The 57,825-nt window shown below is 33.0% G+C and overlaps 1 protein-coding gene and 1 long non-coding RNA gene across 3 annotated transcripts; one reads left to right on the forward strand and one right to left on the reverse strand.

Moving 5' to 3' along the window:
* Positions 1-24,703: 24,703 nt before the first annotated feature.
* Positions 24,704-26,828, reverse strand: LOC107878310 (uncharacterized GPI-anchored protein At4g28100). The gene is made up of 2 exons (XM_016725245.2): positions 25,787-26,828; positions 24,704-25,274 (listed from the first exon to the last, which is right to left on the reverse strand). The coding sequence occupies exons 1-2, from the start codon at positions 26,396-26,398 to the stop codon at positions 24,915-24,917; spliced, it is 972 nt and encodes a 323-aa protein (XP_016580731.2). The 5' UTR covers positions 26,399-26,828; the 3' UTR covers positions 24,704-24,914.
* An 8,040-nt stretch (positions 26,829-34,868) lies between these two features.
* Positions 34,869-44,982, forward strand: LOC107876768. 2 transcript variants are annotated; one of them, XR_007057712.1, is made up of 6 exons: positions 34,869-35,004; positions 36,935-37,029; positions 41,730-41,828; positions 42,728-43,201; positions 43,297-43,883; positions 43,960-44,982. It is a non-coding gene; the product is annotated as an uncharacterized LOC107876768 (long non-coding RNA). The 2 variants fall into 2 exon arrangements; XR_007057713.1 differs by lacking the exons at positions 41,730-41,828; positions 42,728-43,201; positions 43,297-43,883; positions 43,960-44,982 and adding an exon at positions 38,071-41,717.
* The last annotated feature ends 12,843 nt before the right edge of the window (positions 44,983-57,825 follow it).

The following is a 57,825-nucleotide window of genomic DNA, read 5'->3' on the forward strand; positions in this document are numbered from 1 at the left end:
TGATGCGGTCAAAAGATATTATGTATGATATTTGATCCTTTGTTGATTTTATTGCATGTTTAGTACTTCCATTTTTGAAGATTGATATGATGAAGGCATTTTATTCTTCTATCCAAACATTGTGTCATCCTTTGTTTACCCGTTTGAGCTTCATTTTAATTTTCTTTCATATCCCTCTTTTGGAATCAAAATAGAGTCAAAGATAAATGTTGAGGAAATGAGAATAAAAGAAAGAGTTCGAAAATTAAAAAAAAAAATCAATCAAAATCAAATCAAAACCAAGAACAAGCTGATGGAACTACGTGCGACCTGATTCTCCTCTCTCGGGAGTGAGATACGTAGGCTGCCCTATTTCGTGCTTGGTCCAACCAAATAAAGATCTAAGATTCACCCAGTCAACGAAGCTAGGGCATGAGTTAATGTGTTGTTTGAGTCGATTCCAAAAGTTGTAAGTCCCACCCCCACTTCAAGTATCGTTTGAGCCCCTTACCATCTTTTCTAACCTTAACCAAAAGCCAAGTTACAACCAAAGAAAGTCCTTCATATCAATTTTTGATAATGTTAAGGCTAAGCATGCAATGGATATGATGATACATTGTGAGGCACCACTTGTCTCCCTCAGCATAAGAAATCAGGAAAGAAATACAAAAATAAGAGAGTTTTATTGGTGAAAACCCCCGTGGTCATCATAAGCCGATGGTGAGTTAAGAGAAAATAAAAATGAGAGAGTCTTATTGGTGAAAACCCTTGCAGGCACCATAAGGCGATGGTGAGTGGAGAGAAATAAAAATGAGAGAGTCTTATTGGTGAAAACCCTCACGGGCACCGTAAGGCGATGGAGAGTTCAAGAGAACAGTGAAAAGTGAAAAGAAAGAGATTTATTGTCGAAAGTCTTTTAAGATGTCGTCAATCGAATATGATTTATGAGTCCAATGGATTTGAATAAGTGGCTCTGTGGCAAAGGCACGAACTCAACAACAAATGGGGAGTTTGGATACGAAGATCAGGCAGCTCAATCCAAAATGCATGTCATATTCACTGGAGTTGGTTGCCGTATTCAGATAAGTTTTCTTTTCGAATATGGGACATTGCCCTTTTCTTTCATTTACATATTCATGCTTTTTGTCTTTTTATTGTCATTTATTAAAATAAAAGTCACCATCGTTTCTTTACATTTTAAGTCAAGTCTGTGTCAAAACAAGCGAGAAAGGATTTCAAAATTTACTACCAGTCTTTTCAATTATATGAGGAAAAGCCAAGGAATAGCGCAAGAAAGAAATATGATCGTAATTCAACACGAAACAAAGGAAGTCTATCAACCGACAGTCTATTGGATTCGTGGAAGCATTCAGACTTGGGGAAAGGGTGCACCTCAAAGGCATAGTAAAATAGAAACCCATTGTTCGAGTCAGAACTCGTTTTCCTCAATCTGGATCCGGGTCAATAATGCGGCAAGACAGGGCAAGTGTTAGCGATTTGGAACAAAGATGAAAGCAAAGAGTACTAGGGCAGATACCTGAGAAGCCAAGAGCTGCAAGCCACCACTAAGTTTTTAACTGACAAATTTTCTTGGTTGAAATAGGGGCAAATTCGCTTCACTTAATTCAGCTACCATTGGAAATCCACATCCGTGGGATTTTACTTTATGCTCAGGACCTTCTTGAAAAATGGGAATTTACTTTATGTTCAGGACCCTCCTGAAAAATGGAATTTTATTTTCTGCTCAGGACCCTCCTAAAGAATGGGAATTTACTTTCAGTTCAGGACCCTCCTGAAAAATGGAATTTTTACTTTCTATTCAGGACCCTCCTGAAAAATGGGATTCTACTTTCTGTGAAAGACCCTCCTGAAAAATGGGATTCTACTTTCTGTGAAAGACCCTCCTGAAAAATGGAATTTTTACGTTCTGTTCAGGACCCTCTTAAAAAATGGTATTTTTACTTTCTGTTCAGGACCCTCCTGAAAAATGGGATTCTACTTTCTGTTCAGGACCCTCCTAAAAAATGGGATTTTTACGTTCTGTTCAGGACCCTCCTGAAAAATGAGATTTTTACTTTCTGTTCAAGACCCTCCTAAAAAATGGGATACTACTTTTTGTTCAGGACCCTCCTGGAAAATAGGAACTTTACTTTCTGTTCAGGACCCTCCTGAAAAAGGGGATTTTACTGTTTGTTCAGGACCCTCCTGAAAAATGAGATTTTACTTTCTGTTCAGGACCCTCCTGAAGAATGGGAATTTATTTTCAGTGCAAGACCCTCCTGAAAAATGGGACTTTACTTTCTGTTCAGGAACCTCTTGGAAAATGGGACAACGCTTTCAAAAATGAAATACTACTTTACTATAATTTTTGTTTGGGATAATTTGCGTTCTAGTTTTAATTTTGGGTTTCAGGAGCCCGCCTGAAGAACAGGGTGATGAAATAGCAAGTTTGGAGCCCGCCGGGAGAACATAGTGAAGAAATGAAAAGTCAATCAACAAAGCGAAGCAATTGAAAGCCAAGCAATAAGTTGAAAGAAATTGCAAGTCAGGAGCCCGCCTGAAGAATAGGGTGATAAAAGTCAAGTCAAGAGCTAACAGAAGATGTATAGATAGGATTTTGTAATTTAATTTATGTTTTAACTTGTAGTTTTCATTTTTTGACATAATGACAGAGCCGCGGACTGGAACCTCGATGGAACCCCACACGACTCTCCAACTCGGTATAGTCCACTTCTCTTCCAACCCTTTGAGATACTTGTGAATTCCTCATGACTTGGGTAGATAGGGTGTCCGACAGGAGTCGATTGTCCTTCTTTTTTTTACTCCTCTCTTTGAATAATGATTGGGACAAAAATTCGGTCTCGTTGTTTACTTCTTTGCCTGAAAATATTGCATGTTTACATTCATAGGGGGCATGATGTAGCTCCCTACCGTGTACCTTATCCTACCGTGTACCCTCATCCATGTTATTATACCCTCAAAAAATACAAAAATAACAAACTCCCTAACAAATTCTATCCTATCCTAACCCCTTTACATCTTATCCTAACAACCTACCCAACCAAAATAAAACACATCACACCCTACCCCTACCCCTACCCCCACCCCACTACTCACGTCACTCTACCTATACACCTACACAAACAACAATACCAATATATACGTCTTCTTCACAGAATAATAGGGGACCAACAATCAATTCACAATTCACTGAAATTCCCATCGATGACACAGAGCTCACGATACACTCAGCTCACCATTTTTTTTTCTTTTCTCCATACGCACACTCACACACTCTACATACAAATACACAACACACACAATAATCTCACAATCACACTCCTCCATCACTCACACAACAACATCCACCGGAAACATACACACACACACTCACTGTTACATCTCTGTCAATCGGAAAACACACACATAGCTCACAGCTTTCACTCACAGAACACACAGATCAGAGAGAGAGAGGGAGAAAGGCATGGTGAGATAAAATCAATCGGAGAGAAGTCTGAGAGTTGATCGAAAAATAGTGTGGTGGATGGATTAGAGAACATCAGAGAGAGAGAAGAAAAGGGTCAATGAAGGGAGTGAAAAAAGGTGTTGGTCAATTTTTTCCGGCGAAGTCATCGCCGGAACCGACCCGCGATTACTGTTCCGACCCCAAAAATGTCACCCATTGCCGGAAATCCACCGAAGACTGATCAAAACCTATCATAAGCTCATCGAAAAATGAAACCCGTCTCCCGTTCAGTCGCCGCTTCGTGATTTTGGGTCCAGTTTAGCGAAGAAACAGAAAAAAGGGAGTGGGTGAAAGCCGAGGTTTGTTCGTTTGTGAGGTTCATGGTTTCGGGTTCCGGCGAAGCCGCTCCAGTCAGATAATTTGACGATCTGAAATAAAAATCTAGGTCTAATTCTACTCTTTCCCTTTTTTTATTTCATTGTTTATTATATCTGGTGTGCTGGATTAAATATTGTATGTTGTTGGATTGAATATCGTATGTTATTTGATCTTTGTTGGGGGTGAGAATTAAAAATTGCTAAACTAAATGTTGATTAATTTTGATGAATTGATAATGTTGAACAGGATAGAATTGTGATATGTCATCGAGCGGGTAGGCAAACAGTAGGCTCGGGTAAGCAAATTTAGAACTTGTGTTTTGGTTAAATGTTTGAATATGTGTGCGGATATTTCTTCCTAGTTTATCGTATTTGATTCGAGTGTATTTATTTGGCCGGGGAATGCCCCGACGTATTATGTCTTTGAAGGAGGTTCGTGATCAAGGCCCGAGGCATCGGGTAAAGCTTTGGAGCATAGTTTAGGATTAATATAGGTTAGCATAGGTTTACATTTTTGTATTTTTCTATTTTGGAACTGTATAATTGGACTGAATACTACACTTTGGACTGTTTTGTCTTTGTGTGTTTTGATTGATTGTTCTATGTGTTTGTGTTGTTTATATATCTCTAATGTCAGATTAGCCGATACGCTCCACCAAGCGACCGTGGTCGAACAACGGGATTGAGGGGTTCCTAACACCTTTCCCTCGATCAACAGAATTTCTTAGCCGAAATCTCTGTTCGCGAATCAGTGTTACAGAGTCAAAAATTATTTTGAAAAAGGATATCCATGGGTGACTTGGCACACCCGATTTATGCCAAGTGGCGACTCTGAGTTTTGATTGTTAAAAATAATCCTTTTTCGAAACAAATTTTCATCTTTTGTCACATTAATAATTAAAACCCTTTCGACCCTTAAAACTTAATCTTTGGGAGTACGAAAAAAAGAGGTGTGACATTTTCTTCTTCTATACCGTAATTTTCCTGAGCTTCTACATAATCCATATCGTGAGCACCTACACCTATTTCTTCCACAAAAGGTGTACCAAGCGGTACCAGAGGTGAAGGCACACGGGTATATCTACTACTTGAACTACCTCTACCGCTAGTAATTCGCTTTTTACTACCACTACCGCTTCCGGGACAAAAAATTTTAACACCTTTAGTAGCGAGGTTTCTTAATTTATCCATAATATAAATTAAATTAAACTAAAAATATTCAAAATACACAAATATAATAAAATAAATATTAAACAATTAATACAATAAATAAAAATTAAACGTAAGAGATGGAACGACAATACCAAATTTTGGAAGTATCCGAAGATAGCGACTTTAGAAACTTCCGCTCGTACTTTGTAAACGAAAAATTAAAAAATTAAAGTGAACACTTTAAGAAATTAAATATATTGAATATTTGAGAATTGAGAATTGAGATTTGAGAGAGAATGAGATTTGAGAGAGTGAAAAATTGTGTGAAAAATGATTTGAAGTTGTAGGGTATTTATAGATTTTTTTTTGGATTAAAAAATATTTTTTAAAGTTTTTTTTTTTTTTTTAATAAATGGACCAAACTAGCCGTTTGAACTCAAAAATGGCTATATAGCCGTTGGGCCAACGGCTAGTTTGGCCCAAAAGCCAAAATCTCTTTTGTTTTTTTAAATTTATCCGGGCAGGGCCGGGCTGATTAACCGGTGGGCCTGGACCGGGCTTGGTTCGGGCCGGGTTAGCCAGGCCCATTTTAAAAAATAATCAGCCCGGGACCCGGAACCCTAAAGCCCTAGGGCTTACCGGGCCAAGTCAAATCGGGCTGGGTTAGTTATGAGGGTCGGGTCGGACCGGCCCACTTGACACCCATACAGCGAACACACGCACAAACCGCAACTTCAGCCGACCCGACAACAACGGGGAAACCCGATTAAGACCACCACATCAACAACCACAAACCCCTCTTTCCTGAACCCGTCCGACTTCAATCGAATCCGATTTAACCCAACGACAAAGATCCGAAAATCATGGAAATCTCTCTCTTTCTATCTTATCTCTGCAATTTTGCACCTAGAGCCATCCTTTTTGACTTTTTTTCTTGAGATTGTGTGTTTCCAAATCCAAAATCCAATCCAAGCCAGAGGTCATAATTTCAAATTCGAATTTTAGGGGATATGTTCCTCCATTTTAAAGATGAAAAAATCAGTATCTTCCCCTATAAATAGAGATTGAGGGAAAGAAGACAGAAAAAGGGGGATTTTGATGAAAAATTGGGGGTTTTGAAGGCGCACCTCACATAACCAAAATTCACGATGAACACACTTCGTAAACCAAATTCCGGTGAAACTGTTGAACTCCGACAAGGCTAGTTGGCATTTCGGTGATGGAAGTCGCAACATGATAGGCTCGGTTGTTTCGTTCACTGCCCAAAAACAGATGAACGTTTCACCCTCTCCCACCCTCTCTTTGTTATCTAATTATTACGATGCGAAATCTCATTACTGATGGTCTAATTTGGTTGTTATTGAAGTAATTGTCATTGTGGAATCTCACGCTAGGTCAGAGATGGGATTATTTGCTGTAGAAGGCCCTATAATGGCCGTAGCATTTTCATGTAATGGAGTGTTAATTTTTACCTCGATCGATTCAGCGTTTCGCTTAGTGTAGGTTTTAGCTCTTTAAACGCATTGATCCATCTTGGTGTTTCTTTTCGAACATTCAAGTTACTGTCTTTGTAGTGTAAGTATTGTTTTGCAGCAATTTGGAGCCTTTTTTTTTGTTTTTGTTTCAGTAAGAGATTTTAGAAAACTTAATTTATACTGTCCTACACACTTTGTCTTAAAGCTACAAATTCTGGTTAAAATAATTATATGTCTAAGCTATTGAGAGTGATTTCATGTGTGAATTCTTCATTTACGCAAAATACCGTACTAATAGAAGTAGCTAGCAGGTCCCAATGTATAGGAGTTCCCAGAGCAATTCCAAAAAATGATAAAAATGTCATATACTCCTAAAGATAATAATCAACCTTTCAAAGATGAAGTGAAACACGTGGCTTAACAATCAAAATGATGATTCCTAACTTCATAATATGTTAAATTATTTAGCTTAGCACACCTTATTTGCTAATCCTTATTCTATGAGAGTTTGTCAAGTGTTTGTGTGCCATCCATCTTCCCTTTCATTATTGGTATCAAGTACATTACCAGCGTTCAAACATAAAAAGATCTTAGCTCTAGATATTAATTATTTAATATTGTCTAAAGAATTTTACTAGATATTACTTATTTAATATGTTGCCTAAGAATTTGGCTATTTGAATATATTCTCATTCTTTTTCCTTCTTTGTGTGTGCATGAACTCCTCCGTCGAGTCTCTCGGACTCCCTTCTCTCCCATTTCGTTGGGTTAAACCCAATTTGTATCGAGTCAAGACCCGTATCAAGTCCAACATGGACTAATGTATGAAGATATTGGGCTGGTATAAAGCTGTATACAGAGATATACATAAGTATACATGGGATATACAGTCAAAAACGGGAGATGAAGTTGGTGTACAGTTGGAAGACTAAAATATATACATATATGGCTGATATACACTCCGATATACATCAGATATACAAAAACGCAGGAAAAAATAGCTGCTGTATACAGATGATATACATGAGAAAATGGATTGAAAATCCATTCAATTTAGGCCCAAGAGCTGGGCAGCCTAGTAATGGTCCAAAAGGGCCCAATTTTTACTCTTCCTTTATTTTCTACTCTTACTTATTTGTATTTATTTGAACACTAACTAATTAATCTGGATAAACTCCCTAAATCGTCACCATTTTATTTTATCACGGCTTTTGGTCAATTCGTAATTTTCTCACCCAACTTATCTCGTCTAAATGAATAAAAGCGGTTCTTTCAATTCTTCTTCCTAAAACTAATCTTGAAAAGAAAACAAATTGTCAAGGATTTATTTATTTTTTATATGGCGTTTGCATTATTCATGTGACTAATAGCCTACTTGGGCTAAAGCAATTTTCTCCAAATCAAAGAAATCAATTTTCTTGTAATTTTTTTACTTTCCATAATCGATAAAATACTTTTAACACGATATTCCCTTAACATTCTTCAAATGTGTTAATTATAGAAAAATCGATCATTTTTTAATAATAATAATAATAATAACAATATTAATCATGTAATTTCTTTTTTATCATAAAAACACAAACTTATTTCCTTTTTGAGTCCAATTGTGCAACATAATTTAAATGAGTTTCTCTTTAATTAAAACATTTCGTAATTTTTCTTAAAATAATTATGAGTTAAGTAAGATTTTCTCAATTAGAATATTTCTTGATTTTTTTAATTTGTTTTTTCTCTCAAATTCTAATTTGTCGCGATTAATTATGAATTAAGTAAAATATTTCTCAAGAAGAATATTTTTTGTAATATTTCTCAAAAAATCAACCATAAATTAGATGGAATATTTCGTAATTCTTTAATATTGAATTAAGTGAAACATGATGTAACTTTCTTCTAACTCAAGTAGACTATTTCTCTTCTGAATAAACAAATGTCAATTTTAAACGTATAAATAAATGATTTTGATATTTTGAAAATCAAACTTTTCGTAAAGTTAGTCACCCTTATTTTAGTTCATCCAAAAAATAATCTTTTGATGAACCGTTTTTAAACGGACGCTCCTAAATACCTTAAAAACCTTCTTAGGGCGTTAATTGAACCCTTACTCAGTTTCTCTAATTTCAAAGATTTATTTCTGTTTTTAAATCTTTGAAATTTCTTTAAGTTTTCTTGATATTTTTCGATAAAAAACAAGTGGCGACTCTGTAAAAAATTTTAAAGTTATTTCAAAATTTTCTTAAATTTTATGAGATAGCTTAAAAAGGTCAAAACCATTTTTCTTTTAAGTAAAATCCAAAAAGGGATAAAACAATAGACACTACCTCTATGGTGTGCATAGTGATGTTTTCACTGACCATAAGAGCCTTTAGTACGTATTTACTCACCGAGAGTTTAATCTTCGTCAGAGAAGGTGATTGGGGTTGTTGAAAGATTACGACATGTGTTTTCTATCATCCGAGTAAGGCTAATGCGGTGGCTGACACACTAAGTAGGTTGTCCATGGGCAGTGTGGCCCATGTGAAAGAGGAAGGATGGGAATTAACCCAAGAGGTGCAATGATTAGCCCTTTTGGGAGTTCATTTGCTCGACACTGATGATGGAGAAGTAGTAGTTCAGAATGGTTCAAAACCATCATTAGTAGTAGAAATGAAAGAGAAGCAGCGAAATGATCCCATCCTTAACCTGAAATAGGAAGAAGTCCAATAGTAGAAGGTTGAGGTTTTCTCCCAATGGAGGGATGGTGTACTTCGATATCAAGGTAGACTTTGCTTTCTGAAGGTAGACGGGTTATGGGAAAGGATATTAGCTAAGGCTGGTGGTTCAAGATATTCCATTCATCCGGGTACTACTAAGATATATCGAGACCTGTGAGAAATTTATTGGTGGAATGGTATTAAGAGGGACATAGCAGAGTTCGTGGCAAAATGACGAAATTATCAACAAGTAAAGGTTGAACACCAGAGACCGAGTGGTATGATGCAATAGATTAGTATCTCTACTTGGAAGTGGGAATTAGTGAATATGGATTTCATCACAAGGTTGCCTCGTAGAAAATGTCAGCATGATTCGATTTGGGTTATAGTAGATTGAATCACTAAGTCAACTCATTTCCTACCTGTCAAGACTTCAGATATGCTGGAGAATTTCGCCCGAATGTATATCCACGAGTTAGTAAGGCTTTATGGGATACCTTTATCCATCATTTCAGATAGAGGCACGCAGTTCACTTCGCAATTTTGGAAATCTTTTCAGAAAGGTCTTGGTACAAAGGTTAAGCTCAGTACTACTTTCCATCCGCAGACCGATGGTCAGGCAGAACACATAATTCTGACATTAAAAGACATGTTGAGGGTGTGGTTTTTAGACTTCAAAGGAAGTTGGGATAACCATTCACCATTGATTAAGTTCGTTTATAATAACAATAATCATGCTAGTATTCAGATGGCTCCATTTGAAGCACTATACGAGCGTAGGAGTAGATCACTCAGATGATGGTTTGAGGTTGGAGAAGCGGCTCTAATTGGGCCGGATTATGTTCTCAAGGCCATAACTAAGGTTCAGTCGATTCGTGATAGGTTGAAGACTTCTCAGAGTCGTCAGAAGTCATATGCTGATGTGAAGAGAAGGGAGCTTGAGTTCAAAATAGGCGATTGGGTATTCCTGAAGGTGTCACCTATGAAAGGAATAATGAGATTTAGGAAGAAAGAGAAGTTAAGTCCGTAATTTTTTAGTCCGAATGAGATAGCGAAGTCTATTGTAAAGGTGAGTTATGAATTAAATCTTCCATTAGAGTTAGATATGGTTCATCCAGTATTTCATGTTTCAATTCTTAAGAAGTGTATTAGAAATCCGTCCTTAGTAGTTCCCCTAGAAAGACTGGGGGTCAAATATAATTTATCATACGAGGATATTTTTGTAGATATACATAATAGGCAAGTCCGAAGGCTAAGGAATAATGAAGTAGCGTCAGTGAAAGTTCTCTAGAGAAGCCAGTTAGTTGAAGGGGTCACTTGGAAAGCTGAAGCAGACATGATGGCGAAGTATCCTTATCTTTTTTTCTTCCAACCCGATTCCTACCGAAGGTAAATAGTTATTCTCAACTAATACTCTCCTCCTTAAGACTGTTTAAGTATTCTTGAGTCTTATCATATGTGGGGTATGGTTGGATCCTTCATATAGATGTAAGCTTGTTTATAAATTTTTTGTTGGTGTGGGTGATCCTTTTTCCTCATCCTACATGATGCCACAATCGAGGACGAATGTTCCCAACGGGTAGATATTGTAATACCCCATCCCTAAAGGTTTTCTGTCCATCATAAGACTCATCCCTTGAGTCATGGGCACAACATACGAGTCGTACGTTGATCTCGTACCTAAGGCAGTTCATGATGGGTAAAAATCTGTTAAGGATACGAATCAACTCGTAGAAGTCGCCAAGAAGCATATGGGTCGTATGAAGCCAAGTCATAAGTTAAACAGTGTACACTTCTTGAAATTCTGTCTAAGATACGAGTGGGGAACTAAGGATCTATGATGAAGATACGATTCGTATGTGAAGCTCGTAAGTTGATCAGTATGTACCCTCTTTTGATTCTGTCCATCTTACGATTTATGATGCCTAGTCATACCATTGCATACGAGTCCTGTGATCAACTAGTAAGAACTGGCGAGTAAAATTCAAAGAAGTTAAGTTAAGGGGATTTTTAGTCTTTTACTCCTTATAACTCCTAACCCACGACATTTAACCCCAAGGGGGCATTCTATTTTCCTATCTTTTCCATCAATTAAACAACATAAAATCCTTATTACCATTCTCAAGAACAAGATTAGGATTTCTTGTCAAGTTCATCTCCCAAGTCTCAAAAGTCAAGTTTACTTCACCAAGCCAAGAACTTTAAGGTATATGGGGTTTATGAACAAGGATATTCTTTCATCCTTGTGTCCAAAACTTAGTTTATAGTTAAAGATATATGATTTGCAATTAGGGTTCATACACAAATTATCTTGTCTTGAATTTATGAAATTTTCATGTGATTGAAGTATTAAAGTGCATACATGTTTTTATCTATTTATGTTTCGAGCTGAACATTCTCTATTATGATTTATATATCATAAGTTTGATTTAAAACATTGATTAAAGATTTTCAATTGAGTTTAAAGCATGATATTGTATTATAAGTTTATGAAACAAAGTATATGATTTAAGGGTTAAGTATAAACACTAAGTTTACAAGAAAGTTTGATCTTGTGATTCAATGACAAGACTTGAAATCTACATTTGTTCGTTTTGATTCTGATTTAAGGTAAAGAGAAGCATAATTGGTTTCAAGTATACAAACCCTTATGCTATTTTAAAGTGGATTACTTAAGTATGAGCATTCATATACATACATACATACATACATATATATATATATATATATATACTTTGGGAGTAGTATTTAGCACCAAGAAGGGAATGCAGATGAGCGTATCCTAAATTTCCAAAGACTACGAGCCAACGTTGGTTAAATTTTTTCTCAATATGGATGAAGTAAAGTATAGTGATCACTAAGATTAAGGTTCTATTCCGATGACAAGGGTAGGACATCTCTCCCCAACGTGGGTAAGACGTTGGACTCAATGATATCTCGCATGATTTATGTCAGCTAGAAGAATCTCTCACAAGAAAGAATAACAGTAAAACTTTTAGAACTAAGTATTATCACTCACAAATTTTATCCTTATGTTTTATTACTTATGTTTATGATTTGCAGTCTTTATTTTATTCAAGCTCAAAGTGAGTCATTTATAGATGGCATGCATTATTGAAAGTTTATATGCACATTCAGTGATTGTTTTACTTATTCCTTCACCCTCGCATGCTCAGTACATTCCAAAAGTACTGATCCATATATATGTCTGTGTGCTACATTGTCTCATAATATAGGTTCTAGTGCCCGTAATCAGCTGCATAAGTGACTTCGGCATCATTAACTGCATCCCAACATTTGGTGAGTCCTCATAGTCTGAGGACCCAGTCTTTAGATTTATGTTTTCTTTGATGAAAGTGCTTTAGACATTGATTTCAGTTTATGTACGGGCCAACTGGGGTCTGTCCCAGTGGATCTCTAGTCCATAGTAGAGGCTTGTCAGACTATGTCTAAGCTTAAGTTCAAGAAGTTTATGTAAAGATTTCTATGTTAAAGATTCACCTAAAGTTATGAGATTGTTTATCTTTCATTTTCTTCTTATGATTACCACCCTTACTGTGTGATTTCCAAGCTCTAAAGCTATCATAGGTTAGCTTGAGACTATTTGTAGTTCTTAGTACCGCGTGACGTCCATGGGGTACTTTCGAAGCGTTATAATCCTGGTCCATCAAGAAGCAAAATTGTGTTGCCTTGTCAACTGCTGAAATTTAGTATTTGACTATTGGATCTTGTTGTGTCCAACTATTATGAATCAAGCAACAATTTCTTGATTTTGGTGTAGATGTGGGATGTGTTCCCATATTTAGTGATAACACAATTCTATAGACATTACCAAGAATTCAGTTCAGTACAAACACACTAAACATATTAATATAAGTCACCATTTTCTTAGAGACAAAGTGCAAAAAGGTCACGTGTTATTATGTTCTGCTCCACTGAAAAATAAACTGCTGACATTTTTACTAAGCATTAAGGTTGCATTTTTTTTTATTGAGATTCAAACGTTTGAATTTCAATATACGTTTGAATGATTAAGATGTTGTCTCTAAATCTAAAAATTAAATGATTAAGACTATTTATTTTTCAACATCTCAATATATAAAATTTATTTATTTGTATATACAATAAAAATATATTTTAGATAAAAATTATTTTATTTAATATAATAAAATTATTATATGATTGAAAAAATATTTAGTTTTATTAGTGATAGTGGAAATGGTTTGTACTAATGGTGGCGGTGGCAATAATGGATGTTAGTGATTAGTAATGTTGGTGGTGATAGTTGTGATGGTAAGGATGGTTGGTATTGTAGTGACTGGTATGACGGTGACGATTGGTAACGATGATGGTGGTTGTGATGTGAAGTTGGTTGATGTTAGTTATTGAAGATATTGATTGCGATAACTAAAAAATGAATGTATGATGTTCGACAATGTGTTGGTGGTAGTTGGAGACGTTGTTAGCTGTGATAGCGTAGATGGTTGTTAGTAGAGATAGATTGTAGTGATGGTAGTGGTTAAAGTGGTGGAGATACTAGTAACAATGACTACAATCTATCTCTACTAACAACCATCTACACTATCACAGCTACGTCTCCAACTACCACCAACACATTGTCAAACATCATGCATTCATTTTACAGCCATCGCAATTAACACCTCCAATAATTAACATCAACCAACTTCACATCACAACTATCAATTGTCACCGTCATAACAATCACTACAATATCAACCATCACTACTGCCATAACTATCACTACTAATATTACTAGTCACTAACATCAATCATTATCAACACCACCACCGGTACCAACCATCTCCATTATCATTAATAAAAATAAATATTTTTATCAATCAAATAATAATTTTGTTATATTAAATTAAATATTTTTAATATATAATTAATTTTTTATTTGAACTGCATTTTTATTATATATAAAAATAAATAAATTTTGCACATTCAGATGTTGGAAAATAAATAGTCTTAATCATTCAGTCTTAATCATCTAAAGACAACATCTTAATCATTCAGATGTACATTCAGACTCCGAATCTTAATAGAAACAAATGCGGCCTAAGACTTGGTTTCAGATCTGAATGATTAAGACCTATTCAGACCTATTAAGAGGTAAAATCTTAATAATAAACAAATGCACTTAATAATCTAATGTCTGACCCATTCAAATTTAAACTTTCATTAAATGCAAACAAATGAGACCTAAGTAGAGAACAATTTAAAAAGAATAGGTTAGACTTGGGATGATTAAAATTACAGAAATTTACTTACACTGATTGGCTAGAAATGAGTATGCATTGATTTTATTTTGGAATAAAAATTATTTGATTAAGTTTTCCAGTCTTGCATAATTAATTGGGTATCTCAAGTCCATTTGCTTGATGTGATCAACTTAGATTTCTATTAAATTGAGCTACAAACTGGGGGAAGCTACCATGATGGCTTCGCTTTTTAGTTAATCAAGTTTGTATCAACATTATGCTATAATTACTGTCTGAGATGAAACACTTGATCCTACCTGTTTCATACTACATATTTCAGCACTAATTACTCTCCTATATAACCTGCAACTAGTCTCTTTGTCTTTAAATTCACTTAAATACTGCATTCTAAAAATATAGTTACATCTCCCATTCAAATTATCTTACGAAAAAAACTTTGGAGATTATAATGACTCTCCAGGTTATTTCCTCTATTTTGTATTTTTTGATGTTTTGTGCCTTCATATAGCGGCTACAGATCCTTTATGACTTTTTGAGACTATCGGTTCAGTTTTCAGACAGTTTGTTTGGGTTTAGTCTCATTTTCTTGTTTTAGAGCTTTCACTGTTAAGAAATTGGTCTCGAGCCAAAACTCCTAGTAAACAGCCTTAGATGAGAATTTTGATAATGTCATTAGCTCCAAAATATTGATTTTAGGCTAGAGAGACCCTTGGTTCAGGTCCCAAGACTTTTGGACTCATTTTGAGCTATTGGGTAGATTTGGTAAAAATAAAACTATAAGTATGGGGTCCATATTTAATTAAAGTGACCTCAGATAGAAATTTGATGGTTCTGTTGAATTTGAAATATCAAATTTTGTATGGTAACATAGTTCTTGTATATGTACAGGGTTCTGAATAAATTTTGAGCCCCCAATCAAAGTCTGTCGGAATTTAGGAATTTTGAGAATTCACAATATCTGGTGTAGGACAATCTTGGCATTCGTGAATGTTGCATTCGTGAAAGGTAAATCGGCCTAGCTGGCTCAGCTTTGATCTTTGTGTTCGCGGTAGACCGACCGTGTTTGAGAAGGCTAAAGCTGATCTGAGCTCACGTTCATGACAGGGGTCCTTCATGAATTGATAACCCTATGTATTATTGTCTTCTCTGTCTTTTTCCTCCATTTTCTCAATCATAACCTATTATTTATGGACTATTGTGTAATGAAAATGGTGGGAGATCATCCTTGAGGCTAAGGTAAGTAAATTTAACATCTCTTGATCATTTTTCATCATTTTCCCCATTAAAATACATTTTTTTCCCTGTTAATTCCTAGAAATTAGTTCATGAATTTCCTCAACTTTGTGGACTAATTTGAGCTTCGATTTACTCACTATTTGTGCTCAAATTTTGAGCATGCATTTCTTTTTCCTCGAGGAACCTCATGATAGATTCAGTTTTGAAATTCTATTAGTGGGCTCCATAAGCCTATTTTGATCCGATTTTAGGTTTGAAGTTTTATATTGTAATACGGGTATCATTTTACTCATATTAATGTCTAAATGATGTTTTTGATAGCGTTACAATATTTTGAGATTGTGAAGCAAAGATGAGCAATTTGTGGATGATCTAAGATTGTGGTGCGGCTTCGAGGCAGGTTTCGATCTACTTATCTCTGTGAGATTATGTATTGTATATATTATATGCTAGGCAGGGATGATAGGTCATGTTTATATCTAGATATATCATGAATTGACCTAATTAGGATATTTAGAATGAAAATATGATTCAAACCTCAACCTAAAATACATGTTAAGTCTGTAGGATTTTATTACCCTGATTATAGACTTGATTAATGATAGATTTGCTTGAGAGATCCTTTAGTAAAAGGCTTATCATATAGTATTTTGAGAAATATTTTTCGATTAGACCCCTTCTATTAGCTTTGCACTCTTGTCTACATTAGTTTCTCCTTTTATGGTATTAATATCTTGTTGAGTTATATATTGTTCATCCGTGGTAGTGGTTACAATACCAGTTGGACGTCAGGTTAGTCTTCTATATTTTGATTAAGCTGTGACTTAGTTTATAGACGCTTAGACTCTCACTGTGGTATTATTCAGATACTATTGATTACATCCATGCATTTAGGCCCAATTACATCGATTGGTGGCACGATTCCAACTGAAACCTTAATTTTACTACTGTTTTTAAAAAAGGAATTTATTCCCACTTTTCAACTTTAAAACTACTTATTTAAATGAAAGTTGTGCCACCTTTATTAACGGTTTATAAGCTTTTAAACTAAATATATTACTCTGCATACTTAGACCGAGGCTATTCCGATTCATTTTTTATCCATTCTCTTTTACCACTACTTACTCACTTCGGCCGAGAAAGATTTTGACCCTTTCTATACTACTATACTATTTTAGTCTCGGATTTGATCTCGAAAAATGAATTTACAAATATTCACTCATTTTGTTCTGGTTTAAGTCTGCCATTCCTTATGGTATTATATATATCTCCGATACTGTACGGATCGGAGTAGATTTGTGATGATGGGTATTGAAGTCCCAGTTCAGGACCACACAGTGTATATAGATATCTCAAATTCCCCATAAGCCCCTTCGTTGGATTAACCACAATATCGTAGAAGGATGATCGTCGTAGGTCCTGTCTTTGCGAGCTACCGAGATGCAGAAGATGTATACACTTGATACGTTATAACACTAGTGTTTGATATGGTACTTGAATCATCTCGCATAACCTAGCTCTTTTTATGACTTTTATTCATTCATATGCATCGCCTATCACCAGTATAATTGTTTGGCGTCTGTATCTATCAGTCTTATGGGAAATGTATAGGTAAAGGTTAAGGTTGTTGTTTTCTAAGTGTTTGACTGTACCTTCTGGGTTTGTGGGGGTCCGATTAGGTTATTATTTTTTTGAACTAGCTGATTAGATTATTATTGTCTGGGTTATTGTATGATTCTTGACAGGCTGGTTATGAACTAGTCTTTGAGATTGTCAGTACATTTCTGATCCTTTACTTTTTTTTATGGTAAGATTTAGTATTACTAGGTTACTTTATGATTATTCACTTGAGGTGGAGACCTACAAAGGTTGTGCGTCGTGATTTTTATACTTTGTAAGCCGCGTGTTTTTCATGTAAAAAATTATATTTTTAAAATTTATTGGTTTTTATCTCGTTGATGGAACACGTTTGACCACCTGATTTTAGCATAGAAATTAATTATCTATAGTCAGTGGCGGACCTATGTTGAAATTTGGGGTGCTCCGGCATCCACTAAACTCGACGTGAAATAGGTAAAATTACATAGAAAATATATGAAAATAGGTATAAAACATGTAAAAGCACCCGATATAACAAAAAGTTTGTTGGGTGCATTGGCATTTGGGTTTATCTGAATCTGATTGAGGTAATTTTTTATTTTTTTCAGTTTTAAAATTTTTTAAGCACCCACTATTCTTAAATCTTGGATCCGCCACTGTCTATAGTCGACTCAACTAGTAGAAAATATAGAATATCCGGTAGTAATACGTGGTGAAAGAATGAGTAGGAAGGACCAACTTCATTTGCACTTGGCTAATATGTATAAGAAAGAATATGGTTAAACCTGACAAATAATTGGTAAAAGAAAAGATGGTTAGGTCCAATAAGTTTTTGCTTAGCATGGAGTTCGAAAAATAATTGGAGCATAAAGATATATTGTATACAATTTTACTCGATATTTTAAACAAATAATTATAATTGGTGATAATTTTGTTTGGTCTGACGTAGGGTATCATTTTCCCTATTTGCTAAGCAGCAATACGTTAAAAAAATTGCTGTCTGCGCTAATGAATTCCTTGTGACAAACATCCAACCGTGATTCTCTCCTGTAAACATGTGCAACTTACTAATGTTTTAATTTCATTATTGAAAACATTGTGTGTTTGTCCACATGTGAGTTGTTTTTAGATGTAACAAAATAAACCTTTGCCTCGTTACAATATTCAATGTTGCCCTCTACTACAAACTATATACGACCAACATGCCTCAGATCTGGGGAGTTGAGTTGCTCTTCCCCCTAGTTTTGTTCTTACCAAGATTTGATCAAAACTTTTTGATGCTCATAGCTTTCGTCGTTATAGGCTCCTGTTTACGGTCCAACTAAATTCAAACTTATGTGTTGCAGAATCCATTTCTGTGAACACTTTGAATAGAACTTTTTTCAAAAACTCGAATCCAAGATCTCTTTTACTTTTTCCTTTCTGTTTGTTTCCGCCAAGAGGAATTTGCTTCTTCTTGTGATACATTATGAGCAAATGTGCAATTAATCCTTACATTGAAACCCTTCGTAATTTCTTTCTCAGTCTTATATTATTTGCTATGAATGTAAAAGTAGAACTAAAATGAATTGCAAAGCTAATTATTCTAGTGCATATATGATTCTTTTTGGTTTTTGGTTGAGTTTTTTGCCTCTATCGATTATACTTATATTTAGTTAATTAAAAACCTCATTGCATGAACAATTATATTACTTGAGAGACGAAAGGAGACTTCATTGCCTTGATAACCTTGATACAGTAAATGTGAAGTGAATCTCGTTTTCATTGGCTAATTTGGATCTGTTAGGCAGACACTTTTATTAATTTTAAGGACACCAATTTAACAGTTGATAGCGAAGAAATTTTACTTCAATCGGTGAGTCACTTTTCTTTGTTCATATATACCAACATTAAAATTAGTATAAATAACATAAATACCAATTACACTCTCTCCCACTTTTTAAATTATTTTACTCTCTCCTTATTAATATACATAACATAGCCGACATATACATAGTATTCTTATATATATTGAGATTTTTGTAATATATTTAGGAAGTTGGGATTTTTTGTAATATTAAAAATATAAGTTATGTATTTATATAATTTTTTAGTTAAAAGTATATTGGTCAAATATTACTTTTCAACATGTATGTTTAAATCTTAAACACCCAAACTTTCCAATAAAAGCAATAACTGTGAATAAAAAAAATCGACAGCAAAACACGAGCAGCTGGCTTTACATAATTTCACATCTAAAAGGCATACAGAATTTTATGTGTAAATAACATAAATCTCCTAGTTAATGAAATTAATTACATAAAATTTCTTCTTGTTTTTTCTCTTCTAATTTTTGCAAAGATATTCATACATTCGACCTTCTATTATACATTGGTCGAATGTATGATGAAACAGCTAATCCTAAATTTAAGGTAATAGAAATCATAAATTATTTTACAGTTCCTTAATTAACGGCACTGATGTTTGAATTTCAAAAAATTTCTTAAACATCAAATTTTTTTTATTTTTTTCTGAGAATCACGATCTGGAAAGCCAAAAACAACCAATTTCTTCTACATACGTTCTTCAATACTACTAAAATTAATATGAATATTGTTGCAACATTATGAAATTTGGAAATCAGAAATTAGTTATCAGTCATACAAAAGTGACGCAATAATTGTTTCGGAAAGTATAACTTTCTTGAAATTGGTTGCTACGATCACCATGAAATTGAATATCGACGAAGTACGTAAAAAATTTGAAGTTAAATATGTGGTTAAAGGAAATTTTTCTCCAATTGCCGTAAGGAACAGCAATGGAGTGACGGTTTACGTTGAGTTGAAGAAACAATTTTCTGGATTGGTTAATTTTTCGCTTTGTATTTTCACTTTCGACAAATTCAATAAGGAAATACAGTTTGATAAAGAAACATGTGTTGTATTGTGTATCGATTTTATTTGTTGATCTTATAATCTATGATAATATGGTTTTAGAGGTTTTGAAGAAGTGTATATTCTAAATTTGGGTCCTGTGTTGCTGAAACTCATAAAGGTACGAATGTATAATGTATTATTATACATTCATGTCAATGTATAATGAAACTGTGTCAGTCCAAGAAATGTATGGTAATATGGTTTTAGACATTCTGAAGTAGTTTGTGTTTTATAGTTAGGTTTTGTGTAGTTGAACAGTTAAATTATGAATGTATAATATTTGATTATACATTCAGACAAATGTATAATGAAAATTGGGGTAGTGCCAGAAATTGCATTTTATCCATATATATATATTTTTTAATACTTTTGTTTAATACATTGACTCAGTGTAAAAATATTAAAGTTATGTACTGAATTGTCGTAACAAAGATTGTAAGTAGGTCTTGAAGACGTAGGCCTTTTGGTAACATGGTCTCTATATGCTCAGGCCAATTGCCACAAACTAATTTTACTCTTTCACCAGTTGCATCATCTACTGTCCATCTAGCTTGTTGATAAAGGTAAACAATGAGAAAAAGTTGCAAAAAAGCAAAGAAAAATAAATATTATGGCTAATTTCACGATGTTTTTATCCGAAGAGCAAAGGCGAACCCAGAATTTAAACTTGACCGGTGTACCTTTATATTTAACATAACAATTAATAGTGTCAAAGTTCGACATGCAGTTCTTTGAAAACTTATTAAGTATAGTATTTTATAAGCAAATTTTTAATATTATTAAATATCATTAATTAGATTTAATATGAAAAAAAGTGTGTTACTCATCATACTTGAATTCAATGCACTTTTATATTTTAAATAATAATAAAAAAATTTTAAAAAATATGAAATTCGAGAGATTTGTTTGCTAGATGATTGTACGGAAAACGTTTAGTTTAAGCCTATCTCAAACTTTAAATTATTAATTTTTTAAATAAAAAATAAGTCAATGATCAAAAGATAAAAGAATTTAACATTTATAGTACAAGATGGGGAGAATATCTACATTTTGAAGTTGGAGGAGAGCTTGTATTTTGAAATAAAATAAAAAATATGATAACAATGTCCACAATACACAAAAGAAAAAAAAAAGTGTAAAATAAATGATTACTAAGTAGGAAATTTTTTTAATCAATTGATATATATGTGTGTGTGTGTGTGTGTGTGTTTGCACTTAAAATTTCAAACAGAAAACAACAAACAAATAGTGTATTTGGAAAAAGGAGCAATAAGAAAATGTTGTTGTTGGGCTTCGAACCCGAGTCATCACACAATAAAAACAACTTTAATTGGTATGCTCAACGATTATGCCAATCAAGTCAATTGTTTTTGGAGGTGCACAACATATATTTAACATAACACCCTAATATATATACAGATATACAAACTATATACACAGAGTTTTTCTCGAGGCTAGCGGGTGCACGTGCACCCTCTAATATCAAGGTAGGTCCGCCTCTGCCGAAGAGTATCAAAGAACATAAGTCGAGGGTCTATCAGAAATAGCGATTACACTTATGAAATAAAGTTGATTATGTTGAACGAAAAGAATTGATTGATCTCGTATATTTATAGTGGTAGTTAATGTTGATGTGATTGGATAAAATAAAATTTATCTCAAAAAACTAATTCTTATTTGATATGTTAAGGAAAATTCTATTCGAATTATAAGTGGTAATATCTTAAAAGAATTTGTATCCTATCAAGTTATGTAAAAGACTATACTTAATTTATCACAATAAGTAAAACTAGTTGAAACAAAATGTAGGTAATTTACTATAACGTGAAAAGTTTGTAGTATGTTTTGGATCAAATATACACCATCTCTTAATTTGTATCCAATCAGGTCACTTAAAAGTTAAATTATCCACAATTTTTCATAATATGTAAAGTTGATTAAAATATAAAATAGATGGTTTACTATAACCTGTTAAATTTGTAGTATGGCTTGATTCACAAGATAAACGTTCTCTTTTAGAGTCCTAGTTAACAGATAGTAGATTGGTATGAAATAGTAATAGATAAGACTATAATCTATATTTGTATATCATGTAGATTGCTTCAAATTGCGACCTATTATTTACTTAATTGGCTTCAAGTTAAGTGATATTTTTGCTTCTCGAGAGCCAATTAAACAAATAAGATCAACTCAATATTACTAAAATTATATATTCAAAAATTATGTAAAAAATATAATAAGTTGCAACTCTATTCGTGTCAATATAACAGCATACTCAATGTAATTCTACATGTGGGCTCCTATCGAAAAAATCTCTTGAACTCTACTAAACATTGGCTGACACAAACTTGAACCATTGGGTTTGAGAATTATCAATACTTTTTTCATCTAAGCCAACACATTTTCTAACCAAATCTTTAGATGAAGAATAATAAGTATCATAATTCAAACACAACTTCTTCCTATTCTCATCAATATTTGAAAGTTGATAAGATTTGAAGCAAGTTTTCATGTACGTTGCTCATTGCAATCTAAAAATAACAGTTAAACCTAGATGAGGTAACTTATACATCTAAAAATTTATATCAGGACCATAATTAAATAACAGATATAAATGTATGATGGTTATTTATACATCTAACAATTTATATCAAACCCTAAATAAACAACAATTACACATGTATGAGAATAACTTACAGATCTCAAAATTAATATCAGAACTAATTAAGCAACGGATATACATATATGAGTGTAGCTTACACACTTAAAAAGTAAACTGTTGTAATGTATAATGTCACCTTATATAAAATTAATACTATATAGTGTGTTTTTTCATAACTGTCAATGTATAACCTATAGAAATATATTTCAGAATACCTATATTATACATTAGTGGGATGAAATAGCTAATGTATAATGTCTTATTATACATATGTCAACTTAAACATAGTCTCATAATCAATATCTTCGAAAGACGTGGTCGACCGAAATCATCAAACTTTTTCTTACTTGCCGCTTTAGAACCTGACTTCTTCGATCTAGATCTAGCCGCTTCCTTCAATTTCTGCATTGTTGCCGGTTCATTTCGATACTTTGAACGATTCTCTGCGAAATGGGTTCTTCGCAATCAAATGTACCAAGAAAAAATCCAACGGGAATATCTTGGTTTTGAGAATCTAACTGACTAAGTCCTAAACTAAAGTTAGGAGTAGAATCCATTACCAATTTTACACTATATCGATTAAGCAAAAGCAAGTACAAACCCAGAAAATCAATAACTTGTAGTATACGAAGAAAAACGAAAAAAATAAACTGCGAAAGTTGAATATACTTGCAAAATATAGTAATTTCATAGAAACGAACATGCATTCAGAGAATAAACGAAACAAATCCTAAATTGGTAAAGTTGAAAAAAAAAAAGTAAATCAATAAAATCAAGTAGATTACTTGAATTTTGTCATGAAAAAAGAGTTTTCAAATGTGGAGAAAATATCGGGTGTAATAGGAGTAGATGGGGAGCAAAATATGGAAGAAAATATAGTGTTTTAGATGTATAAGGTTTATAGAGAGAAAGTAACAAAAAAAGAGATTTATTTAATTAGTTTGAAATTTGTGTAAATACTTTATCAAAGTGATATTTAATGTAATAAGGTAACTTTAGAGGCCGTTTGGCCATAGATATTTTTTACTTTTTCCGAAAAAAATTTTCACTTTATGAAATCATGGTGCTTGGCCATAGACATTCCAAAAACATTTCAAAATTTTTTTGAAAAAAAGTGAAAATAACTTTTTGTTGTTTTCACTTTTTTTCAACTCCAATTCCAAGTTTTTTCTTATAACATATAACCCTAATTTTTTTTAAATATTACATAAAAGGCCCTTAAATGGTTTAGTTGAATTTTGGAGCAAATCCGGAAAGAAAGAAATTTTTGATGAAGAACAAATCAAGTCCGAACACATTTTTTAAAGACATTTTTTCTCGATAAAGGATACTTTTGAACAACAAATAAAGATTTTTAAGCTAAAAGACCAGTATATTTTCATTTTTAAGCTCAGGACCCTTCCATCATTGATGTGAAATTCTTTTCATTCATGAATATAATCATTAGATAAATTAGTTGAATAATTTTAATAGTTTTAAAAAGTTTGGGGTATAAAATTAAATTTAAAAAAGACTTTTCAAAAATCAAAACAAATCTTTCAAAAATACATGGCCAAACACAACTCAACTTCAAAAAATTTTAATTTTTATGACCAAACGCCTACTTAGTTTGTGTATATATGTAGTTTGTGTATATATGTAAATTTTAGGAATTTTATATGTATCAAGAAAAAAAGAAGCTGAGATGTCCAATTATTTCACTAGACCAAAAAGTTATTATGGGCAACTTTTACCACTTGCAAAGAAATTCAACCAGCCAAGTTAGAGCAAACAATTTGCTTCTGTCTATCCAGAAATAAGTTTGTTCATGCTCTGAGGTCATAAACAGCTATAAATAAAACAAGATCCATAGAAAAAAAATAAAACACTCAACAAAAATAACGAAAGGATTCAAAAGTTAAACAACATATTCACACAAAAGAAGGGTGCTACTACTATTTTCTGGCACTAGATGTCAAAAACTTACAAATAATGACCTGAATTTACAGTGGGGCAAGAAGACGAAATAACCCCTTTTTCACCCCTTCCAAGTTCCAATTTTGTCAACTAGCTTTTCACGTGAATCCCCGAAAATCACATCACATGAACAAAACAAGATCCTTTTCAGAAAACAAGTGATTCTAGAGATAATAATAATCCAGTAGTAGAATGATTAGGGGCAAAAAAGGAAACAAAATGGCAAAAGTCGAAACAGCAAGGAAGGGTGAGGATGAATCAGTTTTATCAAACTGTAACGAATCAACGGCTAATGGCATGTTCTCTTGATCAGGGCTACACTTGGACTCATGTGGTGGGTGGGCACTGTACATAATGGCGCGCAATACAGCAGAAACCGTGGGTATGTACGCCGTCTTGTTGCGTGCTAATAGCCATGTCAATCCCATCAACTGACAGTCCCTGCTTAGCATCTTCCTCACTCTATCCCCAACCCCGCTCGTTTCCTCCATTTTGTGGGTACGGTTCTTTTCATCACCGTTGAGCTATACAAAAGGTGTATAAGCTTAAATCACAATTATGGTAAAATAACGTAAAGTAAATACAATTTGAGGAAAATTATACGATCCTAGAGATAGAGTCTAATTTATGCGTTACTGTTTAAATTTCAAACAATCAAAGTTGGCTGTGAATTTTGAACATGAATCTAATATGAAAAGTTGTAAAAAATTACTCATCGAGGTTCACTTTTAACTGTTCAACGTTCTAAAAATATACTAGTAGTTACTTTTATCGTATCAAGAAAAACAATTGTAGTATATTTTTTATGTTTCATGAGTAACATTATTTATTTATTTTCAAAATTCTTTTCCAAAACCTAATACTCATATTAGACACACCATTGTTTCTTAATTAATATGTCAAAGTTCAAATGTGACAAGTAAAAATAAATTGAAAGTACATTAAAAAAAAATGACTCTTTGAATCCTAAAACTTCAAAAGGTAGGTTGATTGGAGAAGAAGAAATAGACTATAAATCTAATTTTACGTTACTAACCTTTTGCAGCGCACCAAGACACCTAGTACAACCAGCATAAGAAGAGTTCCGACAATTCCTCTCTAAATTCCTAACAGCAGCAGTCGGAGTAGCGTTCTTCGCGCCAGTAAGATTAAACGCCGCCGGACAACTAAGCGACGTAATCTGATGAAGCCGAATACCGCAAAAACACAAAACGGCGTCACACGTTGCATTCGGCTGCGGTAAATGAATATTACGGCTAAGCAAAGAGTTCTGTAGCGTGTTAACACATTTCTGTGAGTCATCAGGCATCATTGGTAAATCAGAACTAGCCGGTGCAGCCGCTGATGGAATTTGTAAAGCTGAACGCGCGTGAGCTGCGAATAACCAAGCGGCTAACACTGGACAGCATCGGCTTCGGTCTAGGTTTTGACCGCAAGCTGCGCTGACTCCACCAAAGAGTTCGTCGGATAAATCTAACCGGCATATTTGTGACTCGGTTTGAACCGGAAAAGCTGGAACAGTATTAGAACCGTAATCTCCTGGCTTTAATGGCTCCGCCGGTTCAGCAAGTAACCCGGCAAAAGAACATTTACACATACATAACAGGAAAGTTAACGTTAAAAGTCTGATATTCAGTTCGACTCTCATTTTTTTTACTAGATGGTAAACAGTAGAAAGTGGTAAAGTAGAAAGAGAGTAAAGAAAAAAGCTAAGGCAAATCACTTGGAAGTTGAAGGAAACTTTTTGTTACTTTTAAACTAAGCAGTGGAAAAACAGTGCTGTGGGAAGAGAATTTAAAAAAAAAAAAAAAAAAAAAAAAAAATTCTGTGTGTTTTTGCTTTAACCTAAAAAAGGGGAGGTTCAGGAGAGGTGTTATAAGAAAGTAGTAAGGTGGGTTTTTACATGAAAGAGGATGAAGGGGAAAAAGAGAAAAGGAAGGGGCTCTGTGCAAAAGGCCAAAGAGGAGAGGGAGTGGGTAGTGAGAGTGAGAGAGAAGTGGAAGTGGGAGTGGGTGGTCACAACTCACAACATTGTGTTTTATATGGATGGATTATATAATTTAGCATGTTATCAAAGCATACATGTTTTGGGTTAGGTGATATATATGTCATCTATTGATAAATTATTCTGCACTAGTTATTTTGATATTATTTAATTTTAGTGAGAATAATCTTCTTACTATTCCGTTAGTAAATAAGATTAGAATGAATATTTTATTACCTAAACAATTTTTTCATGGCTATTTGATTTAATTGAACTTGATGTTCTTGTTTTGACTATTTGATTTATTCATTATTGACCATTGAATCAACATATTATATTGTTTGCTCTCTAAATCAACAGGCATAGTGTAAAAGGATTCTGATTAATTCTTTTCATATGAATAACAAAAATTAAAAATATAATCTCTTTACATTATCTTAAACAAGCTTCATTTTACTAACTTAACTTTGAATGAAAATAAATGCAGTGTCCGTTTCTTAATTTAAAATTTAATAGGATGATTGTGATTGTTCATATTTAACTGCAAATCTGAAAAAAAAAATAAAAAAATTGAACATATTAAACTTGAATTTAAATAAATCAAGTGATTGATAATGTGAAAATTAAGAAAGTTGGGGAGGGGTGTAGATGGGGGTGGGGTCCTGAGGTATACAGAGAAAGAGGAATCAGAAAGAAAAGACGAAAGGTGAGAGTGCAAAGGCTGTCTAGGGATTTGGCTTCTTCTGCTGTCCTTTTCCTTTTCATTCTCCTTTTCCTTTTATCTTCGTCTCCCTTATATGATTGTGAAAGGTTTTTTTTTCTTTTTTTCTTCCTTGTATTTTTTTTTTTAATTATAAAGATACTGTTCCTCACAGTTTAATCTAAAAATGTATTCATTCTTGATGAATAATCCATGAAAATCAAAAACATTTTTTTTTAATTTGAAAAGGATGGTAGAATTAAAGCCGAAGAGAATTGTGACTATTTTCTGAGTCAATTTGATTTCATGTCAGGTTGTTCAACTACTAAGATCATTCACCTCGTGAGTAGATTAGTGAAGCAGTTTTGAGAGAGGAAGAAGGACTTGCACATGATGTTCATTGATTTTGAGAAGGCGTTTGACCAAGTCCCCAGGAAAATTTTATGGAGGTGTTTGGAGGCTAGAAGGGTGCCCATGGGATAGACTAAAACGATTCAGGACATGTATAACAACGCGAAGAATCGTGTGAGGACGGTAGGAGGATATTTGAAGTATTTTTCTGTTTTGATTGGATTGCATCAAGGATCAACTCGTAGCTCGTTTTTATTTGTCATGGTGATGGATGTTTTGACACGGCGTATTTAAGGAGAGATGCTTTGGTGTATATTATTTGCTAATGATGTTGTATTGACTAACGAGACTCGGGAAGGAGTTAATGATGAGTTGGAGATTTGGAGACATGCCCTTGAGTCTAAAGGATTTCAGTTGAGCAGGACCAAGATTGAGTACTTGGAATGTAAGTTTAGTGATTTGTAGCATGAGGTTGACGTGGTAGTGAAGTTGGACTATTCAGAAGAGGAACATCAGTTTCAAGTATCTTGGGTCTATGATTCAGGGAAATGGTGAGATTGACAAGAATAATGTCACGCACCGTGTTGGTGTAGGGTGGTTGAAATATAGGCTCGCTTCGGGAGTCTTGTGTGATAAGAAGGTACTTCCGAATCTTAAAGGTGGTAAGTCCTACAGAGTGTCAGTCGGACCGACTATGGTGTCTAGAGTAGAGTGTTAGCCAATTAAGAACTCTCACATTCAAAAGTTGAAGGTGGCGGAGATGAAGATGTTTGCGATAGATGTGTGACCTTATCAGGAGAGATAGGGTTAGAAATGAGATTATTCGGCAGAAGGTGAAAGTGACTTCGATGGAGGACAAAATGCGGAAAGTGATGTTACGTTGGTTCATGCATGTGATTAAGAGGTGCTCGGATGCTCCAGTACGAAAGTGTGAAAGACTGACTATGGATGATTTTATACGGGGTAGAGGTAGTAGGCCAAAAAAATATTGAAAGAAGGTGATTAGGCATGATATGGAGTAGTTACAACTTACAGAGGACAAGACCTTGATAGGAAGGAATGGAGGATGTGAATTAGGGTAGGAATTTAGTGGGTAGGAGTTCGTCTGTAATAGCAGAAAAGAGTGCTTTGTCTGCGTCTGGAGTTTCTTGTTCGTGGTGTTTCGGTGATGTCTATGATTTTCGAATAGATAGTTTATAGTATTATTTTGTGGTTGTCTTTTTTCTTGTATTAGCTAGCAGTATATGTTATCTCATTTTGATGTGTGCTGTTGTGTTTTTGTTTGTTATACTGTTATCTGTTCTGGGCCGGAGGTCTATCTGAAGCATCCTTTCTACTTCATCTGAGGTAGTGGTATGGACTGCGTATACATTACTCTCTCAGACTTCACTATGTGAGAATACACTGAATATGTTTTGTTGTTGAAAATGAGTTGAAATTATGTTGGAAATAGTATTTTAGAGTTAATATTGAGAATTTAATTATGTCTCTTAAAAAAATATAACAAGTGAAAATAAATTTTTAAAAATTTAGAATTCTATGAAAATGAAGTTATTTTATTAAAAAAGATTTAGAATTTTCTTTAAAAAAATAAATTAAAAAGTACAAAAAGTAAAATAAAAAACAATAAAACACCAAATTATCAAATACAACTTCAAATGGTATTACAGTTTATTTATAGCCAAACAATATTTCAGAATAAAGTAAAAATATATTCTAGAATATAGTGATACTATTATGGCCTAATGGGGCGTTTGACCATGAAATATATTTGTTTTTTTAAAAAAAAAAATTGAATTTCAAAACATGTGTTAGGTCATAAAATATTATTAATTTCGAAATTCAACTTCTTGAAAAATAAGTAAATGTTTCACCTTTTTCACTTTAAATTACTCACAAAAATTCAAAATAACTTCAATTTATATTCGTAGTCAAACACAACTCTAACTCTAATCCAACCACAATTTATATTTAATTTTTATGGCCAAAAGGCATACTAAAATTTATGCGTGATGGGCAATAGAAATTTTTTTGAAGGACTTTTTCCAAGTTAACATCACTTTTTTAAGATTTTATAAAGCGATAACAAAATTTAAGACCAAATACTTCTAAAGATATGATGTGTCATTTTCTATAAATTTTATGTTTAATTAAACAATACTGTATAAAAGGAGTACTACATACCTTGACTCAATTTCTTTATGTAAATATTATTTTAAATAAATGAATAAAAAATGTTTTCCGATCATATGTGATGTCGAGTAGATGGGTTGTTACTAATTGGCATTTCAGTAACTTTGAATTGTTTATTTTGAAGACATTGAGTGGTTTATCAGAAATATAAATTCTTCGGGGGAATGTTTGATTAGTTGTTTCCGAGAAAATTCTTTTTAACTACTGCTAATTGAACTTTACTTACCTCTATCTAAAACTCTATCAGGATCTAATTTTCTTTCGATAATTTATTATTTATTTACAACCCATATTTTGTGCACTATAACTAGAATTTCTTTTATATCATTTTAAGTGTTATCATTAATCAAATATATGTAAAACTGCTGGTCCAGATTTTGTTTTAAAAGGAAAAAATTATATGGTTTAACTTTAGAAATATTTTGTTCTTTAATATAAGAAAATAAAATTTGTAAGTCAAATGATCTTAACTGAACTCCTAGATAATGACATGAGAAATTAGCTAATCAATATTTTATGAGAGATGATTTTTTTCTTGAGGTGGATAAATGTATTTACATTAAAGCGATAAATAATAATTATATGATAATATATTTATATGTTGATGACATGTTTATTTTTTATACAAGTTGTAAATGTTATATCAAGTATCAATTGTTTCTATTTAGTAATTTATATGAAGGATTTGGGTAAAATGAAAATGATATTGAGAGTTTAAATCTAATCTTGTAAACTTTTATTAAATGAATTAAGCCATAAGGAGTGGTAACATTATATCATTTTGACTGTAGATTACATGTAGATTGAATAGATATGATGGTTATTCCTTCAACCAAAAAAAAAAAAAAAAGTTATTCCAATAATGAGCTCTGGTCTACTTTAGGTAGACTAATAAAATAGTTAGGGTGGTTTGGTTGGAAATAAGTTATGTTGGGATAAGTTATATTGGGATTAGTTATGGTGGGATTATTTTTTATTTAGTGTTTGGTTTGTTGTATTCAAAGTAATATGCATGGTATAATTTCTAAAAATAAATTAAGTGATTACAAAAATACCCTCCATGTTATTTAACTTTTTTTATATAATTTATTTTCAAGCTTTAAATATTTATTTTTAAAAATAAAACTTTCATCTTATTTAGCTTTAATTTTTTTGCGTGTGCCTTTCCATGATTATGCCGTATGTGTTTAAAAAAAATCTTACTACATCTTATTTAGTTTGAAATAAAAACTTTTAACTTAAGTTTGTTAAAGTAAAAGAGGATTTATTATTTATTTCATTTAATTTAAACACATATCACTCATATAATATATTAAAATTCATTTTAATTGATATATACCAGAATAATCAATTTTCAAGTGATTATATTTAATTTAAGATATGTAATTCAACAATGGTGTTGATATTTTTATTATTTTTTAGAGAATAATTATTCAAATAAATTTAACATATAATATATTCATAAATAAAAAATATATATATGGGTGAATTAAAACAAATACTTTATGTAAGGCGAGTTAATGAAAGCAGATAATTGGAGATAATGATGGAATAAGAATTTTGAATTTTAGATTTGAATTTTTGATAAATTATTATATATTACTAATAAGTTTTTAATGTAAATATAAAATTTATGTCAAAATTATTAAGTATTTAACTTTTATTAAAATTCATAATTAAAATACTAGTATATATATATATATGTGTGTGAAATGAAATCACAAATTTTGAGGATATTTTAGTCCTTGTATAATTTTATACCAAAGAGAAATAGTCTTGGGATTGTTATCCCACCAATTGGGTGAATAACTTATCCCGACACTAATTATTAATCCCGAGATAAGTTATTTCAAATATTTACAATCAAACGTGTGATAAAAATTTTTATCTCGAGATTATTATTTTATCCTAAAATTATTGACTTTAATACCGGAGATCAAAAGGCAAATTAGAGGTACCATGAGTTATAATGACTGTCTTCTGTTTTTTGAAGGATAAGACAATAATTTATTAGTGGTTATGTGTTTATTTTTGTGGTGGTGCTATATCGGTGATGGTGCAATATTTTAAAATCATCGAAACAAATTATCATTGTTGGATCGATTATAAATGAGTTTGAGTTAAGAAACCTCTTAGCTAATATTTTTTAATCAGAATTTGTTGCCTCGTCTGTTTATGCATTATGATGATCAAGTGACGATTGTCATTAAAAAGATAATTATAAAAATAAGCTCATGAAATTGAGACCTGATATCGTTAACGAACTGCTAAGATATGAAATAATTTTCATTCATTATGTGAAGTTAAAAGTAAATTTGGTCGATTCTCAAATTTAATTTGTTGGAGAAAATTAATTCTTTTAAATCTCAAGAAAAGTAGTTAGAGTCGAGGCATCAAGATATCAACGGAGAAAGTAATCCAACATATGTGATTAAAAAGGTTCATATGGATAATAATAAATTGATATTAACACTAAAGTACTAAAAGATGAGTTTGACTGCAGCTAATTAAGCGGATGAGTTATGAACTTGTGATTAGTGAATTCAGATTACTTAAAAGGATTATATGAGATTGGGGTGGGACATCACCTATATATGAGAGATTTTGGGCAAATCTCTATGAATAATCACACGAGCACATGGAGTGTTTGTACAAAACTTTCTCGTTCAATCAAATTGTGGGATCAACATGTCATCAGTAAAATTTCTAATTTGTAATTTTTGTTATCAGTCTAAGTTTGATGTTTTAAGAAACATCAAATTATATATATTTGCACCATAGAAATTTAACAAATCTTACTCTCTTATATTCTTTATCTTTCGATTACATTTCTTTTGATCATTTGTTTGTGGAAGGGGGAGGGGGTAGTAGAAACACATATTTGCGTATTAATAAGAAAATAATGACAAATAAAATGAAATCGAGAGAGCAATTCTAAAGCAATTTGGTTGTATCCATAAACTTATTAAAGCTATAGAAAATAAATTCGTGCCACAACAAGCGTGAACAATATATAAATTTATATAGAGGCGAAGGTAAAATATCTAAAAAAAAATTGTTTATTTTGGACTTTTTCATCTGGTGTTCGATACCCATGCTGAAGCTCTATTAATTTGAATTTGCATCCCATAGGGCACATCTAGGGAAAGCGATTTCTATCAAGGACTTTTTAATATTCAAACTCGAAATTAAGACTTCTAATTAATGAACAATCAGCCCCATTCACTGCATCATATCTTGTGATGACAAACAATATCAGCTACGGTTCATCTGACTTAAAATAATTTTAGCTCAATACTAGCTAATTTTTGAATTCAATAATTCAAATGAAGTGTAGTAGTAAAATTTTAAACTACTGTTCCTTTTGTTTTTTTTGGGGGGGGGGGGGGGGGGGGGGTTAACAATTTTAAACTAATGTTCAAACTTTAGTTTGCCAACAAGCTCAAGATGGAGGTACATTTTACCGTTCGGAAGGTAAGGGGTGTCTTTGGTTTTTGATCTTATGTTGTCAGACGCATCTGCTTGACATAAGTGCGTGGATAATCCTTACGTTTTCTCACTTGGACAAAAGTCTTGTAGAGCACATGCCCCAACCCTTTTCCCTTTGTACACACCTTATAATAATATATCGAACATGCATATTATTAGTGTAATTTAAATTATCTAGTGTAAGCTAATTGTAGATCTCTAATCTTAAGCAGTATTTTTCAAATAGAGCTTATATATAGTTAATAGTTTCATCTTGTACTTGTGGTGCAAATCATAATTGCGCATAAGGAATGTAGGTAGCATATGAGCAAGAATTTCTGAATTTGTAGTCTATGAACTTTGAACAATATTATTTTATATATTGAATTTTTGAAAACATATTAAGACACATTAAGTAAAAATTTGAATACAAAGGTCAAACCAAAATTACTAGATTCTGACATAAAGAGACGGGTAGAACATCAGGTACTAGTTCAGATGAATCAAATAACCTTCTCTACACCTTATATTTGTATTAGAAAGTTTATTAAATGTATATAAATATTCAATTGTGAACCCGAAATGAAGAGTTTGATCATAAGTTCAAAATTCATAAACTTTAAATCCTAGTTTCACTTCTCTTCTACCGAATCCATAACTTCAATAGTTGCTTTGCCCCCTTGTGTTATTCGAAATGTTAATACCAGATGAGCCTAAATTTTCTTTTCTCATAATTTGTTATGTAATCACAACAATTCAATATGTAAATGACTCAATTCTTTTACATAAAATGATCCTAGTCATCCTTCTCAGTCAAATAATTTTTTTTATCTTGTGTATCATCATCCATAGAAAAAATATATGGAGGAGTATTATAAAAAACAAAGCTCAATATACTTATGTTTAAGTTGTGATCATTGGATCTTACTTAAATTAGAAAAACTTGAACCGTTGTTAATTAACTTAACACTCAAAAATAAAACCCTAATTTTGACCGTCGAATGGCCTTAACGGCCGTCGGCCACCCCCCACCGGAGGTTGGCCAACAAGATCTTGTCATAAATGTTGCATATCCTACCATTGAACATACATATGCAGCCACTTTACAACCGAAAGTGGCAAAAGGGGCTATTCACTACAAAAAACACGTTTAATTGCGGGGGTTTATTTACGGGAATTTTTTCAACCGCTGCAAAATTATATGAAATACAGAGGGTATTTACCCGTCACTAACATTTATATATTTACGGGGGTTATAAACCCCCACTATTCATCAAAATATATTTGCGGGGATTATAAACCCCCGCTATTCATCAAAATAATAGCGCGTAATTTGCCTCCATTTTACATAGAAATAAATAAATAATATTTTTCATCAAAATACATTTGTGGGGGTTATAAACCCCCGCTATTCATCAAAATAATTCATCAAAATATAGCGCTTAATTTTCCTCCATTTCATTCCCATCTTTACTTTCTCTCTCTACCTCTCCCACAGAAAACTCTATTTCTCTCTCTATACTTACAGAGAGGCCGCTGCATGCTGATGATTCTAGAGGTAGAATCTTTACTCAATTTCTCTTTCTATGTTGATTGTTTGGTATTTTTTCTTCCTGAATTTATCTTTTTCTCCCTTTTAGCTAAAGAAATTCTGTGTATTAGAATCCTTTATTTCCCCTTTACAAGATGATATTGGAGAAGGAAATCTTTGAGAAGAATGAGCTAGAACAGCTTTTACAATTTTTTTTGTCGTTGAACGGAAAACAGATATTGTTGATGCTTTTTCTGAGATTTGGGAATTTTTTTTTTAGGTAAGTCAAGTCAAGTCATCCCCACCCACTGGCTGTATACAGAATATCCCTTTAATTAATCCAACATTGTTAGGTCTTGTTTTTGATAAACTAAACTAATTTTCTTCTGTTGCTAATTAATCAAGATTTATTAGTTAGTGTTTAATTGGAGTAGTATACACCCTTCATTTTAAGATGAATGTCATGTCTTCAACTAATAATAACAAGATGACGCTCAACTACATACTAGCCTATCATCCTAAGTGACCTCCATAACTTACTCCCTACAATTCTTTTTTAATTATTAGTTCTAGATAAGATTATTTATATGTATTAAGTGAATTTCCTAGCACAATACAAATTAAAGTTTGAGCTAACAATAATATCTAACAATAAATCTACCCCTACCATAGCATTAGTTCTTAGATTAATCAAAAAAGAACCATGTCCTTCACTAAAAATTTTGACAATCTCTGTACAACACATAGATGAAGGTAAAGAGTATAAAAATTTTAAGCATTGAACACAAAACATTAAGACAATGAGTGAAGGGACTGAAAACATTTACAAGTAATAATCTTTTGCTGTTGCACCTCACTAAGTGGGAGACAATGCACGTCTTTGTAGAAAGTAATGCTGCCCAGAATATCTAGACCTTTTTTGGTGAAGCTATGGAATAAGGCACCAGAAAATTTTACATCTTTTTAAAGATATATCAAGGGTCGATATAGGTTGGAAAAGATATATATTACTTTGTAGAAATGAAGTATTTTTCAAAGAGTGTGCTTATTGAGCTAAAAATGAGTATCTGCTTGCAAGCACGTCTATGCATTGCTACAATTTATCATTTCAATTTCTGAATTAAAGGCTAATAGTGAGGATACGAGGATCAAAGAAATGAATTAAAGTAGTGGCGCTTAATTAATACTCATGTATCTTTATTTATTCATGTTTGATTTGAATTAAACTTGCAAGATTTGGTTTTAATTACAAGTTCTAACCCTCTACTGTAAACTGAATAAATTAATCTAATGCACAGTTAGCATGTGTTGGGACTTAGGTTAATGTATATCTAGTTTCTTACATTGAAAATTTTAGGAGATGTTGATAAGCTTTTAGAATGTATTCTTGTTGGGTTGTTAGCAATAAAATCATATCTATGTTGATTGAGGTAGAGTTGATTGTTTGAATGAAGAAAGGATGACCTATTCTTGTCAAAGCTAATTATGTTGCAACAGTTAGTTTTTCAATAGGTCCTGTTTTATGTAGGATTGAGGTATCCCACAACGTGTTTTTCTCTGATGGTTAGACCACAAGGTCGAACTGTGGGGGCGAAACATATACCAGAGTTGGGTTTTATGAATGTGCATTATAGTAATTTTAAGTTATATTGCAAATATATGGTTTGCAGCGACTGTGTGGAGAAAGATTTTTTTCTCTTGGTGGGTGGGAAATTATAATTTTGCTAATGTTGGAGGGCTCATCGTGTTGTCATAGCTAATTCATTTAGTCCACATCATTAAAACTCTCTGTTCGAATGGGTATCATCATCTTTTTTTCTTTTTCTTCCAAAAATCTGTTTGTACTTGTTTCTTAACGTTTGGTTTATTTCAACATTAATAGGAAAAGAAGTTCTTTTCTGTGAGTTGTGAAAAGAAGCAATGAATTCTAATTGAATTGTAATTATTATTTATTCAGGTACATCAATTCGAGGAGGTAATTTAGTAATATCAAGTTTTTGCTGAGAGTAGTTCAAGGATTGCTACAGAAGAATTTCAAAGGAACTCTGACAAGTAACTTGTTTATCCAACTATTTTATGTTTACATCGACTCGTGCAGTTAATGGAATTATATTGAATGTGTATATATGAGTTTTTGGTTATGCTTTTTTTTCATTTCTGATATTATATTGTTTGGTGAGTAATTGAGTTTTTTGTCAGGATGTTCTTGTTGTTTATGTGATTTACTCGTATCCAAGGACTTGATTTGGTCTGACTTTTTGAGGATGCTTTCTGTTGAATCAACCATCAATTTTCTACCTCTAATTGATTGTTCTGTGACCGACTTCCTTCTTTTCTACACTTTTCTCACTTTTCTTTACTCTGACCCAATTAGTTATAATTGAAGAACAGTTTTCCACTGTCTGCGTTAAGATTCAAAACTTATCATTGCACAAGATCTTAAATGAGGTTCTTTTACTTGGTGTTGCATGACTGTCCTCTTTCTTACTTGTAAACTTAACCCATGAGTTTTTGGTTATGCTGTTGAGTAGTAACATTTATTTTTTCATGCCTGTAAAGTTAGTCGAGTTGTACGAAATTTGATCCAGACATCACAATTATCTATTAGAGTGATTTTTCATAAGATATGTTGTTATGTATGTTCTCTGTTCGGGTTCAATAATTTATTTATTTTCTATTACCTTTACTTTTCTTCTTCATGAAATCTTAATAGGTGATATTTAGCATATTCATCAAATTCGTCAATGGATAGATCTTGAATTGGAATGCCAAGAAACACACTAGAGTATTTGCTTGGTTTGAATCAGTTTCTACATTTTGCATTTACCAATGGAGTTATAGGAGATAAAATAAAGTGTCCATGTCCTTTATGTGCCTTTAAAAAGTGGCAAACAAGAGATGTGGTGTTTCACCATTTGATGAACAAGTATTTTTCTGAACATTACGCCACTTGGGTTATGCATGGGGAATTAAATGTTTTGCCTAATTCCAAAAATATCAAGGTCATTCAAGATGCGCCACCTTTTCAAAATCCTATTGAATTATTGATTAATGAAGCATTCGGGAGTTTAAGGCATGAGGGTGTTGATGCAGGTCCATCACAGGTAGAGGGAGAAGAAGAAACTTTGCATGATTTGTCTGATTCAAATAACAAAGATTATTTTGAATTGCTTAAAGATGGAAGTGAAGATTTGTATGAAGAATCCAAGTACTCAAAGTTGAAATTTTTATTAAAGCTTTATCACATAAAGTGCTTGTCTGGGTTAAGTGATAAGGGAATGACTATGGTGCTAGATTTACTCAGGGATGCATTTAAATTTGCAAAGATCCCTATATCTTTTTATAAGGCTGAGAAAACCATCAACTAGTTGTGTCTTGATTATATCAAGATAGATGCTTACCCAAATGATTGCATGTTGTACTGGGAAGATGATATTAATATAGAATCATGTAAGCATTATCACACTTATAGATGTAAGCTTGAGAAGGATAACGATCTTGATCATGCTCCTAGTACAAGTAAGAAATAAAATAAGAAGAAAAAGAAGAAACAAAAGAAGCCTGCCAAAATTTTGCGCTATTTTTCATTTAAACCAAGATTACAAAGATTGTTTATGTACTCCAAAATTGCAGAGCATATGAGATGGCATGCAGAGGATGATAACAAAGATGAGATCTTAAGGCACCCTCGAGATGGTGAATTATGGAAAAGGTTTGATACAAAATATCCTGAATTTACTTCTGATCCTCGAAATGTTCGATTAAGACTAGCTACTGATGGTTTTAATTCTTTTGGAACAATGAGTACTAACTATAGCATTTGGCCGGTGATTTTGTTTCCATACAATCTTCCTCCTTGGTTGTGTATGAAGCAATCAAATTTTATCTTCTCAATGATCATTTTAGGTCCACGCACAGTAGGGAATAACATAGATGTATATCTGCAACCACTTATTAAGGAGTTGAATTAGCTATGGTGTGAAGGTGTGGATACTTTTGATTCATTAAAGAATGAAATGTTTAAAATGCGAGCAACTCTTATACGGACAGTTAGCGATTTTTCTGGACTTGATATCTTATCGGATTGGAACACACATACTGGTCTTGTATGTCCTTTTTATAATTTTAATGCAGAACCTTGTCGACTTCGTCATAGTAGAAAATGGTGTTTTATTGGCCACCTTCGATTCTTGTCAAGAAATCATAAATTTAGACTGATGAGACATCGTTTTGATGGAAATGTGGAAGAGAGGACCCCTCCAAAGAAGTTGTCTGGGTCAGAAAGTTTGCAGCAGGTGAAAGATATCAATGTCACATTTGGAAGACAATCAGAGTTGCAGAAAAAAAAAAGGAAAAATAATGTTGGGGAAGATGCAACTCAACAATGAAAGAATAAAAGCATATTCTTTGATCTTCCATATTGGGAGTTTTACCCGTTGCCCCATAATTTAGATCCGATGCATATGGAAAAGAATGTTTTTGACAATGTTATATTCACTTTGTTAAATGATAAAGAAAAGTCAAAGGATCATGTTAAGGCTCGAAAAGATCTACAAGATATGGACATAAGGAATGATCTTTAGGTCGATGAGAATGATGAGTTTAAACTTGCTGCATTTGTAATTCCAAAGAACAAGAAAGTGGCCTTCCTCAAGACTTTAAAGAATATCTCAGTACCGGATGGTTATTCAAGTAATATATCTCGTCGTATTGATTTGGATCAAAAAAGAATTTTTGGATCAAAAAGCAATGATTGTCACATTCTTATGCAGCAGTTGTTACCCATAGCAATTCGCAATGTGCTTCCAAGACAGGTTGTTGCAACTTTGGTCGAGTTTTCTTCCCTTTTTAGGCAACTTTGTTTGAAAAGTTTAAGTCTTGTAGACTTAGACAAGCTACAAAATCGAATTGTGGAAACTCTTTGTCATTTAGAGATTTTGTTTCCTCCATCATTTTTTACTGTAATGATTCATCTAACTGTTCATCTAGTTGATGAGGTAAAAAAAGGTGGCCCGGTACATTATCGCTGGATGTATTTTGTTGAAAGGTAAAATATTCCTTATTCAAAATCATTTTAGTTGATTTTATAGTAATACTTCTAAGTTAAAACTTCTTCTTACATATTAATGTTTTGGGTATAGATTGTTAGGACATTTCAAGTCCCTTGTAGGTAACAAAGCACAACCAGAAGGTTCCATAGCTGAAAGTTACATAGTTGAAGAAGCTCTTACTCTTTATTCTCGTTATTTTATGGAAATTGAGTCAATGTTAAATCGACCTAAACGTGTAAATGATGAACCAAGTCAAAATGAGGCTTATGAAAAGTCAAGTATGTTCCCTCAACAAGGTAAGCATGTTGGAGGCTTCATAGCAGAACCACTGACTCATTTGAAGAAAACACAAGCTCATCGATATGTGTTACTTAATTGTGTGGCCGTGAAGCCATTTATTGAGTAAGAAATTTACATTGATTTGATTTATAAGATATGTTTTGAGTAGTTTTATTAAATTTCTAACTATGGTGCCTTTATACTGAATTTAGAGATTACATCAAAAGAAGTACAAGAGGCCGTAGACTTTTTGCAACAAAGGTAGAGAGAAGAGTTAGCAAAGAGTTCCATGATTGGTTTTCTAAGAGAGTGAGTGAATGACATTAAAATATTTATTTTTGTATAGATTTTTATATCAATTTAAAGTTTCTAAAATAAATGCTTTGTACATTTAGATTATAAATTCGGATATTGAAGATACTATCTCTGATGAGATGAAATTCTTAGCACAAGGTCCAACCCGAGATGCAAGAAGATTCAGTGCTTATAACATTAGTGGATTCAAATTTTGAACTTTATCTAGATAATAAGGATTAAAAACTCAGAATAGTGGAGTTTTTCTTGTCTCTAACACCTCTTGTGTTGCATCTAGTGTAGATAGACATGCAACAAAAGCAGACCTGCCATATTATGAAAAGTTGGAAGACATTGTTGAGCTTAATTATTATGGCAAGTGTAGGATTGTTCTTTTCAAATGTCAGTGGGTTGACACTACTCGGAACAGAGGGTTCAAAATAGATGCTTGAAAGTTTAATTGTGTCAACTTTTCCAAATTAATTCATACCGATAATCGTGCGGATGATGATCCGTATATTGAAGCATCACAAGATAATATGGTCTCCTATGTTGATGATGAAAATGATAAAGAATGGAGTGTGGCTGTACATCTAAAATCAAGAGATTTGTTTGACATAGGAGAAATTGATAAAGAGGAAATATACGAGAATGAGCCATACCAACAACAAGAATTTGGAAAATTTTTGTATGTTGATTATGAGAATGTCCAAATTGCAATAGCGGAGCATATGACTTAATAGATATATCATTATTTTTTGCAGCTAGTGTTGTAATGGTAGTCATATCCTTGTCTGTAGGGTAAAGAAGATTTGGACATGTGTTTGTCATTTTAGTTAAGTGTCTCCGTAGTTTGAACATATCCTATTTCATATGATGTTATTGCTTGCTGTTGTACTACCTTCTTAATACTTAAAGTGCATGTGTGCCATTGCCTGTAATCCTATAGTACATTTTGGATTTACTGAAGATATAATTCTTCGTGGGGCATATTGTTGTTATATATGAACACCACACATACTTAATATGAAATCTTGTTCTTTGTATTGTCAGCTTTGTCACTCAATTGTTTGTTGAGTGTTTACATTTAATTGTTTTACTAACTCTTATTGGAATCTTTGTTATTAGCTTTTCTTGGTTTTGCTATAGTGGAGCAGAAGTTGCATTGAGGTACTTTGAGTGGATAAGAGTGGTTGTTTGCTATAGTAGAACAGAAGTTGAATTAAGGTACTTTGTTTCTCTTACTTATTTTCTTCCTTCATTTTCTGCTTCTAGTGGCAAGGCTAACTTTCTACTCTTTTTTTTCCACTGTTGAAGGGGTTGCCACAATATAAAAAATTAGTTTATCTGGAGATCATACGATACAGGCTAATCTAAAATTAGTGGGACCAGGAATAGGATTCTTTTTTTCACTTATCACATTTAGAATATACAGTTAAAATTGTAGTGCTTTAAATTGGTTCTGTTACACGGATGCCATCCAAATAGATATTTTATATTTAGGAACCATTATTCTGTTCTCTACATACATACCTGGTACTTCTGATGGTGATGTCACATAAGATTCTTTTGTTGCATTGAGCTCGAACAGGAGTAGTAGGAGGTTGTACCAAAGTAAGCTCTGTAGTGCAATTAGCTGCGCTAGTAATTCTGCTGCCGCATCACCAAAAATGGCCTTTACTAGCGGAATCCCCAGGATTAAGGTCTTTGGAAGGGTGGAAACTGAAAGAACATTTATGATCCAAGTCAGGCTTCCTTTGGGCTTCAATATAGCGAAAACTGCAGTAGAAAGACAGAATTTTTTTTTTGAATGAAATTTGCTAATAGAAGCTTCAGGTTTACTTTGTAGAGGTTGCTTCCTGATATCACTTGAAAGGACAATAAAGGTATTGAAAATTTTGCCACAAACTTGTTGATTCCAGAGTTTTAGGTTTACTTTGTAGAGGTTGCTTCCTGATAATACTTTTCTGATTATCAGTATGTTCAAAAATCAGAGAAATGAGGATGAACAATACTTGTAAGCATTCATAAATTGTCCAGGTGTTACACACCATGGGTATGCTGCAGGATTTAAGGAATAACGCTCTTCTTGTTTTGTAATGTGGATATTTGACAATATATTGCAGATATGCCAAGGTTTAAGCGCATGCAGAAAAAGCAAAAATCAGATTTGTCGGTATCTACATCACAAAGTACTGAATCAGCATGTCTGCCAACAAATTTGTCTCCACCAATTCAGCATGCACCTCAACCATTTCGATCAGTTTACTCAGCATCCCATCCAACTCCTATAGATCATGATATGCCCCATCCGGGTCCGACAGTTTTTCCTGAATCACAACCATCCCGGTTAGTTCACTTGACATCACATCCATCTCTGGTTGGTCGGGACGTATCACAACCATCTCGATCAGTTCACTCTACATTACATCCGGGTCTGGAAAATCAGGATTCATCACAGTCATCTCGATCAGTTTATTCTACATCACATTCGGATCCAACAATTGAGGACTCGTCACAAACAGCTCCCACAGATCAGGATGCACCCAAAAAATATTCTAGACGTGAATCGAATACGCATTGGGTCGTAGACGCAATAGGTAAATACTTCAGACTATCAACACATATCTAACATACCTTTCTAATCCAATGTAATGTCTCTCATAGCTTCAACTAATCTCTTTTCTTATTACAGATTCAAGAAATAATGTCAAAAAAATCAAAGTAAAAGCTAAGGAAGTGCTGAATTTGACAGGTGAAGAACGTATCGTGGTTAAGTTTGATATTTATGATGAACCATTTGGTGAAGCACGCAGCCTTCTTTCGCACTTTTGTGGAATTTTAGCATGTGATTGCTATTTATTTCCAATCAACTTTGAAAAATGGTCGGATTTACTTATGGCATTCTTCAATCGCGTCTTCAATCATATTATAAAGGTATAAGCTCTAAATTCTGACGACTATACCACTTTTTATTATTTTAGAGATTGACAACTATTTTTTTATTTCTGTTTTTGAATTTTATATTTGCGTGTAGTAGAAAAGCTAACCAATATTTTCATTTTGAAGCCCAAATTCTTCTTTGACGCAGTCGAAAAAGTTGCTCGATGACATATTTCTTTATCTATTGGAAAAAAGTGGGCTACAAATAAGATTAACATATGGAATGAAGTAAATGATCCACTTAAAAGTAAAGCTCAGATTATGGATAAGGCGCCGAACGGGATCCCACCAGATCAATGGATTTTTTTTATTGAATACAATTTTAAAGAATCAACAAAGGTATTTATGTAAATGTATTTCTTTATATTTATATAATTATTTTTTTCTAATTGACGTTAAAATATATTTTTATAAGAAAATGCATCAAAGGAACCGTGAAAATCGGCAAAAACAAACAATTCCTCACACTAGTGGCTCTAAAGTCAATGCTACAAGAAGGGCTGAAATGGTGAGTGAATTAACCTCGAATGTAATATTTCTAAATAGTAATAAAATATTTTGATTATGTTTTTTAATTTATTGATGGCCGAGACTGGACAGTGGCCTGGACGAGGAAAAATGTACATTGCTACTCATAAGAATCAAGATGGAGTATATGTTAATGAAACGGCAAAAGAAATATGTGTGAATTTTACTTATGTTCCATAGACTATTATTGAGCAATCAACCACAGTATGTCAAATGAATTTCTATTATTAATTTATTTTGATAATAAACTTTCTATATGTAGGAGAAAATTGAGTCAGCTTTGAGCCAAAGCACCATAGATGAGTCTTGAGTTTCGCCAAATGATACCATTGGTAAGGTGCTAGGGCAAGAACACTATGGAAGGTAAGATGTTTGGGACTAGGAGTTATTCCTAGTATAGTTTTTCAACAAGCTAGACCTCATTTTGGTGGTACAAGTGCTTCAAGTAGTGGAGGTTCTTGTTCGTTCCAATGTCGAGAAAACTACAATCAAATGATGAATTCTCAGAAATAAATACTGAGTGCTTTGAAGGCATATATGATAATGAAAGAAGGAATGGTATCAGAACAATTTGTGGGGTTCTTTGATTCTCCTTCAATGGTTTCTCCCACAATAGTATCTAAAGTTCTCTTTACTTTTTTTTTATCGCGGTGTTTGATCTCTGTCTACTCATTCTTATTCAGATTTAAAATATCTTATCGTAATAAATAAGTATATTGAAAGGATTTAGTGTTCAATGTCAATAACTGTTCAATGTTTCATTTCCTAAAGGGTCAGCAGATTTAGTTGCTAGTTCATTGGAATTATCAGAAATTGAGATTCTGCTGTGATTGGTTGCAAAATCCACCAAAAGAACTGATTTTTCTATGGTTTTGAGGTAGCTTTAACTTGTATAGAGTATCATTATTTAGCATGTTTTTATGAGAATCAGATGGTTCAGCACATGGAATAGCATAAGTTTCAGAGTATTTGGTATTAGTTTTAGCTATGTATGAGTTTTAGCTATGTATACTTTTAGAAGTTGTGTTGATATGGTCTAAATAAGAACCATTTGTTAGATGAAGGGGTATATATGCACAACCTTTTTAACTAGGGGTGTATCTGGTTTAAATCGTGAAGTTGAGGAAGGTATAATTGCCTCATTTCCCTCGAGTTAAATTGGAAAGGACCTCTAGGAATAGTTGTGCTTGCCAGTTAGAGTACTGAAGGTAACATTAGATAATTCTGGAAGGAGGGTATGTTAAGAAACCAAAGGTCCAATTAGAAGAGCGTTGTCCCCGTACCTCGTTCGGGAGATAGAACTAACGGGGAAACATGTTTTGTTTCCTCACCATTGTCCAAGTCCCCGTTGAGTAACCAAAGTTATACACTGCCTGCAAGGCTAGTGTCTTCTTATTTTGGTTCATTGGATTATGCATTTTACAAAATTTGGACATCTATACTTGGTCTTTTATCGCAAAGATCATCTTGGCCCTTGGAGAGTTCAAAGTTAAAGAGCCAAATTTGGAGGAGAGCACTTCTCCAATTCTTTGTATGCTTTGTTATTGGAGATTTTATTGGTATCACTCCATTTGTTTCTCTGAATTTGTCTCCAAATATAATGTCTAAACATCAAACTTTCTCCGTTGAAATCGTCCACCCTTATAAAAATGACCACTTATTTGATGATGTGTCTAGAAACATGACATCAACTTTAAACAGTTCAGCTTTCCTGGATAATTCTACTTCAGAACCTAAGTAAGTATACAGTGAAGTGAAAGATGAAATTGCTGAAAATGCCTCCATTAACCCTTTAGGAACTGTCCTAACATCTTCTTTCTATAGTGAAAGTGAAACACACTACAACATAATATGATTTCCCAGAAATAAACATAAATTACATCTTCCCCAAAGCTTATGCAGCTAACAATTTGCATTGATTATGTAGCTTATTTTAACTTCTGAGTTTTGATTGCAAACACAACCAATAATGTCTTCATTCGAATTGGAGATTTTCCAGAAAGGAAAATTTGCAACTGCAAGTGTGAACAACATTTTTTTATGAGGTACAACTTTATAGGACACTTTGTAAAGGTTATCCTTGCATTTTGAGAACCAGAAACAGGTGGTTTTGACTAGATTTAAATAAGTTATACTTTTCCTTATCATAGATTTTATTTTCTTAAGCTCTTAGTTTTCCTTGTCATACTACAGTTTATTTCGTCTTGCAGGTTTATTAAACTATTTTTTTCTTGGACAAAATTTAACCAGTCTATCCTATATTGTCTTATTACATGATGGTGGCTGTGTGTGAGAATTTATTTTCGTCCATGATAGTGTTTGTTGGTACAAAATGCATTTGGACGAATTTGCAGTTGTGGTATTTGGTTCACTTCATCCTGCCTCCGGCAATTTAACTATGATCCATGTCTTTGCGAATAATAATATTCATGGCACTGGGGTGGTTAGGGAATACGATATGGTTATATGGTATTGGTAGGGCTTTATAATCCATTAAATTCATTATTGAAGAGTATCACTATTAGCTCTCTTTGCATAAAGCTTATAATGAGGAATCTGGGAATTCTGGAAATCTGGAAAAAATTGAACACTCAAATTCTGGGAATTTTACTTCCCACATATAAAGAATAGTATGAGGTTTAGCTTGTTTGATTGAGATGAATAGCTCCCTTTTACCTTAAAGAATCGATGAACAGCTAGCAGAAGTGCATGAAGCTGGTTTATTAAGAAAACTAAATTGGTTAATAAGTATGGAAAACTTAACACATTCATTCCGTATATATAGTTTTATGTTCGGCTAAGAATGCTTTGGGCTCTTGTTTCTCACCTTTTTCTTCTTAGTTAAAGACTAAAGCATTCAAAATATTTTGTATGTTTTATCTTAAAATGGGTCTACAGGTTGGGTTTTAAAAATTAAACTAAAATGTCCGACCAATTAGAAAATGACATGTGGCTTTTTACAAGAACCAAAATATTAACTTGAGTTTCATCCATTGACCGTTAACTTGAGGGCATTTTAATACTTGAAACTGATTGAGTAGTTTAAAACTGTAACGTGGAGTAGTTATTGATTGATCTATTTACATTTATCATGATGCTTTTAGTTGTACGCAAATATAAATGTTTTACAATAAGGACTGAAAGTTTATCTGATTGATTTTTATATTTTGCGTTTTTACGTAGCCAAGTGATGCAGCCAGTGGACCTATTTCGCCCGTAGATGCAAGGAGACCACGTGGTGATTGTGATCCTAATGACACTCATTGATTTCATTGCAAATTGTCTTGGATGTAGTTGTGTATGTGGTTGGAGTGAACCTTAAAATACTGAAGCTTTTGTGTTTAAATTTGATTTTGAAGATATTACTTAGTGTTCAAAAATTGGAGTTGAATATTTAATTTTGAAGTTTAATGTATTTTTGACATGTTTTTCAATTACAATATTTAATTATTCATGTTGTGTTAATGATATATGAATTGAACAAATATTGGATTCTAGGTTATACCTAAAGAAACAATTAAATTTGAGCTAAAATTAGAATTTATAATTATTAATTAAAATTGATGGGCCCCACTAAATTTTTTCTTAAAAAAAAAAATTAAAAATAGCGGAGGTTTCAAACCACCGCAACTTGTAACACTAATTTTAAAAAAAAAATGAAAACAAATAGCGGGGGTTTTAAACCGCCGTAACTAGTGAATACATTTTATTATAAAAAAGATTAGCGGGAAGTCGATCATCGCAAATTAATTGTGGCGGTCAGAAAAAAATTACCGTAAAGTGTTTGTGAGGGCCCGTATTGTGTTGATTTGGGTAACCCCCGAAAATAAAATTTGCAGGGGTTTTATGTAAAAATAACCCACGTAATTCGACCTTTTTTTGTAGTGATTATTCCTGTTAAACCTTTGACGTATCTGCATGGAGAATCAAGAGTAGTTTGGGATGAGGAGAAAGTGTCTCAGATGATTGTTAACGATGATCTGAAATATGCAGTGGTAGGAAAGTTCTCATACGGATGTCCTGATATTCAAGATTTGAGGAAGTTAATACCCAAATAATGTGAGCTTAAAGGAGATGTCAATATTGGATTACTATGTAATAGATATGTGTTGATAAGAGCATCAAGAATGGAAGATTACGTCAATCTCTTATCAAAACTTATTTTTTACGCTGCATATAGGAATTGGAATTATCCAATGCAAACTTTAAAGTGGGATCCGTTGTTTGATCCACAAGAGGAGACGTCGATTGCCATCGCATTGATATCATTACCAGCTCTTCCACCTAATTTTTTGGAAAAGAAATAATTTTCTCATTAGCAGCAGCAATTGGTAAGCCCTTACAAGTTGATCTGGCTACCAGTAACAAGACCAGGCCCATTTGTGCAAGGGTGAAAGTGGAGGTGGGATTACTATCTGATCAGCCTAAGCGAGTAAATATTGGTATAAGGAAGAAGACGGGGGATATTGTAGCAAAATGGATAACAATAAAATATGACTATCTTCCAAAGTATTGCAAAAATTACAAGTTACAAGGACATAATGAGGAAGATTGTTTTATCCTACATCCAGAACTATATCCTAAGGATGAAAAATATGAAGATTCTAAATAAGAAGAGAAAACTCTTGAGAAGGAGAAGATAGAAAAGAAAAAGAAAACTGTAGAAGAGGAGGGTCGAGACAAAGCTGAACAACAAGGTACTGATTTCCAAGAACAGTGAAGATAAAATGGAGGAGGTAGAAGAGGTGGTGCTCAGCGGGGGTATGATACAAAGGTAGAGCCAAAGAGAGAACATAACACATTCGGAGGCAGTTACCACAGAGAATAAGTTTGATGTCCTTATAAAGGACATTACTGATATGCAAATCCAGGATGTAGCAAGACAAGGCAATATTGTACAACACAAAGAGAGCAGTGCACAAGCAATAGCAAAGAAAACAACAAATATCCAGGATAACAGGGCCACCGGGAAATGGGTAGAAGAAAACTTTGAGGCAGCCAAGGAGAAGGAGAGCAATTCTTCAATGATTTTTAAGTATAATGACAAAGAAATATAAGAATCCAAAGCTGATAGTAGCAAGAATAGTAGAGAAGTAGAAGAGAAGCAAACAACAGCTTTAAAGAATAATGTTGATGGGAATGAAATGACAATAATTCAAATAGATGAAAGTCAACATGAGAATTCAGCATTAGTATTCAAAAGGCAAAGGGGAAGGAGAAAGAACCACCAGATGATTTAGCAACACCCTTGGTTGAGGAGGATTGTAAAGAGTCATTAACTGAAACCCAACATGGTGTTAATAAACAAACTCCTCGAGGTCAATCAAAAGAGGCATTGCAATTAGAATACAAGGAAGGGAAACATGTTGAGGAGGATGAAACAGATATTAGGAAAATATTTTTGAAGTTAGTGTAAAATTAGATCTCTCACCAAGGCATGTTAGAGAGTTGAGAACTGGGAGAAAGCAAAATAAATTGTCAAATATTAGAAGCACAAGGAGTAGGTTAGCTAAACCTAATACTTCCAAATGATAGAACACGCCATTTTGGAACATAAAATCAGTCAATACACAAAATTCTTTTGATAGGGTGATTGATCTTAAAATATGGTATAATCATTCTTTTATAGCCTTCATGGAACCTTTCCAGGGACCCAATGAAATAGAAAGTTACAGAAGGAAGTTAGGCATGAAAAATGTTATGGTGAATTATTTTTCAAAGATTTGGATCTTTTGGAGTGATGAATAGGAAAGAGTTGTAACTGATGATAAACAACAACAAATCACCATAAAGTTTACCCACTCAATTAATAAGGAGGAGCTCTGAATAACATCTGTGTATGCTAGATGTAATGGACTTGAGAGACTAGAATTGTAGGATGAATTAGAAGAGCTACATGTAATGATACATAAACCTTGGCTAGTGAGAGGAGACTTTAATGTCATTATCAATAATTCAGAGAAGATGGGGGGTCTTGATGTCACTTATGATGAGACAATTGATTTTGCACAATGTTTGAACAACTGTGCATTATCAAAATTGGCATTTACTGGCAGCTCATTTACATGGTGGAATGGGAGGATAGAAAAGACATGTATATTTAAAAGATTGGACAGAGTTCTGGGCAATAGTCTTTTCACTCAGTAAATTCCTAACTCTGAGGTTGAACATTTGATAAGAGATGGTTCTGATCACAGTCCATTATTGGTAAAGTGTCATGGGTACCAGGAAAGATTTCCAAAGCCATTCAGGTTCTTAAACTTTTGAGTTCAGCATCATACTTTTATGGATATGGCTAAAGCTAATTGGAATATGTCAGTTGAAGGAAGTTCATTCCATATTTTTAATGAAAGATTGAAGAATATAAGGAAAGTGCTTGAAGAATGGAGTAGAGACACCTATGACAATATCTTTTATAAGGTGGCAACACTGGAAGATATAATCAGAGTGAAAGAACTACAACTGGGAGTTAATGTTTTTGATAATAATAAAAAAGAACTGAGGAAAGCTGAAAAAGACTTACGGAGATATTATCATATTGAAGAGGAGTTTTGGAAGCAGAAATCAGGGATGGTATGGTTCCATGATGGCGATAGAAACACCAAGTTCTTTCACAACTATGTTAAGGGCAGAAGAAAGAGATTACATGTTCAAGAAATTGAGAATAAGAAAGGAGTTGCTTTGAGGGACCAGGAAAGAACTGGGGAAGAAGCAGTTAATTATTTTAAAAAATAATTCTTGGATGACAACACAAATGAAGGGTATGACATGCTCAAATGTATTTCTCGAATCATCTCAGGCAGGCAACAAGAGAAAATGGACAAAACACCTTCATAGGAGGAAGTGAGGCATGTTGTTTTCTCTTTAAACAGTGAAAGTGTTGCTGGACCAGATGGCTTTTCAGGAAAGTTCTTTCAAAGTTGTTGGGAGGTCGTCAAAAAAGATATGGTTAACATGATTATTGCTTTTTTTTGTGGATGTGAATTACCTAGATATATAACTCATGCTAATTTAGTGCTTATCCCTTAGAAAAAGTCAGTTAAGAAATTTATTGACTTAAGGCCTATAAGTTTAAGCACTTATATTAGTAAGGTTATCTCTAAGTTGATTCATGGAAGATTGGTTGATCTGCCACCTCAGATAATTTCACAAAATTAGATAAGTTTTATGAAGGGCAGGGGTATTACTAAAAATGTCCTTTTGACTTAAGAATAGTTAGGGACATTAATAGGAGGAATAAGCATCATAATATTGTGGTTAAGCTGGATATGACAAAGGCCCATGATAGAGTTAATTGGATTTATCTGACCAAGGTGATGAGGAAATTTGATTTTTCAGAGAGAATCATAGACATGATTTGGAGGCTATTGTCTAATAACTGGTATCCAGTACTAGTTAATGGTAGATCATATGGTTTATTTTCATTCAACCAGGGGTCTCAAACAAGGGGATCCACTCTCTCCAATACTTTTCTTTATAGCAGCAAAGGTTTTAACAAGGAGTCTCAATAGTTTGTATGAACAACCTACTTTCATTGAATATGATATGCCAAAATAGAGTGAAAATATAAACCATTTATCATATGCATATGACACAATACTTTTTTGTTCAGGACATAAAGGGTCAATTAAGATGATGATAACGGCTCTTGTGGAGTATGAGAAGGTGTTTGGTCAGCAGATTAATCTCAACAAAAGCTTTATTTATGCTTATGAAAAAGTACCAACAGTAGTAAAGAGTAGAATTATAAGACTCATAGGTATTGCTTATAGCTCCTTTCTTTTTTATTTACTTGGGTTGCCCTTTATATTATGGGAGGAGGAAGAAAAACCACTTTGAAGATTTGGTCCAAAAAGTTAGAAGAAGAATTTTAGCATGCCACAATAGATTATTAACTTATGGAGGAAGGTACATCTTGATCAAGAGTATGTTGCAATCACTTCAAGTTTATTTGATGTCAGCAATGAATTCTCCCAAGGGTGTAATTGAGCAACTACATAAGCTAATGGCAGGTTTCTATGGAGCAAGACAGAGGGTGTTAAGGGCAAGCACTAGATAGCCTAGGAGGAACTATGTAGACTTAATGAGGAATGAGGTATTGGATTAAGGTCACTTCACTCAGTTGTTGATGCTTTATTTGCCAAGCTTTGCTGGAACTTTAGGACATCAACAGGTTCACTTTGGGAGCACATACATGTGGAAGAGGTATTGCAAAAAAAAATCATCCATCAAGGTCAAGGTGCATCACCCATATGGAAAAAGATGATTCAAGTAAGGGAAGAAGTTGAGCATAATATTTGGTGGCAAATCAAGTTAGGGGAAGAAAGATTTTGGTTTGACAACTGGACCAAACAAGGAACATTATACTATGTTGAAAATTCTGATGTAAAAGCAAAAGAAATAGAAGTTAGGCAGTTCATAAGGCATGAAAAATGGAATAAACTGATGCTCAGTTTATATCCGTCTGAGGAAATGATGGAGTACACAATGGACAATATCAGCCCCATATTATAAGCTGATATAAGGGATAAAACATGGTGGATGAGAAGCACAAGTGGGGGTTTTAGTGTGAAAACAACCTGGGATTTACTAAGATCAAAGTATGAAAAGAAGGAGGTATACGGCCACATCTGGAGCAAGGACATGCCTTTTAAGATTAATTTCTTTCTATGGAGAGTTTTAAAGAAAAGAGTTCCTACTGATGACAATCTGAAGAAGATGAAACTGAATGTGGTGTCAAGGTGTTGGTGTTGTGTGCAAGCGAAACAAGAGACAATGGATCATTTATTTCTAACATCCTCAATAGCCTTACAGCTATGGAGGTTCTTTGCTAAGTTTGCAGGTATCACTGAGGAAGGGAGACAACTTGCACATCAGATGAAAATATGGTGGAACATACAAGGGCCTACGAGATTGCAACAGTTGTGTAGAGTTATACCAGCGCTGATTATTTAGATACTATGAAAGAGAAGAAACAACATCAAACATGGAGAAAACACGTCTCTGTTTGCAATGGTTAATCAGGTAGAATAAATATTGATATATATATGTTAAAGAAGAGATATAAATGGGGATGAGAGTATCCAACAAGATGGGAGGAGATGATATAGTAGGTACTGAAATATAAGCCAAGGCTTTACTGTCACGTAGTGAAATGGGAGTTACCAGAAATTGGCTTTGTTAAATGTAATACAGATGAAGCATGTAAAGGAAATCCTGAAATTGGAGCTTATGGATTCTATTTAAGGAATGAAGAGAAAGATCTGTTGTATGCACAAGTGGAAAACATTGGTCATACAACAAATATTATTGCAGAAATGAGAGCAGTACATGAAGCAATTAGATACTGTTTGGAACACAACATTAGAAAACTGAAAGTGGAATCAGATTCTTTGCTACTGGTCAAGGTTATTAATACTGTGTGGAAAGTCCCATGGGAGGTGGTTGAGTTACTAGAGGACATATAGGGACTTAAAGGAAAAATAGAGATACGGGTTAAGCACATCTTCAGGGAAGGGAACTTACTAGCTGATTTCATAGCTAACTTAGCTATGGACATAAATGGCAAAGTAATGTTCAATTCTTTTCATCAAATACCAATCAAAGGAAGGAAAATCTTAAACATAGAAAAGTCACAGATACCAGCACTAAGGATACGGTCTAAATACATACAACCACATACACAAGTTTAGCAGGCAACATAGAGCACACATGATCTATTTACAGCTACTAATCAGAATTGCTAAGCTAAGTCAGCACAAAATAAATCACCAAAAACAAAGTGGAACGACATTAGCCTTAGTAGGGGTTTCAGAAGATCATCATCAAGATCGGGTGTTGACACAACAACAAATCTGTCCAACGTCCACAACAATTAAGAGAAGAAATGAAAGATTTGAAGAAGATAAATGGATCTTTGGATGGAGTCTACCTCAATACCCCATTCACATACACATCAACACAATCTTAATTGTAGTTTACAGATGCAGATGCAATCAATGAAGACGCAGCTTACCTTGGACAAGAGACATTGCTCGTGTTACACTTAGCTCACCACAAAAGCTGAGAAAACATGGTGAATTTTAACCGGCAGCGAGTAGGCAACATGAAGTTAGAGATACAGATTTGGGAAGTCAGCTCAATTTTAACAAAGCAGAAGTTGAAAATGGATGAAGAGCAACTTGCACCTGTGAGAAGTGAAGATTCAGCTAAGATACACCATGACATTAACTGGCACATAACTCGCAGAAGTAGATATCAAAGCTGGGATTTACACCGACAACACTCCGGCAACGTGGATCTCATCGTCAAGCTTAGGATAAAAGGACTGATTCCTGTCCTAAATCTAAGTGTAATGGATAAAGGAAGCTTCCAGGCTCCTTTTGTTGTGGATCGGGTCATAAATCTGATTGGGCTTTTGATGTAATTTGATCTTTTGGGCCTGTTATATATAAAATGGTCCAACTGGACCACCAAAAATTGATTTTAAAAAAAAAAATGTATTTTTAAAAATTTAACATATTAAAAGTATAAAGTTTAGTGCAAAAACAACTTAATCTTCTAACTTGAGGGGTCAGAAAAGTAGGTAAAGTGAAAAAGCAATTAGATTGAGATTTGTGTACTTCTTAGTGTCAAGGCAATAGAAAAAACACCTATTACGCAGAATAATTGCAACGAAAAGGCTCTTTTCATAAAGCTAGTTAGCCCAACTCATGTACCCCAATTTCCATTCTGAAGAAAACAAGAGAAAAGAAACAAAAGGACAAATCCACTTTATATCGGTCTTTGCATTTTGGTTACCGTTCCTAATGTTACTATATCACTTAAGCTTTTGAGGGTTTTTTTTCCACACGTACAATTGTCAATTCGCTAGTTAAATAATTTAGGGATCAATAGTAGCTACATTGAATCAAGGATGACCACTCAAATATCTTTCATCAAAAAATTATTGTGTGTATATATAAGTCAAAAACAATTTTTTGAGATACATATCAAAGTTTTTGACATCCTCAACACCTAACTTCGCCACTGTTAGAGGTATAATTCAATAGGGTGTAGTTCATATAGAAACTACGTAGCCCTTGCTATGCTGTAAATTCTTTCAATTTCTCTATCAACCATGTGAAAGGAAAAGGTAGAAGAGGTAATTTCTTTTTATCTGGAAGTTTATTGACAAGGAAACTACACCACATTATCCTGATTCGAATTCGAACTAAATGAATTAGGATATTTTGAGCTAAAAAGTGAGAGTAAGATATTAAAAAAATTACTTCTCAATATTTATTAGTTGAAGTTCTTTTAACAGAAAAGAAACAAGAAAAAAGTTCTTTTAAAAAACAAGATTTTTATTAGAAAAAAAAAAAGCATCTTTAAAAAGGAAAAATTATTATCAGGAAAATAGCATTGTTCCAATTAAGTAACAATAGGGCTATTTATGGGTCAAACTATTACTAGAGAGGATATTTAGGATCAAACTATTAACCGTAGATGTATTTTTAAACCCCATATAGACTTTTTGTATTCTAAGATTCAAAGTTGAGAGGGAAACAATACAGATCGTACACTAAAACTATAAGGACCCGTTTGGTAGGGTGAATTATTTTCATAATCCATGAATTAAATGGTGGGATTACTTATTACATTGTTTGGTAGTAATTTTGAAGCTATGTATATATAATTAATACATGGATTAGTTATACATCATACATGGTATCATAGGGTGTATAACCAATACATCCAATTTGATGGGATTAGTAATCCATGAATAAATATGTGTCAAGACAAAAATGCCCTCAAATTTATTTAATTTTTTTCTAAATCTTTTCAATTTATTCAATATGAGTTATTTCTTTTCAATTTATCAAGATAATAATATCCCTCTAAATAATTTTAGTCATAAAAAAACAACTTCATTAACTTAAAAAATACTTATTGGTCAAAATCTGAAAATAAATTGCATGATTGCATACAAGCTTTAATTTTGTAAATAGGATATTCATAAATAAAAATAATTTTGCTAATTAGCTTTAACACTTTACGGAACACAAATTTGTATTAGTAATAATTCTATTGTCTCATTCAAAAGTTACACGTATCTCCCTCCAATGTAAGAATATCACAAAGTAGAAATAACAAATAAATGATGAACAAATAAAGAAAAGATAACAAAAAAAAAAATTGTAAGTGAATGATTAAATCTTAAAATTTCAAAGTAAATAATTAGTTATATTTTTTACTTTTTAAAAAAAAAAAAAAGAATAATAAAGTTTTACAAAGAAAATACACAAAGTTATAATATATCAAGGGTATTTTTGTAAACAAACAATATTCTTTTTAAAATATAACAATACATATTGTTTTCAATACATCAAACTAAACACTATATAAAAAATAATCTCAGTATTACTAATCCTTGTATTATTAATCCCTGCATTATTAATCTCAACATTACTAATACAACCTATTCAGTATTATCTTATACACTCTACCAAACGACCCTTAGGGTCGTTAGGTACACCAGTTTGGATAAGCAAGAATATCCCATATCACTCCATATAAAATAGTAATTCCACCATCTTAGTATAATGATGAAATATTACTTAAAATTTCATACTAATAAATATAGGATAAAGTTAATTTCAGAATTATACTTTCCTTATTCGATGTATCAAATGATCCGTTAGTGAAGAGTATTTTTATGTGATTTCGTATAGTTTAGTGATTTCTTTTTACCCTTTTCGGAATATTTTGTAAGGATGTCTACCTAGATAAAAGATTAAAGGACAATTTTCAAATCTTTTTCTTTACTTGGGACGTTTTGTTAATGAAGAAACTTTAGAAATCTACTAAAACAAAAGAACGGTGAAATGACTTAAGGAAGCAGCATTGGTAATTGAGCACGAAAAGAAAAGTGGCATACAAGTAATGACGGTGTCCTAAATCCCTCTCCTGTTTCTGTCACTTCTATTTCAACTACTATTCCTAGGCACTTTGTTTGCCATGTTGAATCATGTTGCATGTTTGATACTCGTTTCGTTTCATAATAAATGAATTATTAGATTTTGATACACAAATTAAGAAAAAAATATTAAAAATATAAATTTAATATAATTATTCATTTTTGTCCCCAAAAAAAAAAAACTGATTTTATAATACCTTTTTCAAAAGTTAATTGATTGTCAAATTATAAGAGTAAATTTTAAAAAAAAATTAATGATTCACTTATTTTGAAACATCAATAAATATCTCAACAATTCACTTATTTCGAAACTGAGGAGTATATCTAAAGTTTCGTTGATCCAAAATTTGGATGTATTTTGATATTCTATAATGGCCAATGTCAACAGAAACAGACCTTGTATAGCTGTTCACAGAGACTTTGAAGGGACAAAAAAGTGTTTAGGTGGAGGTGGATCTAATATTTTGATTTTATGAGTTTAAACTTGTTCTTCTACTATATTTGTTACCTTTATCAAGTTCTAAGTCTATTATTTATATGTATTCAAATCTTTGGATTATTTGAACCCATAGTTTGTTGATTGGATACACCTCTTGTTAGCTTAGGGCCCAGTTACGTGTTGATCATGATACGGCATGGTTTAATTTTTAAAAAATTAGTTTGATAATTTCAGTATTTGATGTTACGAAATGTTCAATTGTTAGTATTTATAATTTATAATTTATAATCTATATATATATATATATATATATATATATATATATATAGATATATATATATATATATATAGATATA

The sequence above is a fragment of the Capsicum annuum genome, chromosome 7 (assembly GCF_002878395.1).
Source record: "Capsicum annuum cultivar UCD-10X-F1 chromosome 7, UCD10Xv1.1, whole genome shotgun sequence".
NCBI classification, from domain to species: domain Eukaryota; kingdom Viridiplantae; phylum Streptophyta; class Magnoliopsida; order Solanales; family Solanaceae; genus Capsicum; species Capsicum annuum.

Coding starts and splice junctions, on each gene's coding strand:
- LOC107878310 (XM_016725245.2), bottom strand. CDS start 26,398: ATGAGAGTCGAACTGAATATCAGACTTTTAACGTTAACTTTCCTGTTA. Junction 25,275..25,786: donor GTCTTGGTGCGCTGCAAAAG/GTTAGTAACGTA, acceptor CCTTTTGTATAG/CTCAACGGTGATGAAAAGAA.